This window comes from Hyla sarda, unplaced genomic scaffold (assembly GCF_029499605.1).
Source record: "Hyla sarda isolate aHylSar1 unplaced genomic scaffold, aHylSar1.hap1 scaffold_1278, whole genome shotgun sequence".
Classification (NCBI taxonomy): Eukaryota; Metazoa; Chordata; class Amphibia; order Anura; family Hylidae; genus Hyla; species Hyla sarda.
Genome location: NW_026607900.1, coordinates 22,898 through 94,986, shown reverse-complemented (window position 1 = coordinate 94,986; position 72,089 = coordinate 22,898). Strand labels below are relative to the sequence as shown.

General features: G+C 46.1%; 2 protein-coding genes across 2 annotated transcripts in view; one reads left to right on the top strand and one right to left on the bottom strand.

The window, feature by feature from the left end:
• The window catches only part of LOC130304494 (oocyte zinc finger protein XlCOF7.1-like), a 10,443-nt gene extending 2,524 nt beyond the window's left edge, over positions 1–7,919 (top strand). Inside the window, exons 3-5 of the mRNA XM_056551935.1 lie at positions 1–32; positions 199–571; positions 7,048–7,919. The exon at positions 1–32 is cut by the window's left edge and continues 33 nt beyond it. Of these exons, the coding sequence (XP_056407910.1) occupies positions 1–32; positions 199–571; positions 7,048–7,874 (1,232 nt within the window). The 3' untranslated portion in view covers positions 7,875–7,919. The remainder of the gene's footprint in view (positions 33–198; positions 572–7,047) is intronic.
• A 15,918-nt stretch (positions 7,920–23,837) lies between these two features.
• LOC130304492 (oocyte zinc finger protein XlCOF7.1-like) lies at positions 23,838–63,539 on the bottom strand. The gene is made up of 6 exons (XM_056551934.1): positions 63,465–63,539; positions 63,317–63,381; positions 62,589–63,150; positions 52,448–53,692; positions 24,251–24,787; positions 23,838–24,166 (listed from the first exon to the last, which is right to left on the bottom strand). Exons 1-6 carry the CDS (start codon positions 63,496–63,498, stop codon positions 23,838–23,840), a joined length of 2,772 nt encoding a protein of 923 aa, XP_056407909.1. The 5' UTR covers positions 63,499–63,539.
• Between the last annotated feature and the right edge of the window lie 8,550 nt (positions 63,540–72,089).

Here is a 72,089-nt window from a genome sequence, read left to right as displayed (position 1 = left end):
GTCCCCGTCCTCTTCTTCCACAGGATGATCAGGTAGATGGAGATATTCCCTATGATCTGTAGAAGGGCTGTGAAGCTCTTGTGGTCAGTCCCCTCACCCTCCATGACTCCTCATCTCCTGCTCATCTACAACATCCAACGTGACTTCTCCTACTGTCTGATGATTTTTACAATATTTCTTCCATATCTTATGAATCAGGGAGAAGGTCCAAACAATATTAATGCTCCAGAGACACATGTGAGCTGTGATGAGAAGTATAAGGAGGACATTCCTATAGGGAAAGAGTTCATCTATATTAATGCTACAGACATAAGGAAAGAAGAAGAGACAGATTTGAGCAGTGATAAGCAGTATAAGGAGAACATTCAAACAGAGAAAGATCTGATCTATATTAATGCTACAGACATAAAGGAAGAAGAAGAGACTTATGTGAGCGGTGATCAGCAGTATAAAAAGGACATTCCTACAGGAGTAGATCTGATCTATATTAATACTACAGACATAAAAGGAGAGACAGATGTGAGCGGTGATGAGCAGTATAAGGAGGACATTCCTACAGGTAACCGCCTAGGTGAGTAGTAACCACTTAATGCAGATTCTGCTCAGTTACCGGTTGTAATATGCTTTTATTATATTCAAAATTATCTTTAGCCTTCCAGTACTCGTCAGCTGCTGTATGCTGCTGAGAAAGCTGTGTAGTTCTTTTCAGTCTGACCACACTGCTCTCTGCTGACATCTCTGTCCAGGGCAGGAACTGTCCAGAGCAGGAGAGGTTAAAAACAAACAAATAAACAAATGTTTATCTCTAGGACAGGCTAGGTGGGCTCTCTTCTTCTTCTCCTGATTTTTTTTTATGTGGTCTCCTTTCTTCTTGGCTAAGGCCGGGTTCAAACGGCTGAAAAAGTGCAGAGAAAACACAGAGAAAACACGGGCGACATTCCGCAGATTAGAATGATCCAATAGCCGATAGGACCGCTCAGAAATGCGGCGTCTCATAGACTGTAATGTATTTCCGAGCGGAATCTGCAGAAAGAATACACAAGTCTATCTAGACAAGATCTGTAAATTCCATCGTGTGCACAGTGCAGCAGAATCTTATTGAAGTCGCCTCGACAGCACATATACTAAAATCCAAGGATCGCTCTAGAGGTCCATGTAGCAGAAGCTCCAGACTGACTGTAAGGCAATTAGTGACACCCTCCTTGAAGATCCGGGAGAGGGTATGGTTCTCCACCCACAACTTGATTACCTGCACTTCTACCCAAAAAAATGGCTCCCCTGTATATTGGGCCCTACCACGTACTATGACAGGTTAACCCGGTTTCCTATGGACTTAACCTCGCGCCCTCCATGCGGACTTCCAAGGTCGTACACATTTTATTCTTAACCACTAAAGGACTCAGGGCGTACCTGTACGTCCTGAGTCCCATTACCGGGGTCTAAACCGTTCTCCCGAGCAGAAAAAGCTTCAAACCCCATGGGTCCCAACTGCTATCAGCAGCCGGGACCCAAGGTTAATGCCGGGCACGGCCGTTCGGGCCGATGCCCGGCATTAACGCTTTAGACGCCACAATCTAAGTTTATCACGGCGTCTAAAACAAAACCAGAAGTATCCCGGCAGCTCAGCGTAGCTGATCGGGACTATTGCGACAAAATCGTGATGTCCCATCAGCTTACTGGACGGCGGGAGGGTCCTCACCTACCTCCTCGTCGTCCGATTGGCGATCTACTGCTCCATGCCTGCTTAGCAGGCTGGAGCAGCAGAGTGCTGATAACACTGATTAATGCTATGCTATGGCATAGCATTGATCAGTGTTTGCAATCAAAAGATTGCATGTTGTAGCTCCCTGTGAGGGGTAAAAAATGGTTTAAAAAAAAATAAGCGAATAAATGTGAATCACCCCCCCCCCCCTTTTCCAATTTTTTTAAATAAAATGATGTAATAAAAAAAAAAATCTAATGTGGTACTGCCATGTGCGTAAAAGGGTCAAAATTAGTTATAGGGGTCAAAAGATTTTTTTTTTTAAGTTTTAAAATAAGTAATGTCATTACAAAGTACAATTGGTGACGCAAAAAACAAGTCATATGTGTCTATAGGGGGGAAATTACGTGTTATGATTATTATCTTCTAAAAATCATAACACGTAATTTCCCCCCTATAGACACATATGACTTGTTTTTTGCGTCACCAATTGTACTTTGTAATGACATTACTTATTTTAAATCAATAACAATAAGGAGGAAAATTGCAAAAATGAAAATTGTTTTGATTCCTTTAAGGAGTTAAAGTTGTTGTTATGCAATCACTACACCTCACTACCTCCTTGACGGGGTCGGATTATGAGGACTGCAGTATCCTTGACTCCCATATGTCCAGGGGCGGCCTCCAGTATCTAATCCTCTGGAAAGGCTATGGAGCAGAGGAACGGTCCTGGTTCCAGCTACAGATGTACGTGCTCCTGCCCTTCTCCGTGCCTTTCATGCTTAATCCCTTCACAAATCTGTTGCTCCCCTATGTGGAGGGTTAGTTTAGAGGTGGGTACTGTGAGGGCTCTTGCCTTTCCTTTGCTCCACTGCTGGTTTCTCAGACAGCAAAACCTCAGCTGTTATTATTGAGCAGCTACTTATTTCCCTGGCTACCTTTTAATCAGCCAGCCCCTTCCCTGCTGGGTCCTGGCTATTTAACGGCAACAGTTCAAAGACCACGGAAGGGCAGAGGCAGTCTGATCTCCAAGCGCGTTACTGTTGTTCCTGATTGTGATTCCATTTATGACCCTGGTCTGGCTGACATCCACTCTGGTTCCTAATCCTGGTTCTGACTTTTGGGTGTCCTGACTTTGGCTATTCCGGAGTACCAGCTTTGGTTCCTGACCCCTGGCTGTGTGTTTGACCTAGTTTCCAGTTTATTTTTGTTTTAACCCTTTAACCCCTTAAAGACCAGGGTTTTTTCTGTTTTTGCACTTTAATTTTTTCCTCCTTACCTTTAAAAAATCATAACTCTTTAAAATGTGCACCTAAAAAGCCATATTATGGCTTATTTTTTGCACCACCACTTCTACTTTGTAAGGACATCAGTCATTTTACCCATAAATCTATGATGAAATGGAAAAGAAATCATTGTGCGACAAAATTGAAGAAAAACCACCATTTTGTAAATTTTGGGGGTTTACGTTTGTACGCAGTAAATTTTTCGGTAAAAATGACACCTTCTCTTTATTCTGTAGGTCCATACGATTATAATGATCCCCGACTTATATAGGTGATTTTGTCGGACTTCTGGAAAAAATCATAACTACATGCAGGAAAATGTATACGCTTAATATTGTCATCTTCTGACACCTATAACTTTTTATTTTTCCACGTACGGGGCGGTATGAGGGCTCATTCTTTTTGCACCGTGATCTGAAGTTTTTAGCGGTACCATTTTTGTATTGATTGGACTTTTTGATCGCTTTTTATTCATTTTTTCATTATATAAAAAGTGACCAAAAATGCGATATTTCGGACTTTAGAATTTATTTGCGTTTACCCCATTGACCGTGCGGTTTAATTAACAAAATATTTTTATAATTTGGACATTTCCGCACGCGGCGATACCACATATGTTTATTTTTATTTACACTTTTTTTTTATGGAAAAAGGGGGTGATTCAAACTTTTATTAGGGAAGGGGTTAAATGATCTTTATTCACTTTTTTTTTTTCACTTTCTTTTTTGCAATGTTATAACTCCCATAGGAGACTATAACACTGCACACACTGATCTCTTATACTGATCATTGTTATCCCATAGGAGACTATAACACTGCACACACTGATCTCTTATACTGATCATTGTTATCCCATAGGGGCCTATAACACTGCACACACTGATCTCTTACACTGATCATTGTTATCTCATAGGGGACTATACCACTGCACACACTAATCTTTTACACTGATCATTGTTATCCCATAGGAGACTATAACACTGCACACACTAATCTCTTACACTGATCATTGTTATCCCATAGGGGACTATAACACTGCACACACTGATCTTTTACATTGATCATTGTTATCCCATAGGATAACATTGATCAATGATTCTGCTGCTTGACTACTCATGCCTGGATCTCAGGCACTGAGCAGTCATTCAGCGAGCGGCACCAGGAGGCAGGTAGGGGGACCCTCCTTGTGTCCTACAGCTGTTCAGGATGCCGCGATTTCACTGCAGCGGTCCAGAACAGCCCACTGAGCTAGCTGGGGGTAGTTTAGTTTCACTTTAGATGCGGCGATCAACTTTGAACGCTGCATCTAAAGGGTTAATAGCATGCGGCACCACGATCAGTGCCACGCGCTATTAGTTACTGGTCCCGGCTGTGGTCCCGCTTTATAGAAAGGGAGGAGACTCGGGGCATACAGGTACTCCCTTGGTCTTTAACAGGTTAATGATGTAGCCAGTTATAATTTTTACATCTTTTATTTTTTCCTCCTCGCCTGTTTATAGACACAGACATGTATTTTGCCGGATCCACTGTACTTGATAATGAAATCCTTCATTTCTTCATTTCCATAAAATCTTCTATAAAACTTGAAAAAATGATTGTGAGGTGAAACTGAAAAGAAAATGCAATTTTGCTAATTTGATTCTTAGGTCAGTACGATTTAAACGATTCCCAATTTACATATTTTTTTATGACTAGTTTAAAAAAAATTTTTATAAAAAAAAAAAATAATAAAATAAAAAAAAAATATATATATATGCTTAAATATGACCTGAGCTTACTCCTTTAATCCCCATAGCAAACCTCTGCTAAACTGGGTGTTTCCCGAGACAGGTGTCATCAGAGAGGACTTAGACAGAAAAGAACAACCTTAACTTCAGAAGCTCATAAGTACTGAAAGGATTAAGATTTTTTAATAGAAGTAATTTATAAATCTGTTTAACTTTCTGGAGCCAGTTGATATATTAAAAAAAGTTTTTTTCTCGATAACCCCTTTAACCTTTCCTAAAGTGACAAGGCTTTCTTCACACATTACACAGTATAATACATGGTAAACATATGTTCATGGGGGGGGCAGGTGCAAGTGGGGGGCCCAGGGGACACTGAGGGGAGGTTGCCCAACAGGACAGCAAGGGTACTTGGTAATAACTCCCATACTGCGCCACCACATGTTACTCCGCCCACAGACACCTTATCCCCTACCCATAGGATAGGAGATAAGATGTCTGATCACGGGGGTCCTGCAGCTGTGATCTCCGTGCAACACCCGGCATTCTAAACAGTATGTTAACAACGCCGAGTTTGGGCGGCCGGGATGTGACGTTATGTCACGCCCCCTCCATTCATGTCTATGGGAGGGGGCGTGGCATGATGTCACATCTCCGGCCGCCCAAACCAAGCATTCTGAAAAAAAACTTTCAGAACGTCGGGTGCTGCAGGGAGATCGTGGCGGTCCCCAGTGGTAGGACCCCCACCATCAGACATCTTATCCCCTATCTTTTTTATCCTGTGGGCGGAGTACACCTTTAAAATTCCCGGTAGAGGGATGCACTGGGATTGGGATCACGCGAGACTCAACTCCAAATACGCAGACGGTCAGGAGGCTGCTGCGGGCGGGCAGTCAGGCACTATGGCTGCGGGTCTCACACTCAGAGTGCCCCTCCCAATAGTCTCCTCCCCCTGCCACCGGCTAAGGTGTCATTTTTACTGAAAAGTGCTCTGCATAGAAATGGAAAGTTTACATGGGGAGTATGTGCAGAGCATTGCACCCTAGTGTCTGTACATTCCTATGTTAGCGGACGGTATTGGACAAACATTTTAGTGGGAGTGGAGCAAACATCCTACGGGTACGGGCGGGATTGGTAAAAAAAAAATCATCGGGAGCGGGCGGGAGTGGGATTGAACAACCAGTTCTGCGCAGCCTCTAGTTCCCGGTTTAGGTTGTATTGTGTCTGTAGTCAGTGACTGTGTTATGCAGCTGTCCTCACTCTGTATACATCATGCTGTGCTGAATGGGATTTTGTCATAGACTTCCATGGTCTGTACTTACACTGTACGTCTCTTTACTCACTTTTTACTAAAATAAGTTTAAATAAAAAAAAAAACTGAGTAAGGCTGGATTCACACTACGTTTTTTTCCCATACGGGAGCGCATACGGCAGAGGGGAGCTAAAAGCTCGCGCTCCTGTATGTCACCGTATGCGCTCCCGTATGTCATTCATTTCAATGAGCCGACCGGAGTGAAACGTTCGGTCGGCTCATTTTTGCGCCGTATGCGCTTTTACAACCGGACCTCAAACCGTGGTTGACCACAGTTTTAGGTCCGGTTGTAAAAGCGCATACGGCGCAAAAATGAGCCGACCGGACCGAACGTTTCACTCCGGTCGGCTCATTGAAATGAATGACATACGGGAGCGCATACGGTGACATACGGGAGCGCGAGCTTTTAGCTCCCCCCTGCCGTATGCGCTCCCGTATGGGAGAAAACGTAGTGTGAACCCAGCTTAAAAGATAACACTATGTTATACATACCGATCGTACCAACCTGATCTATGAGGAGAACAAGTCAATTTTACTGCACATAACATGATTGCTAGGACTCTGTCACTGCCGGGACTCTGCTATTCATACAGCCTGTCTATGGTCGGCTCTAATGGATCAATGCAGTAAATACTGTACTGATCTGTATGAGCAATCCAATGACTGCTCATAAAAGTCCTATAGAAGGACCAAAAAGTGTAAAAAAAAAAAAAAAAAAAACATTCAAAAGATGTTTTTTGTAATTGTTTTTAAAAAGTAGTAAAGTGTAACCAAAACTATGCAAATTAGATATCGCTGTGATTGTATGGACCAGACTTATATTTTCATGCACAGTTGATACAATGTAAGATCCGTCCCACAAAACAACAAGCTCTCAAACGCAATGTAGATGGAAAAATAAGAGTTATGGCTATGAGGAGAGGAGGGGAAAATTAAAACACAATAGCTTAAGGATTGTTAAGGGGTTAATAAGGGTTGTTAAGGGGTTAATACTAATAATAAAATCTGTGTTATTCTCTGCAGATTCTTGTACCAGGAGATCAGAGGAGAATCTTATATCTTCAGATTATAAAGCAGATGATGATATCACACAAGATACATATGAAGAACATTCCATTATCCCAGATACACCCTCAGCCCTTCACAGCCAAGATCTGTCATCTCATCCTTATATACAGGTCCTGTCTTCTCAGTCATCACAGGATGTTCAGCAAAATAAAGGTCACAGAAGGAATGTTGGACATCAACAAGCTCTTACAGTATATAAACCATATTCATGCTCAGAATGTTGGAAATGTTATACTTCTAAATTCGATCTTGTTGTACATCAAAGAACTCACACAGGAGAGAAGCCATTTTCATGCTCAGAATGTGGGAAATGTTTTACTTCTAATTCAGGTCTTGTTCAGCATCAAATAACTCACACAGGAGAGAAGCTGTTTTCATGTTCAGAATGTGGGAAATGTTTTACTATTAAATCAAGTCTTGTTAGACATCAAATAAGTCACACAGGAGAGAAGCCATTTTCATGTTCAGAATGTGGGAAATGTTTTGCTCTTAAGCCAACTCTTTATAAACATCAAATAACTCACACAGGAAAGAAGCCATTTTCATGTTCAGAATGTGGTAAATGTTATACTGAGAAAGCAACTCTTGTTTACCATCAAAGAACTCACACAGGGGAGAAGCCATTCTCATGTACAGACTGTGGAAAATGTTTTGCTAAGAAATCAATTCTTCGTGAACATAAACGAACTCACACAGGGGAGAAGCCATTTCCATGTGCAGAATGTGGGAAATGTTTTACTCAACAATCAAGTCTTGTTAATCATAAAAGAACTCACACATGAGAGAAGCCAATTCAGGGCAGTAAATGATGCAGATAACACATCTATATATTATCCATGTACATAGGATATCTGACATTTATACATACATCATATACTGAATCTCCAAACTTGTTACCAATTGTTAATAAAAGTTTTCTTTCTTATATTATTTATTATTCTTATATCCATCTCCGCACACTGGACTTATAATAAATGTAATATTGTCCCTGACGTTGTATATAGGGAATGTAACGCGTCAGTGTTGTCCCCGCCCCCTTCTCATTATGATTATAGAGACTTTAATTCAAGGCATCAGACAGGATCCGCGCGTCTCCCTTGAAGATCGTCTCTTCTGAACATAAGACGCTGCAGATACTTTTATTTATCACAAACCCTAGACCAGCGTTTCCCGTCTTGACGTCTATTTTCGGTCTCAGATCATAAAATCCATTTTTCTATATGAGAAGTCGTCAATATCTCAGCGTCCCCCGGGTTCAGTAAACATGGGTGTAATTCTTTTCCTTTTCTTTGTCCTCCCCGGGGTATAAAATCCCTAGAGATCTGATCACATCTGGTACAAGATCTCTTTACTTCACACTTTGCGCCATTATTACACGGATTGAAGACCCAGTTACACGCTCGTAAATTCCCATATATGTCGTGGATTGGAAGGAAAAAGGTTCTTAAATCTTATATTTACCAATAATATTTTATATTTTTACAGTCCGTCCCTATCATAGTTCGGAATTGTTATTTTTCTTCTATCCGATGTTTATTTTGTAATTTTGTTATGATTCAGAAGAGACCACGTGTCCCGTATAGACGCTCACCCTGAAGACATTTGTAATATCATAATTAACAAATTTAACAAAGCTTACTTACCCCTAACATAAGACCATATGTAATCATTGATAAGAGATCACTTTGTATCTTATATATACAGAAGGTTAGTGAAAGTTAAGATGGCTGACATGTAACCACGTGAAGTACTCCAAATATACAACTTAGTGGTGTCAGCTATATTCTATAGTTAGTCACTGGCTAGGGAGAAACAACCTAAGACCATATTTGTAGGTTTGCCGCATTACCACATAAACTGAAATAGAATCTATACATTTAAGGACTTGTTATGTATCCAATGAGGCCTAAGCTAATAGTATATAAGAAGGCCATTAGAACCTAGTAAGAGGGTAACACAAGGAGGATAACACGAAGAAGGTAACACGAGGAGGATAACGTATGGAAGAACAACAACATTCCCTCTGCCGGCCTCACAACTCACACTCTCTCTCCTACACATGAAGGAATGCTCAAGGACCAGGAGATATGAACTTTTCTATCTTCAATCATTTTTATGTAAGGAACTCTTTCTTTGTACATTATTTACTCTGTGCCTGTATTTAACCAATATACTCTTGGATTTCTGGAAGTGGCTTGTGAAGTTTGTCCGCAAAAGCCTAAAGCTTGTCAATCAGCACGCAGGACTATTTATTCTTCATACGGCGAGCCGCCTGGATGCTTCTCCTGACCTTTGCCCTCTAGTTTGCTGAGGGGGGAGTTGAAGAGTGAAGAACACATGTTCACTGCAACCTATCGGGACAAAAGCTACAGAAAGGACCTAGACGCTGCTGCGACAGGACACAAGCTACAAGTATACAGACCAGAGTCACGAGGGAATTTCTCCACCAAGTGAAGCAGGTAAACATGGATTTTATTACCTCTTATTCTAATAAAAGTAATTTATCTTTTCAGTTCGCTAACTGTACAACTAATGCGGAGCTATGGACTGAATTGTATAAATAATGTGAGGAACAGAATAAGTAGATAGATAAGAAAATATTTTGTGTAAATGAGGTTCAGAAAAAGATTCACAATGTCTTACATATGGTAATTTAATGACCTGATTGTAGCCGATTTACAACCTAGACAAAGTCTTTGCACGATTAACCAAAAAACAGATAATCAACCTAACACTGCATGTGATGACGTAGAATGTGATTCGGATGACGGTGGCTGCCAAAATTGTTATTTCTTGGCTCAACAGTTAGAACTGTATGAACAACAGTTGGATTGTAAAAAACAACTCGTGTCCAAATTACGTTCACAAGAGGTAGCCGCTCTCACCCGAGGAAAAGGTGCTCATAGGATGAATTTTTATGTACCACCTACAGTAAATCCGGAGACAGAAGAAGCATTAAATAGAGATGAGTTAGAAAAGCGAAAATTGCAAGATAGGGCCACAAAATCACTCTAAAAATACATGACCAACACATCAAGATAGTAAAAGACATCCCGCAGTACAATGACAAAATGGATGCCTTTCATAACATTGATGTTTTTGAAACTAACACAGATAAGTACTATCTCACCGACGAGAAGAAAAATAAGATATACCGGCTGTGGCTCCCATCTCATATGGCTAACAGACTTCAGGACTCCCCTAGAGATGATGGTATTGGAAGTTTTGTGCCTGTTACAGACAGTGACAGGTTAAAACAACTAATCTTTTTTACCACTGGTGACTCCTCTCCATCACTTGATTTGATAGAAAATGTAAAAGTCACTTCACAAGATGACCCTTTTGCGTTCTTGTTGAAGTTTGATAAGGCGTACAGAATGGTCATGACTGTGCCTGATGAAGAGGAACCACGAACTATGATCACAGCATTTGTCAGGAAATTTAAATATTTAGATCCTGTTTCACTCAAACTAGCATCAGACGCACCATCCTTGACTGATGCAGCCACATTTATTGACCACATAAGGAGATCAATAAAAGTGTCTAACATGAGAGTAAAGGTAGCGACTGTCCATGGACATACTAATGACTGTCCTAAGACTCAGGCTAACTCTGCTAAAAATGAAAACTCTAAACAGAGAATGTACAGATCAAATGTCAATTGTTACCATTGTGGTAAAAAAGGACATTTGAGATGCCAATGCAGATTGTTCCTTAGGTCGAGGGATTTTTCTCCTTGTCCTAAACAACAAAGCTTTGGAAAAGAGAATGGATTAGTGCCAACAGCTCCACCTACTGGTGAGCAGAGTCATAAACAAGTATGCGAGCTAACTCAAAATAGTGAAGGCAAGAATGTCCAGAGACATTTAAACCCTCCTAAATGACTAGATAGGAATTAGACTTCGGAATCTTTGATGTATGTGGCTCCTATATCACTTGATGATTGTGGGAGACCATATGTCAAAGGCAGACTACAAGGCAAAGATCTGACATTCTTATTGGACACAGGGGCACAACTGAGTGTTAGTGTTGAGTGGCATAGGCCATATTCGAATTCGCGATATTTTGCGAATATATGATGAATATTCGTAATATATTCGCAAAATTTGCATATTCGTAATATTCGCGTTTTAGTTTCGCATATGCAAAAATTTGCATATGCGAAAATTTGCATAAGCAAAAATTCGTGTATGCGAAAATTTGTGTATGCAAATTTTCGCATATGCGAAAATTCGTGCACCAGTCTCACACAGTAGTATTAGAGCCTTCTTTACACCACACAAACTGGAAGCAGAGAGGGATGATCACTGTGATGTGTACTGTGAAAAAAAAAAATACGAATATTCATAATTTCGAATATATAGTGCTATATTCGCGAATAAAATTCGCGAGCAACACTACTGAGTGTTACTAATCAATCCACCTCACCTGTTTGCACTATTGTTGGCTTTAGTGGGAAACGTTATACGGCAGCTAAATTGGCTAGTAATGTTTTGTTGAGATTCCTGGCTACTTGATTAAAACATTGACATCTGGCATTGTCCTAGCTCTGAGAACATTTTGGGGGCTGATGTAATGAAAGAGAGAGGTTGGGTCATTGATTTGGGGTACCAGGTTATTTGGAGAAGTACTAACCTTAAGGGTACATTCCCACACGGCGTATTTTGCTGCGTATTTGCTGCGTATTTGGTGCTGCGTATTTTCCTACCCATTGACTTCAACAGAGAAAATAAAATATGCAGCAGCAAATACGCAGCAAATACGCCGTGTGGGAATGTACCCTAAAAAGTCTGTGACAATAGATCCAAGTGATTACAGTACTGTAGCTGTTATTGACTTAATTGAGGAAGCCTCCCATAACCATGTTTGGCCAGAAATTGATTGTGATGATTTGACTCTTGTTGAATTTGTGAAAAAACTTCAGTTTTTCTGGGCGCAGTCAAAGAATGAGGTAGGAAGTTTGAAAGATGTTGAAGTTAAAATTGAAGGGCCAGATCCAAGAGCGCAGAAACAGTACAAATTGCCTCCAGATTCAATCGAGCCATTGTCCAAAATCATTGAAGAACTTCTTCAACAGGGTGTCATACGCAAATCAAATTCTGTAACAAATTCTCCATTATGGGCTGTAAAGAAACTAGACAATTCTTACAGAATGCTTCTGGATTTGCATATGTTCAACAAATGCACTCCAAATGTGGCACCTATTGTTGTCGATACCCCTGACATTGTGTCTCGATTAAATGCAAAGACAACGTTTTTCTCTGTACTGGATGTCAGTAATGTTTTTTTCAGTAAACAGATTGACAGGAATTGTCAGTACAAATTTGCTTTTACTTTCCTGGATGAACAATATGTATTTTGCAGGTTACCGCAAGGAGCTCACATGTCACCTAGTGTGTTTCATCAGGCATTGGCAAAGGTGTTATCAAAATTCGCAAGACCAGATTGTATTTTACAATACGTTGATGATATCTTGTTGACAACAGAGAGTAGAGAGGAACATCTCACTTTACTAGCTGAATTGTTTGATCTGTTGTACGAGTCAGGATTGAAATTGAATCCGAGAAAGGTCCAATTACTGAAGACTGAGGTTCAGTACTTGGGGGTTTTGATCAGTTCAGGGCAGAGACGTCCTTTGCAGGAAAGAGTAGCAGCTGTAGCTGCATTGCCTGTTCTGACAACATTTAAAGGTTTGAGACAATTTTTAGGACTTGTCAATTTTTCCAGAGAGTTCATTGAGGGCTTTGCTGAAAAAGCTAAACGGTGGGAGTTCATTTTGCTGTTAAAGCTACAGAACACATTGTAGGGTTCAACAGACTTACTCTGCAGACTCCTTATTCCACATTGAAATTGCTTCTTGAAAAAGGTGTCCCGGGAGTGTCTCATCAAAGGTTTGCACATTGGTTGTTGTCTTTGTCACCAAAACAGATTGAAGTAGACCATAAGGCTAAATATGTGCTTCCACAGTTGATGCAATATGAAGGTAACTCTCATGAATGTCTTGAGACATTTCAGGGCGAGTGTCCATCTCTTTTCAGGAAAGAAGCAGAGGAAACTGATGAACCAGTGTTTGTGGATGGTTCCAGGTTTTGTTTGAAAGGACAATACTTTACAGGATATGCCATTTGGTTTCCAAAGACAGGACGAGCTATTAGATTGCCAGGACATTTTTCAGCACAGAGAGCAGAAATTGAAGCTGTTAAAAAGGTGTTGGAAATTGATGAGAAAGAGAACAATGGTCCTTTGGTTATCTATAGTGATAGTTCTTATGTTGTAAGATCACTAATAGATTACTTACCTGTGTGGAAAAAACGAGGTTTTGTGGATTCATCTAACAAAATTCTAACTCAGGTTGATGTTTTGCAAACTATTTTTGAGCTTGCTTCTAAAAAGCCTAGTCATTATGCTATTGTCAAGATACCAGGTCATAGCAAAGGAACTAGTGATTTTGTTCTGGGGAATGAGAAGGCAGATTCTCTGGCTAAGGAAGCAGCATTTATAGGACAAATAGTGGCAGAACCAGAACCTATGGAGGTATTACCAGTAAGAGGTAAGGAAGGAAATGTACCTTCATTCATAGATGAGCAGATGAAGGATCAGTTCATTGTGAATTGTAAGGATAATATAACACCTCCCTTTGTTTGTGAAAATGGAGTGATGTGTTATGAGATGCAAGGAAATTTTACTTCCAGTTGTACCAAAACACTTGCAGACAGAATTTACCCGCTATAATTATGAAAGTTTAGGTCATGTGGGTCAGCAGAAATTGCTGGAGATTTTCAAAGAGAAGTTTTATTGGGACAAAATGGAGGGTACTGTTCAAAATGTTGTGCAGTCATGTCTAATTTGTGCTCAAGTGAATCCTAGGCCTAAAGGACAAAAACCTCCACTTCTAAGAATTGCACCTGCAGACGGTCCGTGGTCTACATTGCAGATTGACTACATAGGTCCCTTACCTTCAGGTAAACAAGGTCTCAGGTATGCTTTGGTTGTGGTAGATGTTTTTTCTAAGTGGGTAGAAGTGTTGCCTGTCAGGAAAGATGATGCATCGTCTACGGCAAGGGCATTGGTGAATCATGTATTCTGTACCTGGCGGATCCCAAGGTTAATTTCTTCTGACAGAGGAAGCCATTTTACTGGCAAGGTCATGCAGGCTGTGTGTGCAGTACTGGGAATACGTCAACAATTTCATGTTCCATACCATCCTCAATCCGCAGGTATTGTTGAAAGAATGAACAGAACAATTAAGACGAGAATTGCAAAAATTCTTCTGGACAAAGGAAATACTTGGGTTGATGCTGTACCTTTGGTATTGATGAGTATTAGGGGAACAAGCTCTGCTACTACCCAGTATACACCTTTTGAATTAATGACAGGAAGGAAAATGCCTTTGATTTTTCCTCATGAACCGTTTTTGTCTACTCCACAGAAAGATGCTGTTGCGAGAACTAAGTGGTTGCAGGTACTTCAGGAAAATTTTAAAGCAATCCTCCCCCATACAGAATCAAGGATGCAACGCATGGTACCGCCTCATTCTTCTAAATTTGTCAAAGGAGCATCAGTGATGATTAAGACATTTAGAAAGGCGGGACCATGGGAGAGTAATTGGGAAGGTCCTTTTGAAATTCTTGACACCATGGGACAGGTCATGATTCTTGTTCAAAGAACAGAGAATACATTGAGAAATACCCGAAGGCAGCAAAAGCTGTGGGTACATGTGGATCAATGTAAATTATATGTGTCTAATTAATTTCTTTATCTATTCTTGCAGGAAAAAGGTCTGCAAGGAAAAATGGAAGAGCAAGACCATCCATTATTGGAAAAAGACCCTGCAGAGAAACATCCGTACAGGAGGCGTGACATTAACCTAGGATTCTACGTATTGATTCCATGGATGCTGATATTAAGCTTTGTGATTGTTGTGTTGTTTACAATATATCCAGAATCAATTGGAATTGATAATAAAGCAAAGGATTTGATACCGAAGACATCATTATCAATCAAATCAAGAGAAGTTCAAGAAGATCGATTGCTGACATCAGACATTGATACCTCAAAAGGTATCGTTGGAACTTTGAGATTTGGTTATGGCAACAGAGAACCACCTTGTGTGTATTTATTTTTTGAACATTCTGCAGAAATAACGGTTCACATAACAGTGGGACCAAAAATGTATTTTACACAGGCTCAAGGAACATATACACTAAATAATCAATCAGGAATATGGGAATGTCATCCAGATGATTCCATGTTTTGGTTTATAACAATCAAAGGTGATGAACCATCTCAATGGACTGGGGACGTGACAAATAACATGTTAGATACAGGAAGGATTGGGAGGTCCATGACAGAAATTTGGTATAAGACTAAGTCTTATGGCAAACTTTTGGATCCTTCTCTTCTTCCAATCTCAGCTGGAGATGGGGATTGGACTCGTAGTTGGAACTTTCAGGTGGAATGGAATTGGCTATAGTAAAAGTTTATTTTGTATTTACAGTATCCAACTCAATAGCACCTGAAGTTAGAGTCACTCCACACAGTTTTAGGAGTCAAGAAGACATAAATTCCATAGAGCTACAGTGTGGAATAAGATTACCTCTACCTCTGGGAGCATCATTGGTTTGGTCTTTTGGAAAGGTGTCTTTGGGCAGCTTTACAAACAACCAAATTCATGTACTTCATAAAAGTCAAATTGGAAATGTTTATTGGAATGGTACAAACTTTGGGTTTCAATTAGATAATCCTACACGTAAAAACACTGGGGTATATGAATGTTGTGTATTAACTAGAGGACATTACAAACATTGTGACAGAGCAAATGTTAGTATTTGGTCTCTAGAAGATCATTTATGCACTGGAACTACAATCAAACCATCCAATCCTTTTCAAATTAATTACTTTCATTCCAAGCCATTGTTGAGGAATGGATCATTTGAAACCTTAGTCTGGACTTTTAACATGACAGATTGGAAGATATCCACAAGGTTTCCTCAATGTGTATCACACCTGACTAATTTGGAAATGGGACTTGCCCAATGGTTTGGACAACATCCGCTTATCACTCAAAGAGACAAGAGAGGTGTGGTTAAGGGAATCATGGGGGGTGTTGGTACAATAGGAAGCTTACTAAACACTATGGACATAAACACACTTAAATCAGACTTGGGATCCATAGGATACATCGGTAGTAAGGGAGTAACAGTTCAGAAGGGCTTGAACCAATTATTGGAAAAAATGGTTTTAAACACTTCTACTGTGATAGGATCATCAGTGTCTCATCTCCAAGATGCAACATTGGAATTGATAGAGAGTCAACAGGAAGTTCAGGTTTCTAGAGCATGCTTGGAAATACAAGTAGAGTATTCTACTAATCTGAAGATGATGGCACAGGCTTTACAGAGTGGCGTCACACCTCTGGGATTGTTGAGAAGTCTTCCAGAAAAATATAGTTTTAGTCTAAATCATATTGACTTGTGGATAAATAAATGGTTAGGGTGTGATAAGGAAGTCTGTATTGCATCGTGAAACTCTTCACAGAGGATTGTATTGCATAGAAGGAGAATTGAAAAAATTGGAGATAGATGGGAGGGTATTCAATGTTTCCACTATAGACACAGAACGTCTAAAAACACTACCAGTACACTTTAACCTTACACAAATAGATCATTTTCCTTGGAAAACATGGACTGAAGAAATAAAGAAAGATAAAGGGTTATTGGCTATTTTAAAACAACAGTTAAAAGATTCAGAAATTATGTTTATACATCAACAGGGAGAACTAGATCAGGTTCATCATCAATGGAATGATATGTCGGGAGTTAATTGGTGGTCAAATTTTAAGAAATCTGTTAACTTATGGTCAAAATCTTCTGTACAATCCGCTGCTGGGCATGTATTATCTAATCCAATCGTTATTGTTGCTATTATTGTTATATTATGTATTTTATATCAACTATTTCTTATGTTTAGGATAAGTAAGTTATATAAACAAGTTAAGAAAGAAGTTAATAAGGGAGATGGAATTTTAAGGGAAATGATAAAAAAGAGCACAATCTTCTCATTCCATTGTGAACATAGAGAAGAAGGCATCTCATGTCAAAGATTACCATATGGTCCCAGGGACAGTGTGATGTGATAGAGGACGACTGTGATACGAATGGAGAGTAAATGTTAAAGTTTGAATGTTATGATAAGGATATTAATCCTATCATCAGGGGGAAATGTAATATCATAATTAACATATTTAACAAAACTTACCGTATATACTCGAGTATAAGCCGACCCGAGTATAAGCCGAGACCCCTAATTTCAACCCAAAATCCCAGGAAAAGTTATTGACTCGAGTATAAGCCTAGGGTGGGAAATACCTCATCCCCCCCTGTCATCATCCAGACCCGTCATTAACATCCTCATCATCCCCTTGTCATCATCCCACACATCCCCCCTTCATCATCCCCTTGTCATCATCCCACACATCCCCTTATCATCCCACACATCCCCTTGTCATCATCCCACACATCCCCCCTTCATCATCCCCTTGTCATCATCCCACACATCCCCTTATCCCACACATCCCCCCTTCATCATCCCCTTGTCATCATCCCACACATCCCCTTATCCCACACATCCCCCCTTCATCATCCCCTTGTCATCATCCCACACATCCCCCCTTCATCATCCCCTTGTCATCATCCCACACATCCCCTTATCATCCCACACATCCCCCCTTCATCATCCCCTTATCATCCCACACATCCCCCCTTCATCATCCCCTTGTAATCATCCCACACCCCCCCCCCTTCATCATCCCCACCCCCCTTCATCATCCCCACACCCCCCCCCCTTCATCATCCTCTTCTCATCATTCGCCCTCAGTGGTCTTCAACCTGCGGACCTCCAGAGGTTTCAAAACTACAACTCCCAGCAAGCCCGGGCAGCCATCGGCTGTCCGGGCTTGCTGGGAGTTGTAGTTTTGAAACCTCCGGAGGTCCGCAGGTTGAAGACCACTGCGGCCTTCAACATCATCCAGCCCCCTCTCACCCCCTTTAGTTCTGAGTACTCACCTCCGCTCGGCGCTGGTCCGGTCCTGCAGGGCTGTCCGGTAAGGAGGTGGTCCGGTGAGGAGGTGGTCCGGGCTGCTATCTTCACCGGGGGCGCCTCTTCTCCGCGCTTCCGGCCCGGAATAGAGCCGTTGCCTTGACAACGACGCATCTGCGTCGTTGTCAAGGCAACGTGACTATTCTGAGGCCGGGCCCGAAGCGCTTAGAAGAGGCCTCCCCGGTGAAGATAGCAGCCCGGAACCACTATCCCACCGGACGACCTCCTCACCGGACAGCCCTGCAGGACCGGACCAGCGCCGAGCGGAGGTGAGTACTCAGAACTAAAGGGGGTGAGAGGGGGCTGGATGATGTTGAAGGCCGCAGTGGTCTTCAACCTGCGGACCTCCGGAGGTTTCAAAACTACAACTCCCAGCAAGCCCGGACAGCCGATGGCCGCCCGGGCTTGCTGGGAGTTGCAGTTTTGAAACCTCTGGAGGTCTGCAGGTTGAAGACCACTGCGGGTGGAGAGTTCACTCGAGTATAAGCCGAGGGGGGTGTTTTCAGCACGAAAAATCGTGCTGAAAAACTCGGCTTATACTCGAGTATATACGGTACTTACCCCTAACATAAGACCATATGTAATCATTGATAAGAGATCACTTTGTATCTTATATATACTGAAGGTTAGTGAAAGTCAAGAGGGCTGTCATGTAACCACGTGCAGTACTCCAAATATACAACTTAGTGGTGTCAGCTATATTCTATAGTTAGTCACTGGCTAGGGAGAAACAACCTAAGACCATATTTGTAGGTTGGCCGCATTACCACATAAGCTGAAATAGAATCTATACATTTAAGGACTTGTTATGTATCCAATGAGGCCAAAGCTAATAGTATATAAGAAGGCCATTAGAACCTAGTATGTGGGTTAAGACGAAGAAGGTAACACAAGGAGGATAACGTATGGAAGAAAAACAACATTCCCTCTGCCGGCCTCACAACTCGCGCTATCTCTCCTACACATGAAGGAATGCTCAAGGACCAGGAGATATGAACTTTTCTATCTTCAATCATTTTTATGTAAGGAACTCTTTCATTCTATTTAACCTATTTGGTGGATTAAATATACTCTTGGATTTCTGGAAGTGGCTTGTGAAGTTTGTCCGCTAAAGCCTAAAGGTTGTCAATCAGCACGCAGGACTATTTATTCTTCAGTTATTAATGGTACTTATTCTGATTGGGTGACTGTTACTAGTGGAGTACCACAGGGGTCCGTCTTGGGTCCTGTTCTATTTAATATATTAATGACCTTGTAGAGGGGTTGAATAGTAAAGCAATCTTTGCAGATGATACTAAACTCTGTAAAGTGGTAAACCCAATAGAGGACAGGACACTGTTACAAATGGATCTGGATAGGTTGGAGGTTTGGGCTGAGAAGTGGCAGATGAGGTTCGACACTGATAAATGTAAGGTAATGCAAATGGGGAGGAAAAATCCAGGCTGGGATTATGTGTTAAATGGGAGAACACTTGGGACGACTGATGTGGAAAAGGAATTCCTTAACAGTAAATTTAGCTGTAGTGATCAGTGTCAAGCAAATAAAATCATGGGGTGCATCAATAGGGGCATAGATGCCCACAACAAGGAAATAATTCTACCGCTGTACAAATCACTAGTCAGACCACACATAGAATACTGTGTACAGTACTGGTCAGACCACACATAGAATACTGTGTACAGTACTAGTCAGACCACACATAGAATACTGTGTACAGTACTGGTCAGATCACACATAGAATACTGTGTACAGTACTAGTCAGACCACACATAGAATACTGTGAACAGTACTGGTCAGATCACACATAGAATACTGTGTACAGTACTGGTCAGACCACACATGGAATACTGTGTACAGTACTGGTCAGATCACACATAGAATACTGTGCACAGTACTGGTCAGACCACACATAGAATACTGTGTACAGTACTGGTCAGACCACACATAGAATACAGTGTACAGTACTGCTCAGACCACACATAGAATACTGTGTACAGTACTGGTCAGACCACACATGGAATACTGTGTACAGTACTAGTCAGACCACACATAGAATACTGTGAACAGTACTGGTCAGATCACACATAGAATACTGTGTACAGTACTGGTCAGACCACACATGGAATACTGTGTACAGTACTGGTCAGATCACACATAGAATACTGTGCACAGTACTGGTCAGACCACACATAGAATACTGTGTACAGTACTGGTCAGACCACACATAGAATACAGTGTACAGTACTAGTCAGACCACACATAGAATACTGTGTACAGTACTGGTCAGACCACACATAGAATACAGTGTACAGTACTAGTCAGACCACACATAGAATACTGTGTACAGTACTGGTCAGATCACACATAGAATACTGTGTACAGTACTAGTCAGACCACACATAGAATACTGTGAACAGTACTGGTCAGATCACACATAGAATACTGTGTACAGTACTGGTCAGACCACACATGGAATACTGTGTACAGTACTGGTCAGATCACACATAGAATACTGTGCACAGTACTGGTCAGACCACACATAGAATACTGTGTACAGTACTGGTCAGACCACACATAGAATACAGTGTACAGTACTGCTCAGACCACACATAGAATACTGTGTACAGTACTGGTCAGACCACACATGGAATACTGTGTACAGTACTGGTCAGACCACACATGGAATACTGTGTACAGTACTGGTCAGACCACACATGGAATACTGTGTACAGTACTAGTCAGACCACACATAGAATACTGTGTACAGTACTGGTCAGATCACACATGGAATACTGTGTACAGTACTGGTCAGATCACACATGGAATACTGTGTACAATACTGAGCACCAGTGTACAAGAAAGATATAGTGGAGCTGGAGAGGGTTCAAAGAAGGGCAACCAGGGTAATACGGGGAATGGGAGGACTTCAGTACCCAGAAAGATTATCAGAATTAGGGTTATTTAGTTTAGAAAAAAGAAGACTTAGGGGCGATGTAATATCTATGTATAAATATATCAGGGGACCGTACAGAGATCTCTCCATGATCTATTCATACCCAGGACTATAACAAGGGGGCATCCTCTGCGTCTAGAGGAAAGAAGGTTTCTACACCAGCACAGACGGGGGTTCTTTACTGTAAGAGCAATGAGACTGAGGAATTCTCTGCCTGAGGAGGTGTCATGTGGAACTCTGTAAAAGAATATAAAAGGGGTCTGGATGCATTTTTGGAGAATAATAACATTACAGGTTATGTATATTAGATTTATAGGGACAGAACGTTGATCCAGGGATTTATTCATATTTGGAGTCGGGAAGGAATTTTTACCTCTAGTCTGAGGGTTTTTTGCCTCCTCTGGATCAACTCAGTAGGGACTCATTAGGGATATAGGTTGAACTTGATGGACTCTGGTCTTTTTTCAACCTTATGAACTATGTTACTGTGTTATTTCCCCTATGAGCAGAGAGCTTCAAAGTTAGAAAAATGCTAAATTTTTAATTTTTTCATGAATTTTTTTTTATTTTTCACCAAGAAATGATGCAAGTATCGACGAAAATTTACCACTAACAAAAAGTAGAATATGTCACGAAAAAACATTCTCGGAATCAGAATGAAAGGTAAAAGCATCCCAGAGTTATTAATGTTTAAAGGGGTACTACCGTGCTGACAACTTATCCCTTATCTAAAGGATAGGGGATAAGTTGCCTGATCGCGCAGGGTCCCCCCGCTGGGGACCCCCGCAATCTCGCATGCAGCACCCCGCTCTCATCAGGTCCCGGAGCGAACATCGCTCCGGGTCTGATGACTGCCGATCACGGGGCCGGAGTATAGTGACGTTACAGCTCCGCCCCCTCAATGCACGTCTAAGGCAGGGGCGAGACAGCCAGCGGTCCCCATCCTTTAGATAGGGGATAAGTTGTCAGCACGGTAGTACCCCTTTAAAGTGACAGTGGTCAGATGTGCAAAACATAGCCGGGTCCTATACTGAAAATTGGCTGGGTCCTTAAGGGGTTAAATGACCTGGCGCAGGTGTTTTTTATCTCCCCCGGCTCATTTCCCTTATTTAACTGGAGAAATTCAGTGTAAGCGTTGTATGACTAAGGAGAAGTTTTCACTTTTTTTTCTTTTTTTAGACCTTAAAAACTGCAGCAAAAATGCCAGAAAAACTGTCACGGCTTTTTTCTGCGTTTTGGCAGTTTTTTTCTGTTTTTTTCCCGGTGTGTGGAAACAGACAGTTTTGTCCCCTGTGGCAGTTTTTTTCACTGTCTTCAGGTACCGCTCTGTGGGTCGGATGCTGAGCGCCCGCTCCATGGAGTGTAAGGAGGTGATGAGTGATGTATAGCGTCACTACTCACCTCCCCCGCCGTATAGTATACAGGGGGGCATAGTATACACGTGTATATTATACAGGAGCAGGGAATCCTGTCACCAGACTGATAGGACTCCCTGCTCCTATAGCCCCTTATAGCTGTATTTAGTGTATACAGAAGAGGAGATCCCCTTACCTCCCTCACTCCCTGTGGGGTCCATGTAGCTCCGCCCCGAGTGATGACATCATTTTAACAGACGGGAGGCAGAGTGGTAAGTCTGAGGCTCTGTTCACATTGTACATTTTGTATAATGTGAATAGACCCTTCTGGCAGTGTCTTCCCGGACAGGGAGACTCCAGCTGTTGCTAAACTATGACTCCCAGCATGCCCAGACAGCCAAAGGCTGGAGGCTCCCTGTTTGGGAAGACATTGCATTATGGGCGCTCTCCCGGGCGGAGTGCTCCAAAAATGTACTAACAAATTTTTTGTGTTTTTTTCTTCTCGTTTCAGATGCGTGTATGCAGAGGATTACGGCGGATTCGGTGGATTACAGCGATGAACTATATTTTTTTCTTTTTTTTAATAAAATGGCTAATGAGAGCTGTGGGGGAGTGTTATTTTTTAAATAAAATAATTTTTCCAATGTGTCCTGTTTTTTTAAATTGAATTTTCAGGCTTAGTAGTGGAAGCCGTCTTATTGATGGAATCCATTACTAAGCCGGGGCTTAGCCTCAGCCCCAAAAACAGCTAACGCTAACCCACAATTATTACCCCGGTACCCACCGCCACAGTGGTGCCGGTACCAACAGGCCCGAAGTGTCAAAAATGGCGCTCCTGGGCGTAGGCGGTAACAGGCTGGCGTTATTTAGGCTGGGGAGGGCCAGTAACAATGTTCCTCGCATACCCTGGTAACCACAGGCTGAGAATAAAAATAAGGGGAACCCCTATGCGTTTTTATTTATTTATTTCCCTAGACGGGAAACACTCGTCTAGGGTTTGTGATAAATAAAAGTATCTGCAGCGTCTTATGTTCAGAAGAGACGATCTTCAAGGGAGACGCGCGGATCCTGTCTGATGCCTTGGATTAAAGTCTCTATAATCATAATGAGAAGGGGGCGGGGACAACATTGACGCGTTACATTCCCTATATACAACGTCAGGGACAATATTACATTTATTATAAGTCCAGTGTGCGGAGATGAATATAAGAATAATAAATCACATAAGAAAGAAAACTTTTATTAACAATTGGTAACAAGTTTGGAGATGCAGTATATGATATATGTTTAAATGTCAGATATCCTATGTACATGGATAATATATAGATGTGTTATCTGCATCATTTATTGATCTGAATTGGCTTCACCCCTGTGTGAATTCTGTGATGCTTAACAAGATGTGAATGCTGGGTAAAACATTTTCCACAGTCTGAGCATGAAAATGGCTTCTCTCCTGTGTGAGTTCTTTGATGTTGAACAAGATGTGATTGCTGAGTAAAACATTTCCCACATTCTGCACATGAAAATGGCTTCACCCCTGTGTGAGTTCTTTGATGTTTAACAAGACCTGATTGATGATTAAAACATTTCCCACACTCTGCACATGAAAATGGCTTCACCACTGTGTGAGTTCTTTGATGTTGAACAAGATTTGATTTCACAATAAAACCTTTTCCACACTCTGCACAGAAAAATGGCTTCTCCTCTGTGTGAATTTTTATATGTATAACAAAACTTGATATGTCATTAAAACATTTTCCACATTCTGAACATGAAAATGGCTTCTCCCCTGTGTGAGCTCTTTCATGTTTAACCAGATTTGATTTGTCAGAAAAACATTTCCCACACACTGAACATGAATATGGTTTCTCCCCTGTGTGAGTTCGCTTATGTTTAACAAGACTTGATTTGTCAGTAAAACATTTTTCACATTCTGAACATGAAAATGGCTTTTCCCCTGTGTGAGCTTTTTGATGTTGAAGAATTGATTTCTCAGTAAAACATTTTCCACATTCTGAACATGAAAATGGCTTCTCTCCTATGTGAGTTCTGTGATGCTTAAGAAGATGTGATTGCTGAGTAAAATATTTTCCACATTCTGAGCATGAAAACGGCTTCTCCCCTGTGTGAGTTCTTTGATGTAGAACAAGATTTGTTTTCCCAGTAAAACATTTTCCACATTCTGAACATGGAAATGGCTTCTCCCCTGTGTGAGTTCTTTGATGTTTAACAAGATCTGATTTGACAGTAAAACATTTTCCACATTCTGAGCATGAAAATGGCTTCTCTCCTGTGTGAGTTTTTTTTATGTTTAACAAGACTTGACTTGTCAGTAAAACATTTTCCGCATTCTGAACATGAAAATGGTTTCTCCCCTGTGTGAGTTCTTCGATGTTGAACAAGATGTAATTTCTTAGCAAAACATTTCTCACATTCTGAGCATGAATATGGTTTCTTTCCTGTATGAGCTCCTTGATGTCCAACACCCCTTCTGTGACCTTTATTTTGCTGAACATCCTGTGATGACTGAGAAGACAGGACCTGTATATAAGGATGAGATGACAGATCTTGGCTGTGAAGGGCTGAGGGTGTATCTGGGATAATGGAATGTTCTTCATATGTATCTTGTGTGATATCATCATCTGCTTTATAATCTGAAGATATAAGATTCTCCTCTGATCTCCTGCTACAAGAATCTGCAGAGAATAACACAGATTTTATTATCAGTATTAACCCCTTAACAACCCAGATAATTTAAGCTTTTGTGTTTTCTTTTTTTCTCCTCTCCTAAGCGTAATAACTCTTATATGTTTACATCATTTGAGAGCTTGTTTGTTGTGGGACCGATCTTTCCTTGTTATGACACCCTTCATTCATTGTGTGGTAAAATTATTTTTCAGGTGACTACGATCACAACGATATCTAATTTAAATAGTTTTCTTTATGCTTTACTGCTTTTCAATAACAATGACAACAATATATTATTGGGGAGGGGGTTCAGTCATTCGATGGCTCATACAAATTAATGCAGCACATAAATACTGCACTGACCCATTAGATCCGTCCATAGACAGGTTGTATCAATAGCAGAGTCCCGGCAGTGACAAAGGCTTCGGGCTGACATAATAATGGATCACATCCCCGTGATTCCTTCGTGAGAAGCCAATTTGGTGTGAGGTGCAATCTTGCGCCCCATGTAAACTTGCTTCTGCTCCTCCCCTCAGATTTCTGAAACTAAAGCTGGGGGGAGGGAAGAGCGAAGACAGAGCGGAGAGATACGCGCCTCCCTCATATCCTCTCCCTCTGCTCCACCTCAGAGAACGCAGGTTTGCACGGGCAGAGCAGGGGGAGAGATCAGGTACATATGACTCCCTCCTCATCTCCCCTTCTCAGCCCCGCCTGAATTCTCCCGACGCGGGTTTCCATGGGCTGCGAGGAGGTAGTCATATGTACCTCCTCTCTCCTCCTGCTCTGCCCGTGCAAACCTGTTTTCCCCAAAAATCATCCCCCGTTCTACACCTCCCTCCCCGCTTTTGACAGCTGTGAAAATCTATGTCCAGGGGGCTGTGGGAATCCCTCTCTTACTAATGGAGGTGCATGAGAATCTACATCCAGGAGCAGGCCTGTGAGAATCCATCTCCTGCCGGGGGAGGTGCATGAGAATCTACATCCAGGAGCAGGCCTGTGAGAATCCCTCTCCTGCCGGGGGAGGTGCATGAGAATCTACATCCAGGAGCGGGCCTATGAGAATCCATCTCCTGCCGGGGGAGGTGCATGAGAATCTACATCCAGGAGCAGGCCTGTGGGAATCCCTCTCCTCCTAATGGAGGTGCATGAGAATCTACATCCAGGAGCAGGCCTGTGAGAATCCCTCTCCTGCCGGGGGAGGTGCATGAGAATCTACATCCAGGAGCAGGCCTGTGAGAATCCATCTCCTGCCGAGGGAGGTGCATGAGAATCTACATCCAGGAGCAGGCCTGTGAGAATCCCTCTCCTCATAATGGAGGTGCATGAGAATCTACATCCAGGAGCAGACCTGTGAGAATCCCTCTCCTGCCGAGGGAGGTGCATGAGAATCTACATCCAGGAGCAGGCCTGTGAGAATCCATCTCCTGCCGAGGGAGGTGCATGAGAATCTACATCCAGGAGCAGGCCTGTGAGAATCCATCTCCTGCCGGGGGAGGTGCATGAGAATCTACATCCAGGAGCAGGCCTGTGAGAATCCATCTCCTGCCGGGGGAGGTGCATGAGAATCTACATCCAGGAGCAGGCCTGTGAGAATCCATCTCCTGCCGAGGGAGGTGCATGAGAATCTACATCCAGGAGCAGGCCTGTGAGAATCCATCTCCTGCCGGGGGAGATGCATGAGAATCTACATCCAGGAGCAGGCCTGTGAGAATCCATCTCCTGCCGGGGGAGATGCATGAGAATCTACATCCAGGAGCAGGCCTGTGAGAATCCATCTCCTGCCGGGGGAGGTGCATGAGAATCTACATCCAGGAGCAGGCCTGTGAGAATCCCTCTCCTCCTAATGGAGGTGCATGAGAATCTACATCCAGGAGCAGGCCTGTGAGAATCCATCTCCTCCTAATGGAGGTGCATGAGAATCTACATCCAGGAGCGGGCCTGTGAGAATCCATCTCCTGCCGGGGGAGGTGCATGAGAATCTACATCCAGGAGCAGGCCTGTGAGAATCCATCTCCTCCTAATGGAGGTGCATGAGAATCTACATCCAGGAGCGGGCCTGTGAGAATCCATCTCCTGCCGGGGGAGGTGCATGAGAATCTACATCCAGGAGCAGGCCTGTGAGAATCCATCTCCTCCTAATGGAGGTGCATGAGAATCTACATCCAGGAGCAGGCCTGTGAGAATCCATCTCCTGCCGGGGGAGATGCATGAGAATCTACATCCAGGAGCAGGCCTGTGAGAATCCCTCTCCTGCCGAGGGAGGTGCATGAGAATCTACATCCAGGAGCAGGCCTGTGAGAATCCATCTCCTGCCGGGGGAGGTGCATGAGAATCTACATCCAGGAGCAGGCCTGTGAGAATCCCTCTCCTGCCGGGGGAGGTGCATGAGAATCTACATCCAGGAGCAGGCCTGTGAGAATCCCTCTCCTGCTGGGGGAGGTGCATGAGAATCTACATCCAGGAGCAGGCCTGTGAGAATCCCTCTCCTGCCGGGGGAGGTGCATGAGAATCTACATCCAGGAGCAGGCCTGTGAGAATCCATCTCCTCCTAATGGAGGTGCATGAGAATCTACATCCAGGAGCAGGCCTGTGAGAATCCCTCTCCTCCTAAAGGAGGTGCATGAGAATCTACATCCAGGAGCAGGCCTGTGAGAATCCATCTCCTGCCGGGGGAGGTGCATGAGAATCTACATCCAGGAGCAGGCCTGTGAGAATCCCTCTCCTCCTAATGGAGGTGCATGAGAGTCTACATCCAGGAGCAGGCCTGTGAGAATCCATCTCCTGCCGGGGGAGGTGCATGAGAATCTACACCCAGGAGCAGGCCTGTGAGAATCCCTCTCCTGCCGGGGGAGGTGCATGAGAATCTACATCCAGGAGCAGGCCTGTGAGAATCCATCTCCTCCTAATGGAGGTGCATGAGAATCTACATCCAGGAGCAGGCCTGTGAGAATCCATCTCCTGCCGAGGGAGGTGCATGAGAATCTACATCCAGGAGCAGGCCTGTGAGAATTCATCTCCTGCCGGGGGAGGTGCATGAGAATCTACATCCAGGAGCAGGCCTGTGAGAATCCCTCTCCTGCCGGGGGAGGTGCATGAGAATCTACATCCAGGAGCAGGCCTGTGAGAATCCATCTCCTGCCGAGGGAGGTGCATGAGAATCTACATCCAGGAGCAGGCCTGTGAGAATCCATCTCCTGCCGAGGGAGGTGCATGAGAATCTACACCCAGGAGCAGGCCTGTGAGAATCCATCTCCTGCCGGGGGAGGTGCATGAGAATCTACATCCAGGAGCAGGCCTGTGAGAATCCCTCTCCTGCCGGGGGAGGTGCATGAGAATCTACATCCAGGAGCAGGCCTGTGAGAATCCATCTCCTGCCGGGGGAGGTGCATGAGAATCTACATCCAGGAGCAGGCCTGTGAGAATCCCTTTCCTCCTAATGGAGGTGCATGAGAATCTACATCCAGGAGCAGGCCTGTGAGAATCCATCTCCTGCCGGGGGAGGTGCATGAGAATCTACATCCAGGAGCGGGCCTGTGAGAATCCCTCTCCTGCCGGGGGAGGTGCATGAGAATCTACATCTAGGAGAAGGCCTGTGAGAATCCATCTTCTGCCGGGGGAGGTGCATGAATATCTACATCCAGGAGCAGGCCTGTGAGAATCCATCTCCTGCCGGGGGAGGTGCATGAGAATCTACATCCAGGAGCAGGCCTGTGAGAATCCATCTCCTGCCGAGGGAGGTGCATGAGAATCTACATCCAGGAGCAGGCCTGTGAGAATCCCTCTAATGCCGGGGGAGGTGCATGAGAATCTACATCCAGGAGCGGGCCTGTGGGAATCCATCTCCTGCCGGGGGAGGTGCATGAGAATCTACATCCAGGAGCAGGCCTGTGAGAATCCATCTCCTGCCGGGGGAGGTGCATGAGAATCTACACCCAGGAGCAGGCCTGTGAGAATCCCTCTCCTGCCGGGGGAGGTGCATGAGAATCTACATCCAGGAGCAGGCCTGTGAGAATCCATCTCCTCCTAATGGAGGTGCATGAGAATCTACATCCAGGAGCAGACCTGTGAGAATCCCTCTCCTGCCGGGGGAGGTGCATGAGAATCTACATCCAGGAGCAGGCCTGTGAGAATCCATCTCCTGCCGGGGGAGGTGCATGAGAATCTACATCCAGGAGCAGGCCTGTGAGAATCCCTCTCCTGCCGGGGGAGGTGCATGAGAATCTACATCCAGGAGCAGGCCTGTGAGAATCCATCTCCTGCCGAGGGAGGTGCATGAGAATCTACATCCAGGAGCAGGCCTGTGAGAATCCATCTCCTGCCGGGGGAGGTGCATGAGAATCTACATCCAGGAGCAGGCCTGTGAGAATCCATCTCCTGCCGAGGGAGGTGCATGAGAATCTACATCCAGGAACAGGCCTGTGAGAATCCCTCTCCTGCCGGGGGAGGTGCATGAGAATCTACATCCAGGAGCAGGCCTGTGAGAATCCATCTCCTGCCGGGGGAGGTGCATGAGAATCTACATCCAGGAGCAGGCCTGTGAGAATCCATCTCCTGCCGGGGGAGGTGCATGAGAATCTACATCCAGGAGCAGGCCTGTGAGAATCCATCTCCTCCTAATGGAGGTGCATGAGAATCTACATCCAGGAGCAGGCCTGTGAGAATCCATCTCCTCCTAATGGAGGTGCATGAGAATCTACATCCAGGAGCAGGCCTGTGAGAATCCATCTCCTCCTAATGGAGGTGCATGAGAATCTACATCCAGGAGCAGGCCTGTGAGAATCCATCTCCTGCCGGGGGAGGTGCATGAGAATCTACATCCAGGAGCAGGCCTGTGAGAATCCCTCTCCTCCTAATGGAGGTGCATGAGAATCTACATCCAGGAGCAGGCCTGTGAGAATCCATCTCCTGCCGGGGGAGGTGCATGAGAATCTACATCCAGGAGCGGGCCTGTGAGAATCCATCTCCTGCCGGGGGAGGTGCATGAGAATCTACATCCAGGAGCAGGCCTGTGAGAATCCATCTGCTGCCGGGGGAGGTGCATGAGAATCTACATCCAGGAGCAGGCCTGTGAGAATCCATCTCCTGCCGAGGGAGGTGCATGAGAATCTACATCCAGGAGCAGGCCTGTGAGAATCCATCTCCTGCCGGGGGAGGTGCATGAGAATCTACATCTAGGAGCAGGCCTGTGAGAATCCATCTCCTCCTAATGGAGGTGCATGAGAATCTACATCCAGGAGCAGGCCTGTGAGAATCCATCTCCTCCTAATGGAGGTGCATGAGAATCTACATCCAGGAGCAGGCCTGTGAGAATCCATCTCCTCCTAATGGAGGTGCATGAGAATCTACATCCAGGAGCAGGCCTGTGAGAATCCATCTCCTGCCGGGGGAGGTGCATGAGAATCTACATCCAGGAGCAGGCCTGTGAGAATCCCTCTCCTCCTAATGGAGGTGCATGAGAATCTACATCCAGGAGCAGGCCTGTGAGAATCCATCTCCTGCCGGGGGAGGTGCATGAGAATCTACATCCAGGAGCGGGCCTGTGAGAATCCATCTCCTGCCGGGGGAGGTGCATGAGAATCTACATCCAGGAGCAGGCCTGTGAGAATCCATCTGCTGCCGGGGGAGGTGCATGAGAATCTACATCCAGGAGCAGGCCTGTGAGAATCCATCTCCTCCTAATGGAGGTGCATGAGAATCTACATCCAGGAGCAGGCCTGTGAGAATCCATCTCCTCCTAATGGAGGTGCATGAGAATCTACATCCAGGAGCAGGCCTGTGAGAATCCATCTCCTGCCGGGGGAGGTGCATGAGAATCTACATCCAGGAGCAGGCCTGTGAGAATCCCTCTCCTCCTAATGGAGGTGCATGAGAATCTACATCCAGGAGCAGGCCTGTGAGAATCCATCTCCTGCCGGGGGAGGTGCATGAGAATCTACATCCAGGAGCGGGCCTGTGAGAATCCATCTCCTGCCGGGGGAGGTGCATGAGAATCTACATCCAGGAGCAGGCCTGTGAGAATCCATCTGCTGCCGGGGGAGGTGCATGAGAATCTACATCCAGGAGCGGGCCTGTGAGAATCCATCTCCTGCCGAGGGAGGTGCATGAGAATCTACATCCAGGAGCAGGCCTGTGAGAATCCATCTCCTCCTAATGGAGGTGCATGAGAATCTACATCTAGGAGCAGGCCTGTGAGAATCCATCTCCTCCTAATGGAGGTGCATGAGAATCTACATCTAGGAGAAGGCCTGTGAGAATCCATCTTCTGCCGGGGGAGGTGCATGAATATCTACATCCAGGAGCAGGCCTGTGAGAATCCATCTCCTGCCGGGGGAGGTGCATGAGAATCTACATCCAGGAGCAGGGCTGTGAGAATCCATCTCCTGCCGGGGGAGGTGCATGAGAATCTACATCCAGGAGCAGGCCTGTGAGAATCCATCTCCTGCCGAGGGAGGTGCATGAGAATCTACATCCAGGAGCAGGCCTGTGAGAATCCCTCTAATGCCGGGGGAGGTGCATGAGAATCTACATCCAGGAGCGGGCCTGTGGGAATCCATCTCCTGCCGGGGGAGGTGCATGAGAATCTACATCCAGGAGCAGGCCTGTGAGAATCCATCTCCTGCCGGGGGAGGTGCATGAGAATCTACACCCAGGAGCAGGCCTGTGAGAATCCCTCTCCTGCCGGGGGAGGTGCATGAGAATCTACATCCAGGAGCAGGCCTGTGAGAATCCATCTCCTCCTAATGGAGGTGCATGAGAATCTACATCCAGGAGCAGACCTGTGAGAATCCCTCTCCTGCCGGGGGAGGTGCATGAGAATCTACATCCAGGAGCAGGCCTGTGAGAATCCCTCTCCTGCCGGGGGAGGTGCATGAGAATCTACATCCAGGAGCAGGCCTGTGAGAATCCCTCTCCTGCCGGGGGAGGTGCATGAGAATCTACATCCAGGAGCAGGCCTGTGAGAATCCATCTCCCTCCTAATGGAGGTGCATGAGAATCTACATCCAGGAGCAGGCCTGTGAGAATCCATCTCCTGCCGAGGGAGGTGCATGAGAATCTACATCCAGGAGCAGGCCTGTGAGAATCCCTCTCCTGCCGAGGGAGGTGCATGAGAATCTACATCCAGGAGCAGGCCTGTGAGAATCCATCTCCTGACGGGGGAGGTGCATGAGAATCTACATCCAGGAGCAGGCCTGTGAGAATCCATCTCCTCCTAATGGAGGTGCATGAGAATCTACATCCAGGAGCAGGCCTGTGAGAATCCCTCTCCTCCTAAAGGAGGTGCATGAGAATCTACATCCAGGAGCAGGCCTGTGAGAATCCATCTCCTGCCGGGGGAGGTGCATGAGAATCTACATCCAGGAGCAGGCCTGTGAGAATCCCTCTCCTCCTAATGGAGGTGCATGAGAGTCTACATCCAGGAGCAGGCCTGTGAGAATCCATCTCCTGCCGGGGGAGGTGCATGAGAATCTACATCCAGGAGCAGGCCTGTGAGAATCCCTCTCCTGCCGGGGGAGGTGCATGAGAATCTACATCCAGGAGCAGGCCTGTGAGAATCCATCTCCTGCCGAGGGAGGTGCATGAGAATCTACATCCAGGAGCAGGCCTGTGAGAATCCATCTCCTGCCGAGGGAGGTGCATGAGAATCTACATCCAGGAGCAGGCCTGTGAGAATCCATCTCCTGCCGAGGGAGGTGCATGAGAATCTACATCCAGGAGCAGGCCTGTGAGAATCCATCTCCTGCCGGGGGAGGTGCATGAGAATCTACATCCAGGAGCAGGCCTGTGAGAATCCATCTCCTGCCGGGGGAGGTGCATGAGAATCTACATCCAGGAGCAGGCCTGTGAGAATCCCTCTCCTCCTAATGGAGGTGCATGAGAATCTACATCCAGGAGCAGGCCTGTGAGAATCCATCTCCTGCCGGGGGAGGTGCATGAGAATCTACATCCAGGAGCGGGCCTGTGAGAATCCATCTCCTGCCGGGGGAGGTGCATGAGAATCTACATCCAGGAGCAGGCCTGTGAGAATCCATCTCCTGCCGGGGGAGGTGCATGAGAATCTACATCCAGGAGCAGGCCTGTGAGAATCCATCTCCTGCCGAGGGAGGTGCATGAGAATCTACATCCAGGAGCAGGCCTGTGAGAATCCATCTCCTCCTAATGGAGGTGCATGAGAATCTACATCTAGGAGCAGGCCTGTGAGAATCCATCTCCTCCTAATGGAGGTGCATGAGAATCTACATCTAGGAGAAGGCCTGTGAGAATCCCTCTCCTGCCGGGGGAGGTGCATGAATATCTACATCCAGGAGCAGGCCTGTGAGAATCCATCTCCTGCCGGGGGAGGTGCATGAGAATCTACATCCAGGAGCAGGGCTGTGAGAATCCATCTCCTGCCGGGGGAGGTGCATGAGAATCTACATCCAGGATCAGGCCTGTGAGAATCCATCTCCTGCCGAGGGAGGTGCATGAGAATCTACATCCAGGAGCAGGCCTGTGAGAATCCCTCTAATGCCGGGGGAGGTGCATGAGAATCTACATCCAGGAGCGGGCCTGTGGGAATCCATCTCCTGCCGGGGGAGGTGCATGAGAATCTACATCCAGGAGCAGGCCTGTGAGAATCCATCTCCTGCCGGGGGAGGTGCATGAGAATCTACACCCAGGAGCAGGCCTGTGAGAATCCCTCTCCTGCCGGGGGAGGTGCATGAGAATCTACATCCAGGAGCAGGCCTGTGAGAATCCATCTCCTCCTAATGGAGGTGCATGAGAATCTACATCCAGGAGCAGACCTGTGAGAATCCCTCTCCTGCCGGGGGAGGTGCATGAGAATCTACATCCAGGAGCAGGCCTGTGAGAATTCATCTCCTGCCGGGGGAGGTGCATGAGAATCTACATCCAGGAGCAGGCCTGTGAGAATCCATCTCCTGCCGGGGGAGGTGCATGAAAATCTACATCCAGGAGCAGGCCTGTGAGAATCCATCTCCTGCCGGGGGAGGTGCATGAGAATCTACATCCAGGAGCAGGCCTGTGAGAATCCATCTCCTGCCGGGGGAGGTGCATGAGAATCTACATCCAGGAGCAGGCCTGTGAGAATCCCTCTCCTGCCGGGGGAGGTGCATGAGAATCTACATCCAGGAGCAGGCCTGTGAGAATCCATCTCCTGCCGAGGGAGGTGCATGAGAATCTACATCCAGGAGCAGGCCTGTGAGAATCCATCTCCTGCCGGGGGAGGTGCATGAGAATCTACATCCAGGAGCAGGCCTGTGAGAATCCATCTCCTGCCGGGGGAGGTGCATGAGAATCTACATCCAGGAGCAGGCCTGTGAGAATCCCTCTCCTCCTAATGGAGGTGCATGAGAATCTACATCCAGGAGCAGGCCTGTGAGAATCCATCTCCTGCCGGGGGAGGTGCATGAGAATCTACATCCAGGAGCGGGCCTGTGAGAATCCATCTCCTGCCGGGGGAGGTGCATGAGAATCTACATCCAGGAGCAGGCCTGTGAGAATCCATCTGCTGCCGGGGGAGGTGCATGAGAATCTACATCCAGGAGCAGGCCTGTGAGAATCCATCTCCTGCCGAGGGAGGTGCATGAGAATCTACATCCAGGAGCAGGCCTGTGAGAATCCATCTCCTCCTAATGGAGGTGCATGAGAATCTACATCTAGGAGCAGGCCTGTGAGAATCCATCTCCTCCTAATGGAGGTGCATGAGAATCTACATCTAGGAGAAGGCCTGTGAGAATCCATCTTCTGCCGGGGGAGGTGCATGAATATCTACATCCAGGAGCAGGCCTGTGAGAATCCATCTCCTGCCGGGGGAGGTGCATGAGAATCTACATCCAGGAGCAGGGCTGTGAGAATCCATCTCCTGCCGGGGGAGGTGCATGAGAATCTACATCCAGGAGCAGGCCTGTGAGAATCCATCTCCTGCCGAGGGAGGTGCATGAGAATCTACATCCAGGAGCAGGCCTGTGAGAATCCCTCTCCTGCCGGGGGAGGTGCATGAGAATCTACATCCAGGAGCAGGCCTGTGAGAATCCATCTCCTCCTAATGGAGGTGCATGAGAATCTACATCCAGGAGCAGGCCTGTGAGAATCCCTCTCCTGCCGGGGGAGGTGCATGAGAATCTACATCCAGGAGCAGGCCTGTGAGAATCCCTCTCCTGCCGGGGGAGGTGCATGAGAATCTACATCCAGGAGCAGGCCTGTGAGAATCCATCTCCTCCTAATGGAGGTGCATGAGAATCTACATCCAGGAGCAGGCCTGTGAGAATCCTTCTCCTGCCGGGGGAGGTGCATGAGAATCTACATCCAGGAGCAGGCCTGTGAGAATCCATCTCCTCCTAATGGAGGTGCATGAGAATCTACATCCAGGAGCAGGCCTGTGAGAATCCATCTCCTGCCGGGGGAGGTGCATGAGAATCTACATCCAGGAGCAGGCCTGTGAGAATCCCTCTCCTGCCGGGGGAGGTGCATGAGAATCTACATCCAGGAGCAGGCCTGTGAGAATCCCTCTCCTCCTAATGGAGGTGCATGAGAATCTACATCCAGGAGCAGGCCTGTGAGAATCCATCTCCTGCCGGGGGAGGTGCATGAGAATCTACATCCAGGAGCAGGCCTGTGAGAATCCATCTCCTCCTAATGGAGGTGCATGAGAATCTACATCCAGGTGCGGGCCTGTGAGAATCCATCTCCTGCCGGGGGAGGTGCATGAGAATCTACATCCAGGAGCAGGCCTGTGAGAATCCATCTCCTCCTAATGGAGGTGCATGAGAATCTACATCCAGGAGCGGGCCTATGAGAATCTACATCCAGGAGCAGGCCTGTGAGAATCCATCTCCTGCCGGGGGAGGTGCATGAGAATCTACATCCAGGAGCAGGCCTGTGAGAATCCCTCTCCTGCCGGGGGATGTGCATGAGAATCTACATCCAGGAGCAGGCCTGTGAGAATCCATCTCCTGCCGGGGGAGGTGCATGAGAATCTACATCCAGGAGCAGGCCTGTGAGAATCCCTCTCCAGCCGGGGGAGGTGCATGAGAATCTACATCCAGGAGCAGGCCTGTGAGAATCCATCTCCTCCTAATGGAGGTGCATGAGAATCTACACCCAGGAGCAGGCCTGTGAGAATCCATCTCCTGCCGGGGGAGGTGCATGAGAATCTACATCCAGGAGCAGGCCTGTGAGAATCCATCTCCTGCCGGGGGAGGTGCATGAGAATCTACACCAGGAGCAGGCCTGTGAGAATCCATCTCCTGCCGGGGAGGTGCATGAGAATCTACATCCAGGAGCAGGTCTGTGAGAATCCATCTCCTGCCGAGGGAGGTGCATGAGAATCTACATCCAGGAGCAGGCCTGTGAGAATCCATCTCCTGCCGGGGGAGGTGCATGAGAATCTACACCCAGGAGCAGGCCTGTGAGAATCCCTCTCCTGCCGGGGGAGGTGCATGAGAATCTACATCCAGGAGCGGGCCTGTGGGAATCCCTCTCCCGCCGAGGGAGGTGCATGAGAATCTACATCCAGGAGCAGGCCTGTGAGAATCCATCTCCTCCTAATGGAGGTGCATGAGAATCTACACCCAGGAGCAGGCCTGTGAGAATCCATCTCCTGCCGGGGGAGGTGCATGAGAATCTACATCCAGGAGCAGGCCTGTGAGAATCCATCTCCTGCCGGGGTAGGTGCATGAGAATCTACATCCAGGAGCAGGCCTGTGAGAATCCATCTCCTGCCGGGGGAGGTGCATGAGAATCTACACCCAGGAGCAGGCCTGTGAGAATTCCTCTCCTGCCGGGGGAGGTGCATGAGAATCTACATCCAGGAGCAGGCCTGTGAGAATCCATCTCCTGCCGGGGGAGGTGCATGAGAATCTACATCCAGGAGCAGGCCTGTGAGAATCCATCTCCTGCCGAGGGAGGTGCATGAGAATCTACATCCAGGAGCAGGCCTGTGAGAATCCCTCTCCTCCTAATGGAGGTGCATGAGAATCTACATCCAGGAGCAGGCCTGTGAGAATCCATCTCCTGCCGGGGGAGGTGCATGAGAATCTACATCCAGGAGCAGGCCTGTGAGAATCCATCTCCTGCCGGGGGAGGTGCATGAGAATCTACATCCAGGAGCAGGCCTGTGAGAATCCATCTCCTGCCGGGGGAGGTGCATGAGAATCTACATCCAGGAGCAGGCCTGTGAGAATCCATCTCCTGCCGGGGGAGGTGCATGAGAATCTACACCCAGGAGCAGGCCTGTGAGAATCCATCTCCTGCCGGGGGAGGTGCATGAGAATCTACATCCAGGAGCAGGCCTGTGAGAATCCATCTCCTGCCGGGGGAGGTGCATGAGAATCTACATTCAGGAGCAGGCCTGTGAGAATCCATCTCCTGCCGGGGGAGGTGCATGAGAATCTACACCCAGGAGCAGGCCTGTGAGAATCCATCTCCTGCTGGGGGAGGTGCATGAGAATCTACATCCAGGAGCAGGCCTGTGAGAATCCATCTCCTGCCGGGGGAGGTGCATGAGAATCTACATCCAGGAGCAGGCCTGTGAGAATCCCTCTCCTGCTGGGGGAGGTGCATGAGAATCTACATCCAGGAGCAGGCCTGTGAGAATCCCTCTCCTGCCGGGGGAGGTGCATGAGAATCTACATCCAGGAGCAGGCCTGTGAGAATCCCTCTCCTGCCGAGGGAGGTGCATGAGAATCTACATCCAGGAGCAGGCCTGTGAGAATCCCTCTCCTGCCGGGGGAGGTGCATGAGAATCTACATCCAGGAGCAGGCCTGTGAGAATCCCTCTCCTGCCGGGGGAGGTGCATGAGAATCTACATCCAGGAGCGGGCCTGTGAGAATCCATCTCCTGCCGGGGGAGGTGCATGAGAATCTACATCCAGGAGCAGGCCTGTGAGAATCCATCTCCTGCCGGGGGAGGTGCATGAGAATCTACATCCAGGAGCAGGCCTGTGAGAATCCATCTCCTGCCGAGGGAGGTGCATGAGAATCTACATCCAGGAGCAGGCCTGTGAGAATCCATCTCCTCCTAATGGAGGTGCATGAGAATCTACATCTAGGAGCAGGCCTGTGAGAATCCATCTCCTCCTAATGGAGGTGCATGAGAATCTACATCTAGGAGAAGGCCTGTGAGAATCCATCTTCTGCCGGGGGAGGTGCATGAATATCTACATCCAGGAGCAGGCCTGTGAGAATCCATCTCCTGCCGGGGGAGGTGCATGAGAATCTACATCCAGGAGCAGGGCTGTGAGAATCCATCTCCTGCCGGGGGAGGTGCATGAGAATCTACATCCAGGATCAGGCCTGTGAGAATCCATCTCCTGCCGAGGGAGGTGCATGAGAATCTACATCCAGGAGCAGGCCTGTGAGAATCCCTCTAATGCCGGGGGAGGTGCATGAGAATCTACATCCAGGAGCGGGCCTGTGGGAATCCATCTCCTGCCGGGGGAGGTGCATGAGAATCTACATCCAGGAGCAGGCCTGTGAGAATCCATCTCCTGCCGGGGGAGGTGCATGAGAATCTACACCCAGGAGCAGGCCTGTGAGAATCCCTCTCCTGCCGGGGGAGGTGCATGAGAATCTACATCCAGGAGCAGGCCTGTGAGAATCCATCTCCTCCTAATGGAGGTGCATGAGAATCTACATCCAGGAGCAGACCTGTGAGAATCCCTCTCCTGCCGGGGGAGGTGCATGAGAATCTACATCCAGGAGCAGGCCTGTGAGAATTCATCTCCTGCCGGGGGAGGTGCATGAGAATCTACATCCAGGAGCAGGCCTGTGAGAATCCATCTCCTGTCGGGGGAGGTGCATGAAAATCTACATCCAGAAGCAGGCCTGTGAGAATCCATCTCCTGCCGGGGGAGGTGCATGAGAATCTACATCCAGGAGCAGGCCTGTGAGAATCCATCTCCTGCCGGGGGAGGTGCATGAGAATCTACATCCAGGAGCGGGCCTGTGAGAATCCATCTCCTGCCGGGGGAGGTGCATGAGAATCTACATCCAGGAGCAGGCCTGTGAGAATCCATCTGCTGCCGGGGGAGGTGCATGAGAATCTACATCCAGGAGCAGGCCTGTGAGAATCCATCTCCTGCCGAGGGAGGTGCATGAGAATCTACATCCAGGAGCAGGCCTGTGAGAATCCATCTCCTCCTAATGGAGGTGCATGAGAATCTACATCTAGGAGCAGGCCTGTGAGAATCCATCTCCTCCTAATGGAGGTGCATGAGAATCTACATCTAGGAGAAGGCCTGTGAGAATCCATCTTCTGCCGGGGGAGGTGCATGAATATCTACATCCAGGAGCAGGCCTGTGAGAATCCATCTCCTGCCGGGGGAGGTGCATGAGAATCTACATCCAGGAGCAGGGCTGTGAGAATCCATCTCCTGCCGGGGGAGGTGCATGAGAATCTACATCCAGGAGCAGGCCTGTGAGAATCCATCTCCTGCCGAGGGAGGTGCATGAGAATCTACATCCAGGAGCAGGCCTGTGAGAATCCCTCTAATGCCGGGGGAGGTGCATGAGAATCTACATCCAGGAGCGGGCCTGTGGGAATCCATCTCCTGCCGGGGGAGGTGCATGAGAATCTACATCCAGGAGCAGGCCTGTGAGAATCCATCTCCTGCCGGGGGAGGTGCATGAGAATCTACATCCAGGAGCAGGCCTGTGAGAATCCATCTCCTGCCGGGGGAGGTGCATGAGAATCTACACCCAGGAGCAGGCCTGTGAGAATCCCTCTCCTGCCGGGGGAGGTGCATGAGAATCTACATCCAGGAGCAGGCCTGTGAGAATCCATCTCCTCCTAATGGAGGTGCATGAGAATCTACATCCAGGAGCAGACCTGTGAGAATCCCTCTCCTGCCGGGGGAGGTGCATGAGAATCTACATCCAGGAGCAGGCCTGTGAGAATCCCTCTCCTGCCGGGGGAGGTGCATGAGAATCTACATCCAGGAGCAGGCCTGTGAGAATCCCTCTCCTGCCGGGGGAGGTGCATGAGAATCTACATCCAGGAGCAGGCCTGTGAGAATCCATCTCCTCCTAATGGAGGTGCATGAGAATCTACATCCAGGAGCAGGCCTGTGAGAATCCATCTCCTCCTAATGGAGGTGCATGAGAATCTACATCCAGGAGCAGGCCTGTGAGAATCCATCTCCTGCCGGGGGAGGTGCATGAGAATCTACATCCAGGAGCAGGCCTGTGAGAATCCCTCTCCTGCCGGGGGAGGTGCATGAGAATCTACATCCAGGAGCAGGCCTGTGAGAATCCCTCTCCTCCTAATGGAGGTGCATGAGAATCTACATCCAGGAGCAGGCCTGTGAGAATCCATCTCCTGCCGGGGGAGGTGCATGAGAATCTACATCCAGGAGCAGGCCTGTGAGAATCCATCTCCTCCTAATGGAGGTGCATGAGAATCTACATCCAGGTGCGGGCCTGTGAGAATCCATCTCCTGCCGGGGGAGGTGCATGAGAATCTACATCCAGGAGCAGGCCTGTGAGAATCCATCTCCTCCTAATGGAGGTGCATGAGAATCTACATCCAGGAGCGGGCCTATGAGAATCTACATCCAGGAGCAGGCCTGTGAGAATCCATCTCCTGCCGGGGGAGGTGCATGAGAATCTACATCCAGGAGCAGGCCTGTGAGAATCCCTCTCCTGCCGGGGGATGTGCATGAGAATCTACATCCAGGAGCAGGCCTGTGAGAATCCATCTCCTGCCGGGGGAGGTGCATGAGAATCTACATCCAGGAGCAGGCCTGTGAGAATCCCTCTCCAGCCGGGGGAGGTGCATGAGAATCTACATCCAGGAGCAGGCCTGTGAGAATCCATCTCCTCCTAATGGAGGTGCATGAGAATCTACACCCAGGAGCAGGCCTGTGAGAATCCATCTCCTGCCGGGGGAGGTGCATGAGAATCTACATCCAGGAGCAGGCCTGTGAGAATCCATCTCCTGCCGGGGGAGGTGCATGAGAATCTACACCCAGGAGCAGGCCTGTGAGAATCCATCTCCTGCCGGGGAGGTGCATGAGAATCTACATCCAGGAGCAGGTCTGTGAGAATCCATCTCCTGCCGAGGGAGGTGCATGAGAATCTACATCCAGGAGCAGGCCTGTGAGAATCCATCTCCTGCCGGGGGAGGTGCATGAGAATCTACACCCAGGAGCAGGCCTGTGAGAATCCCTCTCCTGCCGGGGGAGGTGCATGAGAATCTACATCCAGGAGCGGGCCTGTGGGAATCCCTCTCCCGCCGAGGGAGGTGCATGAGAATCTACATCCAGGAGCAGGCCTGTGAGAATCCATCTCCTCCTAATGGAGGTGCATGAGAATCTACACCCAGGAGCAGGCCTGTGAGAATCCATCTCCTGCCGGGGGAGGTGCATGAGAATCTACATCCAGGAGCAGGCCTGTGAGAATCCATCTCCTGCCGGGGTAGGTGCATGAGAATCTACATCCAGGAGCAGGCCTGTGAGAATCCATCTCCTGCCGGGGGAGGTGCATGAGAATCTACACCCAGGAGCAGGCCTGTGAGAATCCCTCTCCTGCCGGGGGAGGTGCATGAGAATCTACATCCAGGAGCAGGCCTGTGAGAATCCATCTCCTGCCGGGGGAGGTGCATGAGAATCTACATCCAGGAGCAGGCCTGTGAGAATCCATCTCCTGCCGAGGGAGGTGCATGAGAATCTACATCCAGGAGCAGGCCTGTGAGAATCCCTCTCCTCCTAATGGAGGTGCATGAGAATCTACATCCAGGAGCAGGCCTGTGAGAATCCATCTCCTGCCGGGGGAGGTGCATGAGAATCTACATCCAGGAGCAGGCCTGTGAGAATCCATCTCCTGCCGGGGGAGGTGCATGAGAATCTACATCCAGGAGCAGGCCTGTGAGAATCCATCTCCTGCCGGGGGAGGTGCATGAGAATCTACATCCAGGAGCAGGCCTGTGAGAATCCATCTCCTGCCGGGGGAGGTGCATGAGAATCTACACCCAGGAGCAGGCCTGTGAGAATCCATCTCCTGCCGGGGGAGGTGCATGAGAATCTACATCCAGGAGCAGGCCTGTGAGAATCCATCTCCTGCCGGGGGAGGTGCATGAGAATCTACATTCAGGAGCAGGCCTGTGAGAATCCATCTCCTGCCGGGGGAGGTGCATGAGAATCTACACCCAGGAGCAGGCCTGTGAGAATCCATCTCCTGCTGGGGGAGGTGCATGAGAATCTACATCCAGGAGCAGGCCTGTGAGAATCCATCTCCTGCCGGGGGAGGTGCATGAGAATCTACATCCAGGAGCAGGCCTGTGAGAATCCCTCTCCTGCTGGGGGAGGTGCATGAGAATCTACATCCAGGAGCAGGCCTGTGAGAATCCCTCTCCTGCCGGGGGAGGTGCATGAGAATCTACATCCAGGAGCAGGCCTGTGAGAATCCCTCTCCTGCCGGGGGAGGTGCATGAGAATCTACATCCAGGAGCAGGCCTGTGAGAATCCATCTCCTGCCGGGGGAGGTGCATGAGAATCTACATCCAGGAGCAGGCCTGTGAGAATCCATCTCCTGCCGGGGGAGGTGCATGAGAATCTACATCCAGGAGCGGGCCTGTGAGAATCCATCTCCTGCCGGGGGAGGTGCATGAGAATCTACACCCAGGAGCGGGCCTGTGAGAATCCATCTCCTGCCGGGGGAGGTGCATGAGAATCTACATCCAGGAGCAGGCCTGTGAGAATCCCTCTCCTGCCGAGGGAGGTGCATGAGAATCTACATCCAGGAGCAGGCCTGTGAGAATCCCTCTCCTGCCGAGGGAGGTGCATGAGAATCTACATCCAGGAGCAGGCCTGTGAGAATCCCTCTCCTGCCGGGGGAGGTGCATGAGAATCTACATCCAGGAGCAGGCCTGTGAGAATCCCTCTCCTGCCGGGGGAGGTGCATGAGAATCTACATCCAGGAGCAGGCCTGTTAGAATCCCTCTCCTGCCGAGGGAGGTGCATGAGAATCTACATCCAGGAGCAGGCCTGTGGGAATCCCTCTCCTGCTGGGGGAGGTGCACAGCTGCTTACACAGCCCCTGGACGTAGATTTTCACAGCTGTCAAAGTCTATGTCTGGGAGCGGGGGAGGGAGGTGCAGAACTGCGTCCTGCACAGCTTTGCCTTCCCCGTTCCCTCGCTGTATGTTCGGAAATCTCCGGACAGCTGAGGGGAGGGGCTGACACAAAAATGCACAGGGCGCAGTTTTGCACCTCACACCGGAACATTGCTCAGGGATGTGGAATTCCTATCGCCCGACGCTCGAGACATGCAGTTCCGGGCGCCGGGCAGGTGAATTCTTCAGGTCTTTAGCCCGGCTTCGGGCAAGCAGGGCCGGACCTGAAAGCTACCAATAAGCACGGCAGTGCACCTCACGGCGGCGCTCACAGGGGAGTATGGATCGGGCTCCCGACTCGTGACCGCTCCCGTACTCTGCAGCCCCCGGCTGTTCTCAGTAGCCGGGGCCGCCGCTAATAGCCAGTATGCGGTGATCCCGATTGCCGCGGCTGGCTATTAACCCTTTAGATCGCCACTGTCAAAGCTGACAGCGCGTCTAAAGAGACATGTGAATGCTCCCTGGTGGGCTAGATCGCCCCCCCCCCCCCCCCCCCCCGCAGCACGTGGGCTTACCTCTGATTCCCTGCTGTCCCGAGGCTGTCCCGCGGCTCTGTCATTGATAGATCCTGGCTGGACTAGACTCTATCAATGGATTGCAGAGCACACAGATTCAACAGAACTCTATTGACCTGTATGAGGAATCTAATGATTCCTCCTAAAAGTCCCCTAAGGGACTAATAAAGTGTAAAAAAAACTATGTTTTATTAAAAGTTTAAAAGACACACATTAACCCCTTCCATATAAAAAGTTCAAATCACCCCCTTTTCCAATATAAAAACATATAAACATAATAAAAACAAACATATTTGGTATCACAGTACAAACTATTAAAATATAACATTATGGGCAACAAAAAGCCCAGAATAGCAAGACACATTCTAACTAGGCAGAGGGATGCGGGTGGCCTGGCAATGCCTGACTTTATTACATAGCCACCTTGGTCTCTGTGCTGGGGGGGGGGTGGATTCTGGGATCATTGGAGGTTCCATGGGTACACATAGAACATTCGCTGGCCTTGCCATACACCTTGAAAGACCTGTTGCAGTTGCCGTTCTGGAACTTACCACCTCCTAAAGACATCTGCCCAACGATGTCGGCTTCTATCAGAGCTTGGACAATATTCCACAGAATGTCTGACACAGGAGTACCTCCCCCCCAGCCATCTAGTATATCCATCACCCTTCTGAACGCACTGCTTCCACATCCTGATTTAAGGGCTTGGATAGATAAAGTTTTGGCCTCAGTAGGGGACATTCACTCATCCAATTCTCTATTGACTTTTGGAGATATCTGAGCAAAATTCTCACTGCCAACTGCTGATTTCTTTAACTCGTTCAGGACCCATGATGTAACGTTACGTCCCGACACCCTGGGTCTTAAGGACCCATGACGTATTGTTACGTTATGGGCAGTTCCGGTCCCCACTGTGCGCCGGGCAATCGTTCAGCAGGCATCCCGTGCAAATGCCCAGGGGGGTCCCGGGACCCCCCCATGTCGGCAATCGCAGAAAATCGCATGTCAATTCAGAGTTGCGATTTTCTTCTATTCCGGGCTGATCGGGTCTCTGTTGACCCGATCACCCGGAAAATTGTGATGATCTGACCTGTCAGTGACAGCCCAGATCATCTTGCAGGGTAGGAGTGAAGTCGCAATGCTGCGATTTCCTCCCATCCCCTGCCATTGGTCAGAATTGATTCAGACCAATGGCAGAGCAGGACAGTGGGTTGTTCTGCCCACCCCTGGATGTCGAGGGGATCGTGGGAAGAAGATGGAGGCCGGGTACCTTACCTGAAGATGGCGTGGAGACCGAAGATCCTCCTGGAGACTACGGAGATCCCGACTCAGGTAGGGAGACACGTGGGGGGGGGGGGGGGGGTGGAAACAAAAGTGAAAGTAAAGTGATCTTTACTGTGGCAACCACTAGGAAGGCCAAACTGCAACTCCCAGCATGCCCAGACAGCCAAAAAGGAGATGTAGTTTTGCAACATCTGGAGGGTCACAGTTTGGGGACCACTATTACAGTGGTGCCCAAACGGTGGCCCTCCAGATGTTGCCAAACTACAACTCTCAGCACGCCCAGACTGCCCAGGCATGCTGGGAGTTGTAGTTCTGTAACATCTGTCCCTTCAGATTTTGCAATTTTCATGAAATTTTAGAAAATTGCTGTTCTACTTTGAAGCCCTCTAATTTTTTCAAAAAGTAAAAATATGTCCATTTTATGATGTCAACATAAAGTAGACATATTGTATTTGTGAATAAAAATAAACTTTATTTGTTATATTCATTTTCCTTACAAGCAGAGAGCTTCAAAGTTAGAAAAATGCAAAATTTTCAAAATTTTCATGAAATTTGGGGATTTTTCACCAAAAAAGGATGCAAGTAACGCCGAAAATTTACCACCAAAATAAAGTAAAATATGTCACGAAAAAACTATCTCAGAATCAGAATGATAACTAAAAGCATCCCAGAGTTATTAATGCTTAAAGTGACAGTGGTCAGATGTGCAAAAAATGGCCGGGTCCTAAGGTGTAAAATGGCCTGGTCCTTAAGGGGTTAAATATCTCCAAGTCTGACACCTGCTGGGGGGATTACACCCCTCGGGGCTCAAACTAGATAAATTAGCATGCCTCCACATATATGTTGGAGGGGTTGCGGGGGTGGGGGATCCTTGCTACATATACTTTGGTTGTGTCCCCTAATACGACATTATTGGGAAAATTGCAAAGAATTGCTAGGAAAAGTTCTCCCTGGGCCAATAGTGTGGACCCTGCGACCGGCCCTTCTTTTCATTGGGATCTCTGATATGCCACCAAATAGTAGAGCCCTCATGTGTACAATATGTGCTGTCGCTAAGAATATTCTGCTCCGTAAATGGAAATCGGAGGCAGTTCCAGATTTTGCAGTCCTCCAACTAGAAATGAATCCTATGTGCGTATATGAAAGAATTATCTCCTACGGGAACAGCACTCACCCGGCCTTTCTCAACAAGTGGCGGCTCTGGTTCCAATCCCCCTTCACTGTGAAGGATTAATAGTGAATATTTGTGTTCTTAGTAACATTAGGTTTCTCTCCCCAACACCTTAGACCATTGTTTGCCTCTTTTACCGCAGCTATGCACAAGGTTCTTCTTATTTTTTTTTACTAGCAGATGTCCTCTATATTGTATACGCGTAGGATATACGATTATTCACCCATTTTGTTTTTGTGTTACTACTGTTCATTACTGTTTATGTACCATCACCCTTACCGGGATCTCCTGGCCTGTTGTATAACTTTGAAAAATGCTTAATAAAAACTATTTCACAAAAAATATATAACATTATGTATCCCCCTATGGTAAATCACAAATAAAAAAAAACACAGAATTACAATTTTTATAATTTCCCAGAAAAAAAGTTAAAAGCGATTAAAAAGTCAAATCAATACCAAAATGATACCGATACAAAAAACTAGATTATGGCGCAAAAAATGAGCCCTCATACAGCCCCATATGCGGGGGGGAAAAAAAAGCTACAGGGGTCAGAAAATGGCAATAAAAAAAATAAAAATCAAAAAGTTCAGAATATTTTTTTAATTAGTAAAACATGACGGAAACTATACAAATCTGGCATTGCTGTAATCAGCACGACCTAAAGTATACATGTTAACTCAACCACAAGGTAAATGGCGTAAAAAAGAAAATCATCACATTTGCTAAATTATCTTTTACTATTTCAATTTCACTTCACCAATATTTTTTTGTTTTTGGTTCGGAGAATATGTTATGGAACAATTAAAAGGTATCATTATAGTAGGAAGTTATGGCTATTATAGGGCGAGGAGGAAAAAACGAGAGTGTAAAAGCGAAAATTGGCCCGGACAAGTGGATCGTCATGAGGGACAAGTAGATTTTGCTCCGTTTTAGTCCCGTGGACAAGTACAGTCGTCCCTCAACATACGATGGTAATTTGTTCCAAACGAGCCATGGTTTGTCGAATCCATCGTATGTTGAGGGATCCGTGTATAGGAAGCTTTACTCACCTGTCCCCGTCGCTCGCGATGGTGTCTCCGCCGCTCCCGATGGTGACCCCGGCCTCCGCTGGGCTCTCCGTTGTCTTCTCCGGTCCTCTGCTGTCTTCTCCGGTCCTCCGCTGTCTTCTCCGGTCCTCCGCTGTCTTCTCCGGTCCTCCGCTGTCTTCTCCGGTCCTCCGCTGTCTTCTCCGGTCCTCCGCTGTCTTCTCCGGTCCTCCGCTGTCTTCTCCGGTCCTCCGCTGTCTTCTCCGGTCCTCCGCTGTCTTCTCCGGTCCTCCGCTGTCTTCTCCGGTCCTCCGCTGTCTTCTCCGGTCCTCCGCTGTCTTCTCCGGTCCTCTGCTGTCTTCTCTGGTCCTCTGCTGTCTTCCGCAAGGCCTTACTGGGCCTGCGTAGCGACGTCATTACGCCGCTGCGTACGTCATTCCTATTGGATGACGTGCGCAGCAGCGTATTCACGTCATCGGAGAGGGCCGAGAAGACACCGGAAGACCAGAGCTGGACCCGGAGGGCACCCCGGAGCATCGTGGAGGGGTAAGTAATACTTACCGCTCCACACGGGGAACATTAAGCTGCTATCCGGCAGCAGCTTAAGCATTTGGCGCTGCCGGATAGCACTTAATGCGATGGCCCGACATAAAAAAAGCATTGTATGTCGATGTCGACATGCAATGGCCTCTGAGAGGCCATCGTATGTCAATTTGATCATATGTCGGGGCCATCGTAGGTCGGGGGGGTCACTGTAGTTTTTTGCAAAGTTTCCACATCCCTGATGTCAACATATGAGGTATTTCCATACTCGAGAGAAATTGGGCTACAAATTTTGGGGGTCTTTTTCTCCTTATACGACTTTTAAAAATGAAAAAATACAAGAACATGTTAGTGTAAAAAATGCAGATTTAGATTTTGCTGCTATTCCTATGCAACACCTAAAGGGTTAACAAACTTTCTGAATGTCATATTGAATACTTTGAGGGGTGCAGATTCTATAATGGGGTAATGTATGGGGTATTTCTCACAGAAAGGCCCCTTAACCCCTCAAGGACCAGGCACATTTTGCCCTCAAGGACCAGGCCAATTTTATTTTAGCATTTTCCTTTTTTCCTCCTTCTAATAATCATAACTCTTTTATATTTTCATCCACAGACCCATATGAGGACTTGTTTTGCGTCACCAATTTTCCTTTGTAATGACATCACTCATTTTACCATAAAATGTACGGCGCAACCCAAAAAATATTATTTATGTGGGAAAATTGAAAAGAAAACCGCACTTTAGCAAATTTTGGAAGGTTTTGTTTTCACGCTGTTCACTTTACGGTAAGAATTACGTTTTCTTTTTTCTGTGGGTCAATACGATTAAAATGATCCCCATGTTATATACTTTTCTATAATTGTACCGCTTAAAAAAAATCTCAAACTATTTTAACAAAATTAGTATGTTTGAAATTGCCCTAATTTGACCACCTATAACTTTCTTATTTTTCCGTATACGGGGCGGTATATTTTTTGCGCCGTGATCTGTAGTTTTTATTGGAACTTTTGCTTCGTTTTTACTTTTTATTAATTTTTTGGGGGAATAAAATGTGACAAAAAAGCAGCAATTTTGGAATTTTTTGTTTTTTTTACGTTTACGCCGTTCACCTACAGGATAATTAACAATATATTTTGATAGTTCAATTAACTTTTTTTTTTAATACACTTTACTAGTCTCTATTGGGAACTATTTATAGCAATCATTTCATTGCTAACGATGTTCAGTGCTATACATAGGGCATAGCACTGATCAGTGTTATCGGTCATCTTCTGCTCTGGTCTGTAGAAGACCCCGGGAGAAGGACGGAGCCAGGTGAGGGGACCTTCGGCTGCCATGTTGGATGATCGGATTCCCACGGCAGCGCTGCGTGCGATCTGATCATCCATTTAAAGTACCGCACTGCCGCAGATGCCGTGATCTGTATTGATCACGGCATCTGAGGGGTTAATGGCGGACATACAAGCGATCGCGGATGTCTGCCATTACCGGTGGGTCCCTGGCTGCTGACAGCAGCCGGGACCTGCCGCGCATGACACGAGCACCGGTCCAGTGCTCGCGGTCATGGTGGAGCATAAATGTATATTATGGAGCGTTAAGTAGCACGGCACCATGATATACATTTATGTCCATTGTCATTAAGGGGTTAAATCCACTTCAAACAACTGGAAAATTTTGAAAATTGCTGCCATACTTTGAAGCCCTCTAATGTCTTCAAAAAGTAAAATCATGTCAACTTTATGATGGAAACATAAAAGTAGACATATTGTATTTGTGAATCAATATATAATTTATTGTGAATATCCATTTTCCTTACAAGCAGAGAGCTTCAAAGTTAGAAAAATGCAAAATTTTCTATATTTTCATGAAATTTCTTGATTTTTCCCCAAGAAAGGATGCAAGTAACAACAAAAATGTACCTCTATGTTAAAGTAGAATATGTCAGGAAAAAACAATCTCGGAATCAGAATAAAAAGTAAAAGCATCAGAGTTATTAACCCCTTAAGGAGTGAGCGATTTCACGTTTTTGCATTTTCGTTTTTTCCTCCTTGCCTTTAAAAAATCATAACCCTTTCAATTTTACACCTAAAAATCTGTATTATTGCTTATTTTTTGCGCCACCAATTCTACTTTGCAGTGATATTAGTCATTTTACTGAAAAATCCACAGCAAAATGGAAAAAAAATTCATTGTGCAACAAACATGAAGAAAAAATGCCATTTTGTACATTTTGGGGGCTTCCGTTTCTACGCAGTGCATATTTCGGTAAAAGTGACATCTTATCTTTATTCTGTAGGTCCATATGGTTAAAATGATCCCCTACTTATATAGGTTTGATTGTGCATTACTTCCGAAAAAAATCATGACTACATGCAGGAAAATGTATGCGTTTAAAATTGTCATTTTCTGACCCCTATAACTTTTTAATTTTTTGCGGCGTGATCTGTTTTTAGCGGTGTCATTTTTGTTCTCATCAGACTTTTTGATCACTTTTTTGTGGTATAAAAAGTGATCAAAAATGCGCTATTTTGGACCTTGGAATTTTTTTGCGCGTACGCCATTGAACATGCAGTTTAAAAAGTGGTATATTTTTATAATTCGGACATTTCCGCACGCGGTGATACCACATATGTTTATTTTTATTTACACTGTTTTATTTTGTTACTAGGAAATGCTGGGTGATTTAAACTATTAATTCAGAAGGGAATAACTGAAAGGGTTAACTTTTTGTTTACACTTTTTTTTTTGCAAGCTGATAGGTGCCATAGAGACCTATGAGCTTGCAATGGCTGATTTCATTCACAGACTGCTGCCTTGCCGTTGCATGGCAACAATCAGTGAAATCGGTGATTGATTGCTCCAGCCTGTAACTCAGGCTGGGAGTAATCAATCGGAGCCCGGACGCCGCCGGAGAAGGTAAGAGACCTTCTTCTCTCCGGGTAGCTGATCGGGGCCTCGCGATTTTATCGCGATGACCCCGATCAGCCCGACTGAGCAGCCGGGAAGCATTTAGTTTCACTTTCGAGCTGAGTGCCGCATCGGAAGGGTTAATAGCGCATGGCCGAACGATCGCGGCTGTGAATAGGTGCCGGGACCATCCCGCTATGATCTGGGGTCCCGCCGGGACCCCGCGTTATAGACAGGGACCGCACTTAGGACGTTTATAAATGTCAATTTGCGGGAAGGGGTTAATAAAGTGACAGTGGTCAGAAATGCAACAAAGGGCTGAGTCCCTAAGGGGTTACATTATATATATATTTATTTATAAAATTTAACCCTTTAAGGACTGAGCCCTTTTTTGCACATCTGACCACTGTCACCCAATAACTCTGATGCTTTTACCGATTATTCTGATTCTGAGAATGTTTTTTCGTGACATATTCTACTTTATGTTAGTGGTAAATTTTCTTCGTTACTTGCATCATTTCTTTGTGAAAAATCACGAAATTTCATGAAAACTTTGCATTTTTCTAACTTTGAAACTCTCTGCTTGTAAGGAAAATGGATTTTCCAAATAAATGATATATTGATTCACAAATACTCTGGCCGACATTTATCAATGAGTTTACACCTTTTTTTTCTCCGTACAAAAGGCGCTATTTTGGCGCACTGTATGTTATTTTGCGCCTTTTGGTGGTAGAATATTTTAGTCATTCCAGATGTTTTGGAGTAGCAGTACATGCTTTTCAATTCAGCGTATGCCGTGGACTGAAATTTATGAACTTTCTGTATAAAAAGTTTTTGTAAAAAGGCGCAAAAAAGGCGGCAAGCCACTGAAAAGTGTCTAAAACGACACCATCCCAGACCTGGCGTAGCTTTTTGGTGTATGTGAAGAGAGAAATACATGCATGCTGAGAGTTGTAGTTTTGCAACATCAGGAGGGCTACCATTTGGGCACCACTGTATAGTGGTGTCCAAACTGTGACCTCTAGATGTTGCAAAACTCCACTAGACCACTAGAAGGCAGCAGTAAATATCGCTTTCCTGCCACCTTCCTTGATGCTCCACGCCGTCGCCTCCCTACCTCCACCGCTGATCTCCAATGATGCCACCGATGATCGCCGGTCCCCACCGCATGAAAGTCCCCAGGTACCGGCCGCCATCTTCTCCCCCCGCTCTGCCCGACATCCAGGGGTGGGCAGAGCGGGGGATTTCCATGGTAACCCCCTGTCTTCAACTGCCACTGGTCAGTAGTCATTGCTGACTAATGGCAGGAGATAGGAGGGGGTGGCACCACTGCAACCGCGCTCCTATCCCTTAGGATGATCGGGGCTGTCACTGACAGCTCCGATCATCCCTATTTTCCGGGCGATCGGGTCATCAGAGACCTGATCAGCGGCAAATGGACAATCTGAATTGATCTGCCATTTGCCATGATCACTGACATGGGGGGGTGGTCTCAGGACCCCCCTGGGCAATATGCCGGGATGCCTGCTGAACGATATCAGCAGGCATCCCAGTCCGGTCCCCGCCCGGCGAGCGTCGGGGACTGGAATTCCCACGAGCGTATCTATACGCCCTCAGTCCTTAAGGACTTTAAAACGGGGGTGTATGGATACGCACTCAGTCCTTAAGAGGTTAATAGTCTGTGATGAAAATGGCTTCTTGCCTTTGTGAGTTCTTTGATGCCTAACAAGATCTGATTTCTTAGCAAAACATTTCCCACATTCTGGACATGAAAATGGCTTCTCCCCTGTGTGAGTTCTGTGATGTTCAACAAGATTTGATTTCTTAGTAAAACATTTTCCACATTCTGAACATGAAAAGGGCTTCTTCCTTGTGTGAGTTCTTTGATGTACTACAAGATGTGATTTCTTAGTAAAACATTTTCCACATTCTGTACATGAAAATGGCTTCCCTCCTGTGTGAGTTCTTTGATGCCTAACAAGATGTGGTTGCTGAGTAAAACATTTCCCACATTCTGAACATAAAAATGGCTTCTCCCCTGTGTGAGTTCTGTGATGTTCAACAAGATGTGATTTCTTATTAAAACATTTTCCACATTCTGAACATGAAAAGGGCTTCTTCCTTGTGTGAGTTCTTTGATGTACTATAAGATGTGATTTCTTAGTAAAACATTTTTCACATTCTGTACATGAAAATGGCTTCCATCCTGTGTGAGTTCTTTGATGCCTAAAAAGATGTGATTGCTGAGTAAAACATTTCCCACATTCTGAACATAAAAATGGCTTCTCTCCTGTGTGAGTTCTGTGATGTTCAACAAGATGTGATTTCTTATTAAAACATTTTCCACATTCTGAACATGAAAATGGCTTCTTTATTGTGTGAGTTCTGTGATGTATTACAAGATCTGATTTCTTAGTAAAACCTTTTCCACATTCTGTACATAAAAATGGCTTCTTGCCTTTGTGAGTTCTTTGATGCCTAACAAGATGTGATTTCGTAATAAAACATTTCCCACATTCTGGACATGAAAATGGCTTCTCCCCTGTGTGAGTTCTGTGATGTACTACAAGATCTGATTTCTTAGTAAAACATTTTCCACATTCTGAACATGAAAATGGCTTCTCTTCTGTGTGATATCTCTGATGTGTAACAATACCTGATTTCTGAGTAAAACATTTCCCACATTCTGAGCATGAATATGGTTTCTTTCCTGTATGAGCTCGGTGATGTCCAACACCCCTTCTGTGACCTTTATTTTGCTGAACATCCTGTGATGAGTGAGAAGACAGGACCTGTATATAAGGATGAGATGACAGATCTTGGCTGTGAAGGGCTGAGGGTGTATCTGGGATAATGGAATGTTCTTCATATGTATCTTGTGTGATATCATCATCTGCTTTATAATCTGAAGATATAAGATTCTCCTCTGATCTCCTGCTACAAGAATCTGCAGAGAATAACACAGATTTTATTATCAGTATTAACCTCTTAACGACCCAGGACCTTTAAACTATTGCATTTGTCATTCTTCCTCCTCTCCTTCGAGCCATAACTCTTATTTTCCCGTATACAGAGCCGCTTGAGAACTTGTTTTTTGGAGGGACAAATCTTACTTTGTAATAACACTTTTTTATTGTACCCTAAAATGTACGACAGAACCAAAATATTACTATTTGTGAGGAAAATGGAAAACAAACACTTTTGCTATTTTTGTGTGGTTTTGTCTTAGAAATGACATCTTCTCTTTATTATGTGGTAAATATGATAAGTTTTACTATTATACTTTTTACAAAATGAGTTATTCATAAAATTGCCGTATTCCGACCCCTATAACTCTTATTTTTCCGTATACGGGGATGGATGAGGAGGATTTTTTTGCGCTGTGATTTGTAGTTTTTATCAGGACCATTACCCATCATATATCTGACTTTTTGATAACTTTTTTCAGATACCGTATATACTCGAGTATAAGCCGAGTTTTTCAGGGATTTTTCGTGCTGAAAACGCCCCCCTCGGCTTATACTCGAGTGAACAAAAAAAACTTTCTGGCTTTAGCTGTGAGGGGATGGTGCGGCCCGTCCATCTCTGCCTGTCAATACCTTCTCAGTGGTCTTCAACCTGCGGACCTCCAGATGTTGCAAAACTACAACTCCCAGCATGCTGGGAGTTGTAGTTTTGTAACATCTGGAGGTCCGCAGGTCGAAGACCACTGAGGCCTTCATCATCATCCAGACCCCCCTTTAGTTTTCTACTCACCTCCCCTCGGTGGAAAAGAAGGGTGAGCTGGTCCGGGCCATCATCTGTGCTGCAGGGACCGTCTGGTGGGGAGGGTTAGTCGTTCCGGGCTGTCCATCTTCACCGGGAGGCCCTCGGGGGGGGGGATGACGGGGGGGGGGGGGGATGATGACGGGGGCGATGATGACGGGGGCGATGATGACGGGGGCGATGATGACACGGGTGATAATGACAAGGGGTGATAATGACGGGGGGTGATAATGACGGGGTGACGATGACAGGGTGATAATGATGGGGTGTTAATTACGGGGGGATGATGTATTGGATGATGACAGGGGGGGGGATGATGACATGGGGGGGGATGATGACAGGGGGGGGGGGATGATGTATTTCCCACCCTAAGCTTATTTATTGTCGAGTCAATAACTTTTCCTGGGTTTTTGGGGTGAAATTAGGGGCCTCGGCTTATATTCAGGACGGCTTATACATATGATGGACCCAAAAATCCGCATTTTTGGTGTTTGGTAATGTTTTACATTTATGATGTTCATCATGCGGAATCATAAACATTATGGGGGAGATTTATTAAAACCTGTGCAGAGGAAAAGTTCCCCAGTTGCCCATAGCAACCAATCAGATTGCTGCTTTCATTTTGCAGAGGTTAAAAATGAAAGAAGCCATCTGATTGGTTGCCATGGGCAACTGGGTAACTTTTCCTCTGGACAGGTTTTAAAAAAAATCGCCCCCTATATTTGAATACATAAAAATAAAGGATTCACTTAACCCCTTAAGGACCGGGGGTTTTTCCGTTTTTGCATTTTCGTTTTTTGCTCCTTGCCTTTAAAAAATCATAACTCTTTCAATTTTGCACCTAAAAATCCATATGATGGCTTATCTTTTGCGCCACCAATTCTACTTTGTAATGACGTCAGTCATTTTGCCCAAAAATCTACGGTGAAACGGGAAAAAAAATCATTGTGCGACAAAATTGAAAAAAAAATGCTGTTTTGTAACTTTTGGGGGCTTCCGTTTCTACGTAGTACATTTTTTGGTAAAAATGACACCTTCTCTTTATTCTGTAGGTCCATACGATTATAATGATCCCCTACTTATATAGGTGATTTTGTCGGACTTCTGGAAAAAATCATAACTACATGCAGGAAAATTAATACGTTTAAAATTCTCATCTTCTGACCCCTATAACTTTTTTATTTTTCCGTGTATGGGGCGGTATGAGGGCTCATTTTTTGCGCCGTGATCTGAAGTTTTTAACAGTACCATTTTTGCATTGATAGGACTTATTGATCGCTTTTTATTCATTTTTAAATGATCTAAAAAGTGACCAAAAATGCACTATTTTGGACTTTGGAATTTTTTTGCGAGCACGCCATTGACCGAGCGGTTAAATTAATGATATATTTTTATAATTCGGACATTTCCGCACACGGTGATACCATATATGTTTATTTTTATTTACACTGTGGTTTTTTTTTATTGGAAAAGGGGGGTGATTCAAACTTTTAATAGGGGAGGAGTTAAATGATCTTTATTCACTTTTTTTTTGCAGTGTTATAGGTCCCATAGGGACCTATAACACTGCACACACTGATCATTATTATCCCATAGGGACCTATAACACTGCACACACTGATCATTATTATCCCATAGGGACCTATAACACTGCACACACTGATCATTATTATCCCATAGGGACCTATAACACTGCACACACTGATCTCCTATGCTGATCACTGGTTTCTCATAAGAAACCAGTGATCAACGATTCTGCCGCATGACTGCTCAGGCCTGGATCTCAGGCACTGAGCAGTCATTCGGCGATCGGACAGCGAGGAGGCAGGAAGGGGCCCTCCCGCTGTCCTGTCAGCTGTTCGGGATGCCGCGATTAGCCGCGGCTATCCCGAACAGCCCGACTGAGCTAGCCGGGAACTTTCACTTTTAGCCGCGCGGCTCAGCTCTGAGCGCGCGGCTGAAGGGTTAATAGCGCGCTGCGCCGCGATCGCCGCTGCGCGCTATTAGAGGCGGGTCCCGGCTTCACTATGACGCCGGGCCCGCCGTGATATGACGTGGGGTTACTGTGTAACCCCGCGTTATATCAGAAGAGCAGGACCAAGGACGTACCGGTACGTCCTTGGTCCTTAAGGGGTTAAACAACACAATGTAACTCCAAGTCACTGACACTTCTGTGAAATCCCACTGTCCACTCAGGAAGAACACTGACAATCAATTTCACATGGAACAGACAACAGGTGGAAAATTTAGGCAATTAGCAAGACACCCTCAATGAAGGAGTGGTTCTGCAGGTGGTGACCACAGACCACTTCTCCTTTCCTATGCTTTCTGGCTGATGTTTTGGTCACTTATAACTGTTTTGGCCACTTATGTAAAAAGCGCATAAAGCTTCTTCACTCAGGTACCATAATCCCTATAATATAAATCCCTCCTCCCCCAAACAAAAAATAGAAAAGAGCATAGTCTCTCAACGTCCTTGAAAAGTGCACTAAGGCATCTTAGGAGAAATTGACATTGATCACCGCGCAGTCATCATCTGGTAAGAAATAGGTGTCATCGATGGGGAGACAGAGTTACCAAATGCCTCCCCCGGCCCCAAACCATGTAGACAAGCATAAAGTGCAGCTCCTCGCTATGGGAGCCTCACTCGGACCCTGCTGGTGCTCCTCTGACTCCCAGGGCATCCAAACCGAGAGCCATAGTGCTCAAAATAAATGGTCAGCCTGTATTCAGTATTATGTATCTGGAAATCTTAGCGCCCCTAGAGAACCTCTCAGAGATTCCACATTGTACCATGTGGTTGTATCTAAATGGTCGTACAATCTCAACGATCCCCCGAGATTCAAAGTGAGCAACAAGAAAGGATTTCCATTTTTAGAAAAAACATTTAGTGCCAGTTTCTGAATGTCTCTCGGCATCTAAGTGATCTATGTCTAGAAACTATTTCAATTGGGCAATCAGCATAGGCAAATCTGGAGTGGTAGTATCTAACCATTTAGACAATGCATGGCAACTAAATGGACAAACCGAGGAAACCTCTCCTCCCCTTCCCCTCCTCCCTCCGGTGGGCGCAATTGGTGAAATAGGAGCGATTGTGGTATAAAAGGGACCCGCACCTTCCAATGATCCCATATGTACGATTGTATGAGACGCCAGTATATCGCTTAGTGTGAGCACTCCCAGATGCCATGATACATGTTTGTAAGTGGGGTACTTCATTTAGGGCAATGAGTGATCCTATCTGGGAAGTTATGGGAGGGCAAGATGTTGAAGCCAGATGGGAGGGCAAGATGTTGAAACCATATAGGGCAGCAAGAGCGACCTTGAAGTATAACTCAAAATTAATGATCACAAGGATCAATGACCCTAGTGAGGGGTGGACTAAACATATGTTTATTTATTAACCTCAACTCAGCCCAAAAGGACTGAGCAAAAAGTCCACTTTTTATCCCTCACTTTGATAAAACTTAACTTTTATTTTTAAATAGTTAAACAATAATGTGAATAAACAGAGCTATAGGTGATTTTAAAAAACCCAGCATTTTAAGCACCACATGTATTGATGTAACTTGTTGTCCCTAGGGACCAACTGGAATTATAGGATCTACTCAGCACATCTGCAGAATGTGCTGATTAAGGGTGCTATGCTGATATTTAAAATACTCTCACACTGTCCCTCCTAACATGTTTCGCCAGCAAAGTGACGTCTTCAGAGGTTAGGGAACAATGGTTCCCTAACCTCTGAAGACGTCACTTTGGTGGCGAAACATGTTAAAATGCTGTTTTTTTTAAAATCATCTATAGCTCTGTTTATTCACGACCTTGAAGTAGGTCTCCCTCCACCTCTCATAGATAACATTTTTTCGTACAGATGCCCACCCGCTCAACACTACATCAGTAATGCTTGTGTCCCCTGTCCATCTTTCCCACGTCCGAAATACATGTTTAGGATCAAGTTTTAGGAAGCGTTTACAGAAGGCTGCTTACAGGTCAGAGATCGACCTTCTCTGGGGTTCATTGCCTATAATGTCATCTAAAATGTTGTTTGGGGCTTCCTTCGAGAGATTCCGATATCTAGAAGAACAAAAGACGTTACCTGATTGGCATAAAGAGTGTGGGACAGGGGAGGTCAAACACACGGAGCATTTCTCCAGGGTTGAGCCATCTATGGTCATCACTACGAATCAGTTACCCCACCGTCCGAGCCCCTCTAGAAAGCCACAATTTCAACCACAGAGAAGATTTACCCTGCAGGAATTCTGGGTGGTCAAGCAAGGGCATCCTTTTGGATACCAGAAACGGAAGGCCAAAAACTTTTCGCACTTCCTTCCAGGTCACTATGGTATCTCGCAGTAGCACTGAGCCCCTGATCCCTACCGGAAGTATAGCTTATGAAGTGTGAAGCAGTGTCGGTAGAGACCATGGGGCGGCCAGTGCTGTTTCCACCGCTAGATTGGAGAAGTAGTCAGAGGAGTGAAGCCAATCAAGTGCTTGGCGAAACAAGCCAAATTATAGCCACTGATGTTTGGGAAATGAACACCCCCCTCAACCTTGCTAAGCATGAGCTTCTGTAAAGCTATGCGCGGGCACTTGCCCTGCCATAGGAAGGATTAAAAGGCTGCGTTGAGGTGTCAAATGTCATCATGCCGAAGTAGAAGTGGGAGAGTTTGCAAGGGGTACATCAAGCGGGGGAAACTAATCATTTTAACGAGATGGCATCTACCCAGGAAAGATAAGGGCAAGGGCTCCCAGCGCTTCATCTCCACAAAAATACGCTGAAAGAGGGGTGTGTAGTTGAGTGAATAGAGCATGTCAGGAGTCTTCCCAATGCGAATGCTTAGATACGTTATCGAAGAAGAGGCCACTTTAGCACCCAAGGCATTCGCATCAAGAAGCCACCTGGGAGGAGTCGCACCCAAAGGCAGTAGCATACTCTTGGCGGCATTGACCCTGTAGCCCGTGAAGCTTCCGGTATAAGATAGAAAGTTCAGAATTTTAGGGACAGCCTCAATGGGGTGGTTGGGTAAAGTAATACATCATCAGCACACATGGACAATTTGATCTCCTGGGTGCCCACGGCTATACCCCTGTAGATATCAGAGGAGATCAAATAGCGGGCCAGAGGTTCAATCGCCAGATCAAACAATAAAGGCGATAAGGGACAACCCTGACATGTTCCTTTCGCTAACTGGAGGGGAGTGGATAAGATGCCTGGGGTATGTACCCTAGCCCTGAGACCATCACATAGGCCGTCTATAAAGGAGCTAAATCGACCTACAATCCCAAATGTTGTCAGGACCAGCCGCAGCCAGTCAAACCGAACATTGTCAAAAGCTTTTTCAGCATCCAAAGCAAACAATGCGGGTTGGGTTGCTGTCTGGGACTGGCCCCAAACACTATCCAGTACTGCCAGTACCCTCCTAATGTTCATGACCGCTGAACGGGTTTTCACGAACCCCACTTGATGGTCAACAATAAGGGAAGGTAAAAATCTAGGCAGGCGATCTGCCAGGATCTTAGATAATAACTTCCCATCCTGGTTGATCAGAGCGATAAGAACCAGGTTCTAAAGGGTCCTTGTCAGGATTGGGGAGTACCTTAATATATGCTAGTTTTGCAGCCGGAGAGTGTACGCCTGTGCCATTTTGTTAAAATATGCCATAAGGGGGAAACAACCTGATCAATCAGGGGTTTGCAAAACTTGCCAGGATAGCCGTCTGGCCCTGGCGCTTTCCCATTTGCCAAAGCGCGTATACTAGTGACTACTTCTTCCATTGGAACATCGCGTTGAGCTCCTGCTGCTGCTCATCAGATAAAGATGGTAGGGGGAGCCCCTCCAGAAACCGCGCCCCTTCCTCAGAGCGGGGGGAGAAGAATAGAGAGCAGCATAGTAGGAGTCCAAGACGCCATTAACTGAGTGCGGCTCATGCATTACTTGCTCCAATGAGTCACACAACGTCAGTACATGCGCAGGCACGCGTGACTCCTTCACTATACGCGCTCGCAAACGTCCCGCCTTATTGCCCTGCCAATACATAACTACTTCAAAGTGAGACCTATGGATTCTCTCTTTCCTATCCAACCAGAGTTCATACAAGGATTTTGCTGCCTGCCACTTGAGTTTATGATCTATGGTGGGGGACTCTAAAAAGCAGGAGTAAGCTTCCGCTAAGGCTGCGCTTGCCATTGCATGACCCTCCAGAGTATTCCTTTTGACAGAATTACTATAACACATAATTTTATCCCCAAGTACCACCTTAGCAGTTTCCCAGTACAGAGAGGGATTGTCAATGTGGGATGCATTGTCCGTTTGAAAATCCAGCTACCACCCCCTGAGAAGAGAAAAGATTAATCTTTCGTTAAATAAGACAAAAACCGCCACAAGATGTCAGAACCCTTTGTGCATGATGGCAGGAGCTCCAAGACCACCAATGCATGATCCGAAATGACCAGGTTCCGTATGTCCACCTCTCCCAAGCGAGAGCACACAAGGGGACTGACTAGGAAATGGTGAATGCATGAACCCTGTACGTGAGAAGTGCGTGTACTCACGACCGTCCGGGTGTAAATGCCGCTAAGAGTCTATCAACCCCGTCTGTGTCAGGAAAGGTGGGAGGACCCTGTCACTCTGATGTGGGATGGTAGATATGTGAGCTGAGCGTCTATTCACTGTATTTAAGTCCCCTCCCAGGATGGTGTGTGGTCCATTAGACCTATTGACTGTATCTGCTAAAGATGCAAAGAAGGAAGAGTTATCACCACTAGGAGAATAAACATTATAAACATGATATGTGGTACCATTATGGACTAGATGAAAATGAGAAAAACACCCCTCGTCATCCCTTTCGTGTGAGAGGATGTGGTACAAGAAAGACTTGTGAAGCAACGTTACAACTCCCGATTTGCCGTCCGCCGCTGCGCTGCCAAACACCTTGCCCACCCACAACTTCTGCATTCTCTGGAAATCCTGCTCCGTTAGATGTGTTTCCTGGAGAGGGACTATGTCCGGACGCAGGCGTTTCAAAAAGCGCAGAATTTTCATGCATTTTTGTAGGGAGCATAAACCCTTAACATTCCACGTCACCAACTTACACATGGTGCGCTAACGTCCCCCGGGGGGCAAGAGAATGCAGCAGGGAACATATACTGAGGAGACAATAGCTATGAGGGCGAGGAGAGCATGATGGACAAGAGGACCAAAGATAGGTGAAGGCGAGGAGGAAACATTGGATGGAACCAGAAATACAAGGAAGGTAAAACAGAAAAGGATCTGACATCATGAGAAGAACATGGGGGAGGGGGAGGCACAGAAACAAACAAAGACAACCCGAAAAAGGGCAAGAACAGAAAAATAAAAATCGACAGACAGACCAATCCACAGAATAGAATAGGGGCGGCCATAAATTGGGTAAAGGACTCCACTTTTTTCGGACATGTGGGTGGCTAGAACTCCCACCCCAGACCCCCGACATAAACCAATCAACTGGGCTTAAACGAAAGGGGAAGAATATACACGTAAAGAGGGGCCTCCAGGGGAATCCTACAGCAACTATAACTAGATGGGTACCTATAGGAAGGGGATCCCTCAGTGAAACACGGGGAAACTCATGACCGGAGGAGATTACCCAACCACTACCCTTAAACAGCAAGAATAGTACAAAACCGGGCAATCCCTAGAAGGAACCGTAGAGGTGCGGTGTAACAGAACCATTGGCACAGAAGAACAACAAATGGCATTACATACGTTACAGTGAATAATAAATGACAATAAACCCCTAAACCACAGTGTAAAATGATCCCCTGGGACAGTTAAAGAGGTGCCTCATGGGCCAACAGGAATTAAAACGATTCAAGAGTGGCACATCCCCCACATTAAGTCTATGGGAGCGGGCGTGATGGCCTCGTACACATAGGGATATTTCTTCTCCATATTCCAGCTGTAGTATCATATTAGTTTGCATTTTGGCTAAATAGAAGAATATACAGAAGAGACAGGACAGAGAGATTAAAGAATTCTACACAATTATTACAGCAGAAGAATCTGTGACTCTGCTCTATATTAAGTTGTTACTACTCACCTGGGCGGTTACCTGTAGGAACGTCCTCCTTATACTGCTCATCACCACTCACATCTGTCTCTTCTTCTTCCTCCCTATCTGTAGCATTAATCTTGTTCAGATCTTTCCCTGTAGGAATGTCCTCCTTATACTGCTCATCACCGCTCACATCTGTCTCTTCTTCCTTCATATCTGTCGCATTAATATTGTTCAGATCTTTTCCTGTCAGAATGTCCTCCTTATACTGCTCATCACAGCTTACATCTGTCTCTTCTTCCTTCATATCTGTAGCCTTAATATTGTTCAAATCTTTTCCTGTTGAAATGTCCTCCTTATACTGCTCATTACCGCTCACATCTGTCTCTTCTTCTTCCTTCATATCTGTAGCATTAATATTGTTCAGATCTTTTCCTGTCAGAATGTCCTCCTTATACTGCTCATCACAGCTCACATCTGTCTCTTCTTCCTTCATATCTGTAGCCTTAATATTGTTCAGATCTTTCCCTGTTGGAATGTCCTCCCTATACTGCTCATCCCCGCTCACATCTGTCTCTGGAGCATTAATATTGTTCAGATCTTCACCCTGATTCATAAGATGTGGAAGAAATATAGTAAACGTCATTAGACAGTAGGAGAAGTCACGTGGGATGTTATAGATGAGCAGGAGATGAGGAGTCATGGAGGGTGAGGGGACTGACCACAAGAGCTTCACAGCCCTTCTACAGATCATAGGGAATATCTCCATCTACCTGATCATCCTGTGGAAGAAGAGGACGGGGACACCTCTCTGGTGCTGTTCTCTTACTGGATCTGACTGTAGGGAACACATACAGAGACTGAATTCATTCTTTACATACAAATAATGAGAGGACGTGTGTATATAGTCATGTCTATTACCTGGTGATGTGAGGGGCTGCTGATCCTCCATCATGACCTGATCCTTGTACTGATCCTTGTGTCCTTCTACATACTCCCACTCCTCCATGGAGAAATAGACCGCCACGTCCTGACACCTTATAGGAACCTGACACATAATGATACAGTCATCACCCCGACCCCTCCAGTGGTGTTACTGTATAATGTCCCAGCATTCCCAGCAGTGTCACCTCTCCAGTCATCACCAGACCCCTCCATTCCTGTATAATGTCCCAGCATTCCCAGCAGTGTCCCCTCTCCAGTCATCACCAGACCCCTCCATTACTGTATAATGTCCCAGCATTCCCAGCAGTGTCACCTCTCTAGTCATCACCAGACCCCTCCATTACTGTATAATGTCCCAGCAGTGTCACCTCTCCAGTCATCACCAGACCCCTCCATTACTGTATAATGTCCCAGCAGTGTCACCTCTCCAGTCATCACCAGACCCCTCCATTACTGTATAATGTCCCAGCAGTGTCACCTCTCCAGTCATCACCAGACTCCTCCATTACTGTATAATGTCCCAGCAGTGTCACCTCTCCAGTCATCACCAGACCCCTCCATTACTGTATAATGTCCCAGCATTCCCAGCAGTGTCACCTCTCCAGTCATCACCAGACCCCTCCATTACTGTATAATGTCCCAGCAGTGTCACCTCTCCAGTCATCACCAGACCCCTCCATTACTGTATAATGTCCCAGCATTCCCAGCAGGGTCACCTCTCCAGTCATCACCAGAACCCTCCATTACTGTATAATGTCCCAGCAGTGTCACCTCTCCAGACATCACCAGACCCCTCCATTACTGTATAAAGTCCCAGCAGTGTCACCTCTCCAGTCATCACCAGACCCCTCCATTACTGTATAATGTCCCAGCAGTGTCACCTCTCCAGTCATCACCAGACCCCTCCATTACTGTATAATGTCCCAGCAGTGTCACCTCTCCAGTCATCACCAGACCCCTCCATTACTGTATAATGTCCCAGCAGTGTCACCTCTCCAATCATCACCAGACCCCTCCATTACTGTATAATGTCCCAGCATTCCCAGCAGTGTCACCTCTCCAGTCATCACCAGACCCCTCCATTACTGTATAATGTCCCAGCATTCCCAGCAGTGTCACCTCTCCAGTCATCACCAGACCCCTCCATTACTGTATAATGTCCCAGCAGGGTCACCTCTCCAGTCATCACCAGACCCCTCCATTACTGTATAATGTCCCAGCAGTGTCCTCTCCAGTCATCACCAGACCTCTCCATTACTATATAATGTCCCAGCAGTGTCACCTCTCCAGTCATCACCAGACCCCTCCATTACTGTATAATGTCCCAGCAGTGTCACCTCTCCAGTCATCACCAGACCCCTCCATTACTGTATAATGTCCCAGCATTCCCAGCAGGGTCACCTCTCCAGTCATCCCCAGACCCCTCCATTACTGTATAATGTCCCAGCAGTGTCACCACTCCAGTCATCCCCAGACCCCTCCATTACTGTATAATGTCCCAGCAGTGTCACCTCTCCAGTCATCACCAGACCCCTCCATTACTATATAATGTCCCAGCAGGGTCACCTCTCCAGTCATCACCAGACCCCTCCATTACTGTATAATGTCCCAGCAGTGTCACCTCTCCAGTCATCACCAGACCCCTCCATTACTGTATAATGTCCCAGCAGTGTCACCTCTCCAGTCATCACCAGACCCCTCCATTACTGTATAATGTCCCAGCAGTGTCACCTCTCCAGTCATCACCAGACCCCTCCATTACTGTATAATGTCCCAGCAGTGTCACCTCTCCAGTCATCACCAGACCCCTCCATTACTGTATAATGTCCCAGCAGGGTCACCTCTCCAGTCAGCAGCTCCATCATCTTGTTGATGAGTTCTAGGATCTTCTGTTCATCCATTTCCTCATGTATCAGGGAGTGAGGTGGGGGCCCCGGGATTGGGCTCAGGGTTCTTCCCCATCCTTCACACACAGGGGCCCGACAGCGCCCACTAGAGGACTTCTTCACTACTGTGTAATCCTGTGTATGGAGAGACACATTAATATCACTACATAAATTCCCAGAATCCCTCACCTCTCCAGTCATATCCATCTGTTATTACATAGATAAGAATGAGGTCATGTGACATCACTCCCAGAATCCCTCACCTCTCCAGTCATATCCATCTGTTATTACATAGATAAGAATGAGGTCATGTGACATCACTCCCAGAATCCCTCACCTCTCCAGTCATATCCATCTGTTATTACATAGATAAGAATGAGGTCATGTGACATCACTCCCAGAATCCCTCACCTCTCCAGTCATATCCATCTGTAATTACATAGATAAGAATGAGGTCATGTGACATCACTCCCAGAATCCCTCACCTCTCCAGTCATATCCATCTGTTATTCCATAGATAAGAATGAGGTCATGTGACATCCCTCCCAGAATCCCTCACCTCTCCAGTCATATCCATCTGTTATTACATAGATAAGAATGAGGTCATGTGACATCACTCCCAGAATCCCTCACCTCTCCAGTCATATCCATCTGTTATTACATAGATAAGAATGAGGTCATGTGACATCACTCCCAGAATCCCTCACCTCTCCAGTCATATCCATCTGTTATTACATAGATAAGAATGAGGTCATGTGACATCACTCCCAGAATCCCTCACCTCTCCAGTCATATCCCTCTGTTATTACATAGATAAGAATGAGGTCATGTGACATCACTCCCAGAATCCCTCACCTCTCCAGTCATATCCATCTGTTATTACATAGATAAGAATGAGGTCATGTGACATCACTCCCAGCATCCCTCACCTCTCCAGTCATATCAATCTGTTATTACATAGATAAGAATGAGGTCATGTGACATCACTCCCAGAATCTCTAACCTCTCCAGTCATATCTGTTATTACATAGATAAGAATGAGGTCATGTGATATCACTCCCAGAATCCCTCACCTCTCCAGTAAGCCGGAAGAGTATCTGTAGGGTGAGGTTTATGATCCTGTCGGCCATCTTGTTCCTGTCTCTCTCCATGGTTGATGGGTCATCCAGGAGAATTCTCTTATATAGAAGATATCAGCAGAGGATCCTGGATTGGAGAAACCTAAAGGGAAGAAGAGGAGACGATGATAAACCGCACCAGATTCTATGGAGAAATAAAATCCATTTCCTGGAGATAATCTGGGGAAACATCTGAGGAGACATTATAGGAGTTATCAGATTTCTCTATAAAACAAAATCCATTGTCCGAGGGCTGTAAAATAAGAGACTAGAGCGCACTCCCCTCTCCCGTCCAGTGGTGGCGCTCTGGTCCTCCAGGTCTTCTGAGGTCGCTCTCCCTGCTCTGCTGAAGATGTTGTGAATCCATTTCTCCTAATCTCTGAGGCTGCGGTGTATTCAGAACGTCTTCATCAGAGCAGGGAGAAGAATAGAGGGATCAATATGACATTGTCCAATGAAGAATACTGAAATGTGTCCACTAGGGGGCACAATATACATCACAATTACATCAGGATTTTATGTGAATTGTGATATGTCCCCCGGAAGAACCTGCTATTACCTGCAGCAGAGGCCGAGCATCATATACCGTTACACACGCAGGGTCTGGGCCACCACCGGAGTCAGTGTTTACCAAGCAGGGTGCCTCCAGCTGTTACAGCATTTGGCTGTCAGGGCATGCTGGGAGTTGTAGTTTTACAACAGCTGGAGGCACGCTGGTTTGGAAACACTGTCTATAGTAATAATAGGGGCGCGGGAGAAACTTAAAAAACCTGATGCTTACATAGTCCTGTATGGAAGAAGTGGCTGATACCCGGAGAAAAGAGACTGACCAGGTGACAGGATGGGCAGGTAAGTGACCTGATACCTTCACCATCCAGACATCCCCTGGGGGGCAGTATAGGCAGGAAATCAGGAAACAACTGCTGGTCGGCACAGCGCTCCCTAGAAAAACAACCGTACAGCGCCATGTCTAAGCCACGCCCACCTACATTATTTTATTACATAAATGGGATATAAACTTATTAGGGGAGGGGCTTCTATTACAAACCCTGAATAACGCTCTGCCATAGTGATCAGTGTTATCGGTGCTCGTCTTATACAGGCTGTGGAGGTGTCTGTATACTTAGAGCACCGATCTGATCACAGAGCACGGTAAGGGGCCCTCCGGCCGTCATCTCAGCTGATCTAGACTCCGCCCCCCAACAACTGCATTTTACTAATATTAGATCCTGCAATCGATGTTGATCATGGAATCTAACGGGTTAATGATGATGAGCGTCATTAGTGATGAGTCCTGGCTGCTTATAGCTCCTGAGCTCACCTCAAAGTCCCATATGGGGCACAGAATGTAAATATACATCGTGTCCTTAAGGGTTAATAATAAACATCCCCAATAATCCTGATCTGATGGTGACCGCACACACATACCTGTATCTGTAAAGGAGCCGTGTGCTTACAGGACCTGCGATGATGTCACCGTCATGTGATCAGTCACATGGAGGAGGAGGAGTCACATGATCGGGGCTGCTGCTCTGAGAGATCTCCACACACAACACAACAGCAGTGACTGCCCCACCAGGACCTGCTCTGTATCTGCTACATGCTGGAGGTGTAGGACCTGTGATGATGTCACAATCATGTGACCAGTACATTTGGGGGCGAAGTTTAGCAGTATAGATGTGACTGTGGCTGAAGGACCTGTGGGGTGGATCATGTGACAGGAGTGGGCGGAGCTCAGCAGTGCAGGATAGAAGAGATTGTGAGTGAAGGACCTGTGATAATGGTCATGTGACAGCAGTCCTGCATACACTGAGCAGATGAGCCTAGAGCTGCAGCCCCTGATCATGTGACTCCTCCTCCTCCATGTGACTGATCACATGACGGTGACATCATGCAGGTCCTATAAGTGGCTCCTGTACAGCTCTGCAGGTGGAGGTATGTGTGTGGTCACATGTGGAGACTGTCAGATGGGTTTTTGAACTATTAACCCCTTCAGGACTCGGTAGTTTTGAGTTTTAACCCCTTAAGGACACAGTGATTTCTCTTTTTAAATTTTTTTCCTTCTAATAGCCATAATGATTGCAAATTCCTCTTTACAAACCCATATGAGGCTTCTTGTTCTTGTTGTTTTTTTCACCACCGATTTGTACTTTGTAATTACATCACTCATTTTACCTCAAAATCTACAAGGGCCAAAAAAATATGAATTGTTGGGTGAAAGTAATTTTTTTAATTTGGGGTCTTCTGTTTGGACGCAGTGCACATTACGGTAATAATTCCCTTTATTCTTTAGGTCCAAACGATTACAATGATCAATGATTTATATAGGTTTTATTTTAACACTTTTAAAATATAAAAAAATTCGAACTTTTTGTACAATAATGAGTCTGTATCAGATTGTCCTACCTTGTCCCCTATAACTCTCTTATTATTCCGTATACAGGGATGTATGAAAGTCAATTTTTGCGCCGTGATCTGTAATTTTTATCGGAACCACTTTAATTTTGATGAGACTCTTTGATCGCTTTTTAAGAATTTTTTTCTGGTCCATGAAGTTGTATTTTTTTACGTTTACGCCATTGACCGTGCGGTTACACATATGTTTAGGTTTATTTTTGTTTACATTATTTTATTTTAAAACAAATTGGTAAATGGGGAAGATTAATAGTTTATTAGGGGAGGGGCTTATTCACATTAAGTTAATGTTCTTTTTCCCTTATTCCCAGTTTTTTAGTCCCTGTAGTAGACTATTACATGGAATCTATAGATTACATACACTGATCAATGCTGTGATGCTGAGGCTGCCTGCAGGATTGGAGCGTCGTTCAGACAGCGTGGAGCGAGGTTAGGGACCTCCACACGTTCTCTCAGCTGACCGGGACCCCGCTATTTCACTGTGGGTGTCCTTATCAGCTCCACTGAGCTACCGGAAATAGATTTTTGGCATTGGTGATGTCCGGCATTAGCAATGAGTCCCAGATGCTGATAGCAGGTAGGACCTAGGGACTATGAATCGTGCTGAATTCCTGACTGTGCGTCATAGACTGGCAGCAGCCTACCTCCCCTCCAAATCTTATCACTTTAATGACAGGAGTCCCTGCTCTGAAAGGGGTTTCCTGCACAAGAGCAGAAGATATGCCAGATTTGATGCGTCTCCTGCTCCGGAGCTGGACCCATGGCTATACATTATATACCTCCTGCCCAGTCAGCCATGAAGGAGTTAAATGGTGGTGATGCATTGCCACTTAACTTTTTTGGGGCCACATACTATACAGATAGCTGCTTATTGTCCCTTTACTCACTGGGATAAGAACAACCAGTCTATCTAGGGTTAAGTGGCACACAGCACTGCCAATTCTATCCTTAGGGGCCAGACAGTAAGCAGCCATCTATATAGTCCCGGGGGAGGGGAGCAGTGATACTATGAAATATCACTTAAATGGGCACTGTCATGAAAAAAATGTTTTATATGTTGTAGTACTTAAGTACTACAACATATCTCTAATATACTTTAATTTAAAAAAGTGATTTTAAACCAGTTTAAAATCACTTTTAAATTCGGCCACTAGGGGTCGCCCTCCTAGTGGCCGAATGCATTCGGCAGTGACATCACTACAGAATTTCGACTCATTTAATCCTGGCAATGAGTCGAAATTCAGTGCGGTGCTCGCTCCCGCCTGTCAATCAAACAGAGAGCGAGCACGCTGATAGCTGGGGCTGCGCGCATTGGCCAGCTCCACTGGCTTCGCGCGCAACCCCACACGCCCCCGTTACCCTGTCCGGAGGTAGCGCGCGCACTCATTGCTGCGCTGATCCTCCGGATGGGTAAGTCTGATCTGAGGTCTTATATTACTTTACAAACTTTACAAATTACGGCCGGAAATAGTTTTGTTTGGGATCTGGCATCAATTAAAATATTTACAAAGATTCTTCTTGTAGTTTGCCAACTACAACTCCCAGCATGCCATGATTGCCATTAGCTGTCAGGCCATGCTGAGAATTGTAGTTGTGAAACAGCTGGAGGCCCCCTATTAGATAACACTCATGCCAGATGTATATATAGTATATCATTACATACATACATATATATATATTTGGATATATTTGTATGTAATGATATACTATATATACATCTGGCATGAGTGTTATCTAATAGGGGGCCTCCAGCTGTTTCACAACTACAATTCTCAGCATGGCCTGACAGCTAATGGCAATCATGGCATGCTGGGAGTTGTAGTTGGGAAATATTAGGAAATGTATCATGGCAGGAATATATAGTAGAATACACATATATATATATATATGTATATATGCATGTGTGTTTGTATATATGTGTGTTTGTATGTCTATGTATTTTCCTATATATTATTGCCATTATATATTTCCTAATAGGACGCCTAATGATGTTTCCCAACTACAACTCCCAGCATTCAGGGATAGCCAATAGTTTAGCCAATGCAGATTTTTTTTTATTGTGAAACAGCTGGAGACACACTTTAAGTAAAACACTCTGGGCATAGATATAAAACATAGTATATATCCATGACATGAGTGTTTTCAAAACCGTGTGCCTCCAGCTGTTTGACATTACAACTTCATGCATGACATCACAGCTTTTGTCTATCACCGAATGCTGGGAGTTGTAGTTGTGAAACAGCCTTAGGCGCAGTATTAGGAAATATATAATGGCAGGTATACCTAGAAGAATATATATATATACGCACACAATAATATACTATATATAATAGACATTATTGTTTTCTGTACAGGATGCCTACATCTGTTTGTTCATGTATGCTTTTTTAAAATCAAAAATAAATAGTGTAAAAACAACCTGACCTACAAGGCTACACCCTTTAATGTCTGGATGTCTAGTGAAGACTCTGCTGACCTAATGATAATTTATGGCAAGAAACATTACAGACTACTTTCTTATCTCGACTTGTCAAAGAATGATGAATTAGGGTCTAGTTAAAAATTCCAACTTGCTTACGTAGTATTTTTTTCAAAAGGAATTTACTTTAGTCCGCTATTTATTAACTGTGACAGTCGCAACTGCGCAATAAAAAGTCGGAACTACCTTAAAAAATTGACTAAATTTACTCCACCATTTTACTAACCCATTTTTCATGGTTTTTATTTTCTTCTCATTTCAGATCTGTGTATCCTGTGGACTTGTTCGGATTCGGTGGACTACTTCGATGAACAGCATTTATCTTTGTTAGATTTTAATAAAATGGTTAACGAGGGCTTGTGGGGGGGAGTGTTTTTTTGTAATAAATTTTTTAAACCTGTTGTGTTTTTTTCTTACTTTACTTTACAGCTTTGCAGTGGAAGCTGTCTTATAGACGGAGTCCATTACTAACCCAGGCTTAGCGTTAGCCACAAAAACAGCTAGCTCTAACCCCCAATTATTACCCTGGTACCCAACGCCACAGGGGTGCTGGGAAGAGCCGGTACCAACAGGCCCGGAGCATCAAAAATGGCGCTCCTGGGCCTAGGCAGTAACAGGGTCCCCCCTATTTTTATTCTTAGCCAAATACCAACCAAACAGTAACAGCCTGACGTTACCAGGGTGGGCGAGGACCATTGTTACT

What these genes read in the sequence shown, in the direction of transcription:
- LOC130304492 (XM_056551934.1), bottom strand. Translation starts at nt 63,498, where the DNA reads ATGATGGAGGATCAGCAGCCCCTCACATCACCAG. An exon ending in TTCTTCCACAGGATGATCAG is followed by an intron (nt 63,151 to 63,316) that starts GTAGATGGAGAT and finishes CTTATGAATCAG; the next exon opens with GGTGAAGATCTGAACAATAT. An exon ending in ATGTTCAGAATGTGGAAAAT is followed by an intron (nt 24,167 to 24,250) that starts GTTTTAATGACA and finishes AGTGTGGAAAAG; the next exon opens with GTTTTATTGTGAAATCAAAT.